Genomic DNA, 72,089 nt, shown 5'->3' on the forward strand with positions numbered 1-72,089 from the left:
TACTAAATGTGCTTGCAATGTATTGATAGTCTCTTCAATTGACTGGATGATAAATTGTTATTATATCGAGTCAGTGAATTTGAAGTAGTGTGTGGCCTGATGTATAAAAATGTATGTTTCAAAGGAGGTAAGTTAGAGTGATTTGATCAATGTTTTTCATGTTTTGAAGGTGTCAGAGGCCCGAGCGCTGGCCAGAGAGGTGGAGAACAAAAAGAAGATGCCCCCTTTCAGCCCGGAGCAGTACTACTTAAGGTAAGTGTAAGGGGTAGTCCAAGTAGGGATGCAACTAACAACTATTTTAATAGTCAACTGGTCACCACCTATTGAAATGATTTGGATGAATATTATTTGTTTCTTAAATGTAGCGCCAAGTTTAATGATGTGGCAAATGATAATAAAAAAGAAAAAAAGGTACAATGATCATACAACAAAATTAATTAAAAAACAATTAGGCACAGTGCTCAGTCAACAAAGACATAAATATATAAATAAACCTGTCCATTTTTAGTGGCAGGCAAATAAATCACAAATCAAATTAAAGTTAACATTTCTTTATCCCTGTAAACCATAAACAGACACATTAGCAGCAGTAGAACAGGAAATAAAAGAATTATGATGTCCATTTTATGAAATTCATTCAGTGGTCAACAACAAAGTCTGGAACATAAGTCCTAAATAATTCCAAATGGTTTGAAATCAAATTGTTTTAACAACTGCCGTTTGCCGTTTGGACTGCATGCATATAATCATAAATACTTTTGTCGGCACAGTCTGAAATAATGCTTTCTTATATTGCGAAATGTATGCATATAAAATGTACAATGCATGTCTTCAAAACCGTATTGGCCTCAACATCAGACTCTGTTTCGTTCAGCTGTCTAATTGTTCTCTTTGAATGTTTCTGCGTCACCTGTCTACCGCCATGATACGCAAGGTTAATCCTCAAAAAGTTGCAAGTATTCAAGCCAAGTCACATTTATTTTAAAACCCCTAGTCACAAGATATCTCAAAGGACTGCACAGGTTACAAATACACCGTGCCCTAATCTTAGACCAACATGCGGGCGAGAAAAAACTTTAAACCTCAGGAGGAAGAGAGTAAGAAACCTTTAAAATAGTCGAAAAAGTCCATAACAGCAAGGACGTAGCTTCCCATCTCTGCCGACTAGTCGATGCAGGCATTAAAATGCTTCAGGTTTAAACGCTGGTCCGCTCACTCATCTCAAATCGTCCTTCTCCCTTGTATCACCACCAGCCAGGCAGTCGGAAAAAAGACCGGAAAAGAAAAGTATGAGGTGGGCATCAATAATAAGCTATCGAATAGAAGTGGTTCTTAAGTCTAGATTTAAAGACTTCCACTAAGGTTGCAGATCTAGTCCCCAGAGGCAGAGCATTCCACAGCCCCACGGCTTGGATGGAGGACGCTCTCGAGACTGCAGACTTCTTCTTGGCTCTTGGAGTCACAAGTAGATAGCCATTTTCCGAGCGGAGGCTCTGTGCAGGAACATAGGGGGAAATCAAATTGGAGTGCAGGAACATATGGGGGAATCAATTCGGAGAGAAAAGAGGGCGCGAGTCCATGCAAACATTTGTATGTTAGCAAGACAACCTTTAAGTCACATGCCAGCCAGTGCAAGTTAGCTAACATAGGAGTGATATGCTCAAACCTTTTTGTCTTTGTCAAATGTCTCGCTGCTGCATTTTGAACCAGCTGCAAACTTTTGATGCTAGACAGTTGTCTTTTGTATTGGCCGTATCCAGGCAAAAATTTCCCAAGTTTTGGTACCCGTGTTGAGGTCACCGCTCAAGAGCGCATGACAGACTCTCAGCAGAGATAATATTCATGTCGAGATGCCTCTCTGTTGCAGAAAACGTGTCTAGCGACAATACTCTCCAATGAAATTCAAAGGGGTAGACTTTTAATACGCTATAACATCACAATTTAATGGGCAAAGAATTCATTTGTGTGCTCCAGAATAAAATGTTATAACATTAATGTACATTTTTAAATGCAACATAGTTCATGCCACACCTTCCATGAGGCTAAAATGTTTCACCGCAATCTTTCTGTAATGAATCCCCAAAGGATAACAACTTTGTGCATGTAATTAGAGCCTCTGGTGATGGTTTCTCACGTTGATTCAGGCCCAACCTGCTTGTCTTTATCTAGTTTACTCTTGCTAGCTTTTGTAGCTTCTTGAGTCAGACCCTTTTTTTTTTTTTTATCCAGCCAGTTTTCAGGTACAGCTACCTACTCTTTCACACCACTCCCTCTTGCTCCTGCTTGCCAACTTACTGGTTTATTTGCCCACTCCAAATATTAAAACAGATGCTCCCCTACTTACAACCATTCCACTTACGTAAAACGGTAGATACGAACATTTTTTGGGGATGTCGAAAAATATGCGGACATTGCTGTAAGTTGGGTTTTATATTGTGTGCACCTTTTTCTGAGTACAAGACATTACTTTAGTGCTTCTTTCCGCCGCCACGGGTGTGTGACGCTGTGAAAGTTCACCCAGCATCCACCCCGAAGAAGAAATCCGCTTCCTCCTCCTAGTTCGTGTGTAAACATACTATAATGTATCTCCAGCGCGCTAAGAACTTTGCCATCTTTATTGTTTAACATCTCGTGAATCCATTCAATACGGTTGGTGTAAAGTGTAAAGAAGAGGCAAGCCGTTTCTTTTGAAATGAAAGTGGAATAAGAAAGCTTGATGCGGTTGAGAAAATGGTCGGAACACTTTATTTCAGCCACTTTTTACCACAGAGGAGGACCTTTTGAAGCCCATTTTCTGAAAGTAAGTTAGACTCAACTTTATCTTTATAGAGCATATATTCTATGAAATGTTTATTTTTTTAGTACAAAACAATACAGGCTACTTTTATAAGTTAAACATACTTATATGAACCTTAAAGATAAAAAATATAGCTCTGAAACACTTTACAAATTCAATTTGCAAACGATCGTTCGTAAGTAGGGCAGCGTCTGTATACATCAATTTGGGGTTATTGCACGAAAGTGGGATAAAGAAATCCAGGCTAACTGAATAAGTGCAGCTCTATCTAGTTTGGCCAGCACATTTGGCTTCATCGGTTGCACGTTTGCTGAGCCAGGATGAAGAGGCTTGGCTATGTCTAGCCAGCTGCCCCTGCATTAATCAAAATGCGACTTCAGGTGTGACTTATATGCACGAGTCCATTTTTATGGCTGTTTAAAGTACTGTGCAGCTTGACAAAATTGAGTTTCATTCCTAAATGTCAGTATGCAGCTTTTGATCGGAGTGCGCTCTGCAATTTGGAATTCACGGTTCTCTAATGCATACATGTATTTTGGATTTTCACAATATTCATTTTCCGTGCGGCTAACACTAATTTATTTTTCGTTTTGAATTGGTAACGTATCATTCTTCATAAAAAATAGCCATGACATAATTTAATAAAAATCCTCCAAACAAATGAATCCAAAACGTGACAAGGCATCACTCCTACAGGTTCCAACAGTTTCTGTCCCTCCCGCTCGCCGATAAGAAGTTCTGTCACGATTGCCAGCTCCTCCTCCTTACCGACGAGACGAATGCGCACTCTGCCCACGTTTGCGTTCCTGTGAGAGATGCTCAGTTGAAGCTGCCTAGCAAGCTTCTGCGTCCCCTAGACAACAAGAAGAGCAATGCGCAGTATCTGTTCACTGAACGCACAACACGCTTTCTGCTAGGCAGCCTTGTTACGCTGGGCTTCAACAAGGTGCTGTGCGTCGGCACGCCCAGGTAAGCAACTTATTTGTCGTTAGTGATTCCTAAACAGTATGGAAGAAACTTTATGATTAATTTATTCAGTGCAACTGACGTAGAAAAACGTTTGCATGTTATCTGTCCTTGATGCCATGGATGTGAAAAATGTAGAAAAAAATTAGAAATCCCACTGCCTCTGGGTGGACATACTACAGCCTGCAGGTCACATCTAGCCCAGCAGGGTTTTTAATCCGGTCCGCTAAACAAAAAATGGTCAAAGTATCTCACCATTATATATATTGTTACGTCCGATCCATAAACCGCAACGTTTTTCCCAAGCTTTCAATCCTGGGGCTTATGCAATGATGCGTCTAATTTATGCATTTTTTCCAAGGGCCACCAGGGGCGCCGAGCAGTAAAGGTAAGAAGCAACATCCAACGAAGCAGAAACGTTTAAGGCGGATTCCTATTCATCTTTCGGAATTATTGTATGCTTTGGAGTAAATATTTTACACAGTTAGATTATTTAGATTGTCCTTGATGTAACAATAACAAGTGGCATGACGTATTTCAGTGACTGGTGATATCGTACTGACCAATTAAGTGTGACGATTTATTGTTGCATTTCACCATTTTTGTTCGGCAGGCCGGATTTAAAAGGCTTTTTGAGTGTCCGATGAAGCGCTATGTAAATCAAATGCATTTATCAAGAAGCAGGTCTTCTCGACATTTTTTTTTTCTTTCCCAGACTCCACGAGCTGATTAAGTCGGAAAACCCGGGTGGAAAGCCAATGAAAAGCCTTCTGCTGGATATCGACTTTAGGTCAGCTTGTGCTGCTGTCTACTTGAAATCTTGTTCTTTTTAAAACAGATGTTCTTAGCTTTGATAAAATAATGCGGCAAAGTCTGACCATTGACCAAATGTCCCATGTATTTTGTCCCAGATACGCTCAGTTTTACAGCAAGGATGAGTTCTGCCACTATAACATGTTCAATCATCACTTCTTTGACAATGAGGTAATTGATGATTCCCAACCCATTATCACAAGTTTTGTTATGTTATTTCTATGTAAACATGATCGTATAAGTCATTCACTAATTTCCACTACAAACCGTGATCATGCTGTATCAGAATTGCCTTTTTTGATATTTCTAATTATATTCCACTCAATGTCGTATCAATACCAGTGTTGGGCGCGTTCCCGTAAGAGAACAAACATGGCTGAAACATTTTTGATGTTTTCCAGTGTAGGTTAAACGTTAAAATATTGACTTTTTTTGCATGAATTCTCTTCTTTTATGTAAAAATATGCTTACATAGGGTTTTAATTTTTTTACAGCTCCAGATATTCGTGATTTTCAACATGTTGGCTTGCCTGACGCTTGGTTTTAAAAACCATAACATCTAAGCTATGTACACAGTCTTAAATGTTGCTAGGTTGGCCAGATTAATAGAATAGAATGGAATAGAATAGAATATACCTTTATTGTCATTGTTACAACATGGGATATATTGTGACAACGAAATTGGACGACTCCAGTTCTACATTTTACAGTGAGGATAAGGAAAACAAAGAGATAAAGGAACAAAGAACTAACTGACTTTGTTGTAAGTAGGCTTTGTTTCCTCCGAATGTCGATTGGTCAATTAATTTGAGGTTCTCCTTTTTATTTGTTTTTATATTTTGGAGTGTCCGTGTTATTTTTCTTTTCAATTATGTTTCAACAAACAAACATCTCATCACAAAATGAACAAAGCACCCGAAAAGGGATGACGGGTTGAAGACGTATATCTTATATCATGAGTGAAGAAAAGACAAATCTGGAACAAGTATGATAAGCGTCCATTCTCGTGAGACTCCGGAAGAAGACTTTACGTTTGCGGAGAATGTGCATACCTTTGACACTTTTGCATTGGTTTAATACATCACTCTTCTATTTCTGGAAGTTACAATCATACATGAACCCTCTGAGTACCAGCTGCTTTCTGAAGAGTATTTACCAGTGTCGGCTGATTTCCTTTTATTTTGACTGAACTTTCAACGCAGACAGAAAATGGTGTGATGGATTTTTGCCATGGGAAATGGTTTGGTTTTGGCAAAATCACGTTAGGGATCACATTTCTGACAAAAACAAGATTTTTGTGCAACAATGTATTTCTTTTACCTTCATAATTTTTAGGGAGTCTGTTTTGTTTTGGGGAGGGGGATTTAGCTTAGCTTGACCAGGAGATGACCAAAGTCTCACATTTATTATATCGCATTCTGTGCCTGAATCCTCACTAACATTGATCATTGTATTTAGCACTGAACAATTTTTTTTCCATTCTAGGCTTCAAGTGCAGTTTTCCGGAATTTTCTCAGAGAACTGAATGGGGAAAAGGTGGTGATGGTGGCCGACCCTCCGTTCGGGGGTCTGGTGAAACCCCTGGCCAACAGCTTCTCTTGTATGTCGAAGGCTTGGCGTAATCAGCAAAGTTCAGGTTGGTGCTTTTTTATTGAGCATTTTCAGCGTTCGAATGCGGAAAAGTGTTGGATTGTTTTTCATTTATGACCTTGCAGGCAGCATTGGTGTCGACATGCCCATGTTATGGATCTTCCCGTATTTCTTTGAACATCGCATCATTGAATGCTTCCCTTCTTTTACTATGCTAGACTACCAGGTAAGGGTAATGTGCTTTACTGCCGTCTTGATGGCATTGAATTTAAAAATGTATCCCCATTTCAAGAGAAGTGTGGTCATTTACCCATTTTTTCCACTGGCCCATCATTGTTTGAACCTAGCTATCATTTTCATCTTTTAATCTTTTAAGTCAAGTCATATTTATTTGAATAACCCCTAATCACAAAAAGTATCAAAAGGCAGCACTGACCACCATTACAACATTCCCTGAACTAGAACCTACATGAGGGCTAGGAAAAACTTGAAAACGAATGTTAAAAAGCCTCATGGCACTGTAAATACGCGTCCAGTTTCAACAAGGTTTTACAAAGACCCATCAAGTCAAGATCGTGATCACGAATAAAAATATCACAGGCAAAGCTTTGTAAGCAAGTGTAATAATATTCAAAAGACCAAGTTGCTGCTGTGCTGAGCCTTTACACTTATCTGCACTCTTTGTAGCCGCCACAAGATGTCGCTTCTTACGCAAATAGATATCTTAAGGTGAGGCAAGACCTGCTTTATTAGTCTGCAAGATGTCATACCAGGTCTGACGGAAAACCTCTATCTTTAGTTGCGTGCTTAGTGTGTTCATATGCCCTGCAGCATCGTTAAAGTCATCCCAGTAAACCTAGGCGTGTGTCTTTGTTTGCCGAAATGAATGCGATTGGGTCACCACAGAATACAGGACACAACAGTCTCAAAGTCATCCAAAAGTGAGTCAATGGAACCGTTATACCAAGTAAACGATGTAGTTGCCTCTGGCAAAAGATTTAGGGCAACGTAGCAGGCCAGATATTGCAGAAGCGAAAACCCCGGCTTTCCTGAACACAACATTTATGTAGCACCATCCGGCCGTTTTCTTGTGCTTATCCGGGATCGAGTTGCGGGGCAGTAACTTCAGCAGGGAAGCCCAGAACTCCCTAACCCAAGCCATTTAATCCAGCTCATCTGACAGAATCCCGAGGCGTTCCCAGGCCAGCCTAGAGACATGGTCTCCCCAGCCTATCCTGGGTTGTCCCCGGGGCCTCCTGCTAGTGTGACATGTCCGGAACATCTCCAGTGGGAGGCGTTCAGGAGGCAGCCTTATCAGATGCCCGAGCCACCTTAACTGGCTCCTCTCAATGTGGAGGAGCAGCGGCTCTACACTTAATCCCTCCCAGATGACCGAGCTTCTCACCTTTTCTCTAAGGGAGAGCCCAGCCACCAGCCGAAGGAAACTAATTTCAGCCGCTTGTATCAGGGATCTTGTTCTTTCGGTCATGACCCACAGTTCATGACCATATGTGAGGGTAGGAAGGTAGATCGACCAATAAATCTTCTTCACCATGACGGACGGGTACAGGGTCGGCATGACTGCAGACCCTTCACCGATCCGTCTGTCAATCCCCCATTCACCCCCAAATCACTGAATCCAATCAAATCTTTATCCTCTGTGTCACTACCGGTAAACAACTCAGGGTAGGTCCCGCAGGTAGATGATGAGCTTCCTCCTTCCGCTTTTACGCCTGTGGTCGGGGGTTGAGCTTATCAACACAGCTCTAGAGCGCCCTCTTGCCGTTTACTGTGAAAATAACATGTGAGTTTACTTACATTACCAGTAATACAAATTTAAAACTCAGTTTTATAATCTGCTAATAATTTTAAATATAAGTTGTTCTCCCAGCCAAACTATGAAAAGAACTGTGACTTATAGTCCAAGAAATACTTTACTTGATTTAAACCAAATGTATTAATTTACGATTGGAACGCAACAGTAAGAGATCTTTATGGGGATTTCATGTGGACGTCAAAGTCCTCCATAATTATCATTTTGTCTTGCATAAATTACTAGGTCAGTGAACAGTTAAGAGAAATCATTTAGAAATATGGAGAATGGACTTCATTGACTTTACATATTCGCCACGGTACCCATCATCAAAAGTACTTTCATCATGGCTTGCATTCAGTTGGATTACTAGCCCGAGGCAAAGACTCGATTATTACAGTAATGGACATCCGCCTTCTTAATCCCAGCTCGTTGTCTTTGGTTTGCAAAACGCAAAGAACGGCAGTTCATCTGCTTACTTCCCAGGTGGCCTACGACAACCATTCCTTGTACAAGCACGGCAAGACCGGAAGGAAGCAGTCACCGGTCCGGATATTTACAAATATCACTCCAAGTGAAATTGTTCTCCCTCAGGACGAAGGTTACAGGTAGCCATGTATTCCAAGTGTCATTTTTTTAACTTAAAATCACAGATTTACTGGTTTGTTATAACAAAAAAAAAATTATATATATATATATATATATATATATATATATATATATATATATATATGTCGTGAAAAGATTTGTTCCTTTAAGGAAAAATGTTGTTTCTTTAAAAGACAGTGTTACTTTTACACCAAATAAACCTCAGAGTAGCTGGAAAAAAAATCAAACTTTCTCAAAGAATTCTGACCTAACACTTTTTCCTCTTTATTTGTCTAGATTTTGTCCAGTTTGCAAGCGATATGTGTGGTCCCTCAACAAACACTGTACCATATGCAACATCTGCCCATCCAAGGTAATGCATATTTATATGTAGATAGAGGGCAGAAAAATGAAAATTGCATAAGCTCGTTTCTTATTGAATTTATGCGAAAGGTCTTTAAGAATCCTAGTGATATGTGTCGAAACAGGTGTAGGCAAACTACAGCCCACACAAACAAAATGCTAATAAAAATATTATTATAAAAAAACTACAACTGATAAAAAATATTATGTTTGGTGCCAGCTTTGTTACCTTTGTGTGTCTTCTACCAATAAACTACTACAGAAATACTGATTTATGTATATGTATATATATGTATATGTATACTGTATTACAAAATTGCTACAAAGGTTTGTATCAAATGAAGTAGTTAAAACCTGGGCATATTACTTTGCTTTAATTCAAAATAGAGAAAAATACTACAAAGATACTGGTTCAGAAATACTACGACAGTAATACCACTGCAGTAAGGCTATAGAAATACTACCACAATCACACTACAAAACACCACTAAAATGATACAAAACTAAATATCAAATCAAGTATAGTTTCCTTATGAGCCTTTTAAAACCAATTAGTTTAAAAGCTGGGATGTTTAGACTCGTTCTAAGGGATGGGCAGGGCACCCTTATGATGCGGCAGGGGTAAACCAGTGAAAGCTGTCGAGCCCTGCTGTTTAACAGAAGAGTGTTTTGTGTCACCCTGACCCGAGTGGCATGGCCGCTTTCTCGTGTCCCGTTTCATCCAGAGGGACGAAAGCATGACCAACTTGGGTGCCAAGGTGCTTAACTTGTTTGGGTGTTTGGGTTGGCCGTGGCCAAATTATTTTGGTGTGTTTTTTGCTCCTTTTCCCCTTTTTATTTTCTTTGTTTTTGTACGTGTTTGTCTTACTGTCAGTCACCCCTCTCGAGGGATATGACCAAGGTAGATAGATGGATCGGAGTTATCACAGTTGGTAAAATGTATTCCCATTTCTTTTCTTTTCAATTTCTAGGATGGCCGCCTGTGGAAACACTGCTCTGTTTGTGAGAAATGTGTGAAATCATGTAAGAGTGTATTTTGCATCATGCTTCCAAAGTTTAAAACTGAATACAATTTTCACAGTATTTCCTTTTTTTGTTCTCAAAGCATGGCAACACTGTCAATCATGCGGCCGCTGTGCCCTCCCGGACCACAAGTGTGACCAAATCCGGGGCAAGGAGGGTTGCTACAACTGTAAAAGCCTCGGACACAAACACAAAGCGTGTCCTTTGAAAGCATCAGCAGGCAAGTCGGAAAACAAAATACGGAATATCAAAGCAGCATCAACCTTGTTTTTATTTACGGGATGTTAAAATTGTCATGTGCCTTTCAATTGCGTATACACTTAAGTTTCTTCATTATTAAAGAGGGGCTTTTAATTTTGGGACTTTTTCTTCTTTATTTTTTACTTTTGACAGCCAGTCGTGGGTCCACAATGAAGAAAGGACGCATGATCAAGACCAAGCGGAGAAAAAGAGAAAACAAATCAAAGACTGTGCATGCTCAAAGAAATAAAAAGATATGAAAAACAAGGGTGTATACATCTATACATCGTCTGTATGACCAAGACTCACGAGATGAGTGTACAGTATGTTGTCATGATGGTGATATAACAGAGCTCATCGGCATCTCAAAACATACTGTGTGGGAATGGCCATTACCCTTAATGTTCTGTAGTCTGACCAAGATAATTCTCCAGAGCACAGTCTAAGGGGGCAGGAGGAGAGGAAGACCAAAAAAAGAACTAGGCCAAAACCAACAGTGATACTGGTATACAAAAATACTACTACAGACATATTTCAGCGGAAATACTACAAAAATACTGTACATATGCAGTGATATTACAATAACATTAAAAGAATACTCCAAAAAATATACCGAAATACTACAAAAATCCCACGACAGTTATACAGCAATAAAAAATACTAGGATAGAGAGATTACCAAAGAAATACAAAAAATATTATTGCAGGAATATTAAGACATAATATTAGAAGACTACAAACAGTAACACTACAAAAATATGAAAGATACACCACAAAAAAAACACTATGGAAATATTACAAAATACCACTGAAATACTGAAAACATACTCCTGCAGAAATGCAACAAAAATAAAATTAAAGTAAGACAAACAAAACACTACAGAAGTACTACAAAAATCTGACTGCCGAAATAATACAAAAATACTAAAAACAGGGATCAGAATTTTCCGCGGATCCGCGGATTTCCGCTGTTTTTGAACCCCAAAGGCATTCCGACTTTTTCACTTTTTCTCTTGCGTAGCAAACAAATTCAAAATCCGACTGTCTCACTCTTTCCTTTATTGCTCTGGCGCACCCTGGCGGCCGTTAGAAAAATTGGCCGCATTGTCGCACAAGCTGCAGGGACTGAACTGCATTTGAACTTATCTTGCAGTATTTACAAAAAAATCAGTTATGTGGGCAAATTATTTTAATCTTCTAAAAATGTTACTTAAATGATAAATATAAGCATGGTTTTGGACAAGTAAATTGCCTAAAACCCAGGGTTTTTTCTGGGGGGGGGGGTGTAGGGGGTTTATTCCTGGACGCTGGCTATTTCAGCTGAAAATGAAAATCTCCATTCTGATCCCTGTAAAAACAAATAAAACTACAGAAATGATACAAAACTAAATATCAATATAATTGCTTGAAACATGGAACTAATACATTATTTTGCATCAATTGTTAGTTTTTTTTAAGACCAATTTGATGAAACTATTATAAAACAAATACTGTGTAAAAAGTACAACATATTTTTTTATTCACAAATTGGCCAAATAGCCCAAATCTTTAATCCAATGCGAGCCAAAATAGTTGCCCACCCCTGCTTCTGTTGTGTAATGCGTCCAAAAACGAGCGCAAAAAAGCACAGGCAAGAATACCAACCACGGGGACTTAAAGTGACCAAACTGCACCATTTTCTCTTCATTTTTTTGGACCAGAAGTTTTTGGGGGGCGGGTACCCATAGCAACAAGTTGGCTTACAATTATGTCGGCTCCCTTTGAAGGAGCCTCATGTTATGTAAAAAAGTTTTTAAAAAGTCCCGACCTAAAAGTATTTAAAGGGACATTGCATTTTTTTAAAATACTCATAGAATTCAGCATTTATTTTATATATTGACCACCATCTTGCTACTAAGGGTCCCCATAAAACATTATGATAGGCTGGGCAAAAACAACAAAAGAAAATGGTCGTGTTTTGGTCACTTCGAGTGTACGTAGTTTGGATTCTTCTTTGTGGATTGTAGAACCCGTTTTCGATTGCACTACAGAATACAGTGACATCTAGTGGTCATATAATTATGCACTGTTCCTTTAAAAATGCAAATTTATATGATAGTTCATTTGTAGTACGCTTATTATTAAAATCTGTATATTTCTTTTACCACTAGGAGGCGCTAAAAACAAATAATGTCCCTTTAGCTTCGATTAACCAACAATACATTGAAATTCCTCATTTTGCCAGGATGAAAAACAGGTATTTCTTACAATAGATAACAAAAAAGCCATTCTTCAAGCATATGATAAAATACTTAATTTTGCTATGTATGATGGATCCAAATATCGACATTATCGATATAAGCAAGTACTTGGATTCGATCGATACTATTGGCCTGTGATCAATACTTCACTCCTCCACCAATTTCCTCAAAGCACCGTTTCTCTATGCAGCTAGCACAGTCCTTCTCTCTCACCCAGCACCCTAGTCCACTCTCTAAGTTAACGCCTTTTTGTGTGACTGACAGGTTGACTTTTAGCACCTCTCCCTACTGTTTTACTGCTGCATCTGGTCTGCCAGGTAGAAAAGAGGGCATAATCTATGCGTATGCCCCTACTGGAAGTTAAAAATGACAAAGGCAAACATGAAGTGAAGTACAGTGGGGGGTATTTTTTCCAACTACATCAAAAGACAATTCTGAGTGTAATGTGTGTGGTAAAGTGGTTTGCTACTGTGGCAACACCGCAAATTTACATAAGACTTGGAAAAAAGACTCACCCTTCAAACAACAATTAGCTGTGTATTCCTATTGTACATGAAGTATATCAGCTTTTAATATAAATTGATATTTTCAATGCAAACTACAGGGACTTTAAGCAAAAGAACTATGTTCAGTCTGATGTCAAGGAACCACGAGACCAAGTGGTTGGGGCTGTTAAAAACAGGATAAGGTGCAAACAGCAACTTTGAGAATTGGCTGATAACACGAAAATGTGCAAAGGGTGGCAAGCAGAAAACTGAAGTAGCAGTTTCCTGTTGACCAATACAACGCCTCATAAAAGGTATAAAAATATTGCTTCAAAATGTAATCGGGAGACTATCGCGAAGATTGTCCAATTGAAGACTTTGATTGCTGTGGTCTCTTGAATATATTCTGCAAATAAAAACTTCTTGAGAAGCAGTACATCTCCATCCTTTTAATTTACCAACATTCTCCTCACCCGAAATTCAACGAACACACAAAGGAATCCACGATCCTTCTTCAGCTGCAACCGAAAATGTAAACATTTTCCTGTTCCTGAACAAAATAAAAACTGTAATTCTGTTGTCACCGCGGCAACAGAGCCAAAAAGAAACAATTGTTGTATTATAATTATTTATATTTGTTTTTTTATACTGTCAATTTTTGCAAGACTGCTGTCACTGTCTTGTACCACGGACAGACTGAAGAGATCTTTTCTTCCTCATGCCATGAGGCTCTTTAACTCCACCCGGCGGAGTAAAGGCCCACATTAAACCACCCCCCCTACATTGCATATTACCGTATTTTTATTGCAGTGTGTATTTTATGCACTATTTAAATACTCTATACAACACGCTACAGTGGGTATTAGCTTGTCACATTGGGTATTTGTATATTGTATTCCTTTTGCTTTATTATTGTATTGTTCTCAGCGAAGGGATGCTGCTGGAAATGTGAATTTCCCTGCGGGGATGAATAAAGTATCTATCTATCTATCATGAAGTTATGTAATAAAATGAAAACTTTTAGTTCTCAAAACCTTTGTGCTGTGTCTATCGTCATTAAGAACTGACTTAAGGGGGGAGGGTTCAATTACTTAATGATCATTTCCAAGCAAAAAATGATCAGTATTTAATCAGTACTGAGCGATACGAACATTTATTTACTCAATGCTAAAATTCCCAGTAATGCCCACCCCTACTGTCTATGTTCTGCTGTCGGCACAAGTAATCAAGATCAATGAAAATATTTTCGAAACCAGCCCAAAATAGTGGTTTTGTTATGTAAATTGACCTCGCATTCCATACGTAGTTAATGTATGGTATTCGTATAGATTGTTTGGAAAACACCTAATCCGTAGGATTGTGAGTGAACCGGTGAAACTTGCGATAAACAAAATATAGTACGTCAGAATAGAAGCGCAGGGCTCGAGATGTATAATGTCCTTTTAAGTCAACTTCAAAAGTCAACTTTAAGACTAAATTTTTTTCCCTGTAGGAATAACACTTTTAAAAATAATTACTTTTTTGGCGTTTTTACTGTTTTTCTAACAATCCTCTCACTTCACTTGCAAGATTCTACTTTGTCTCCCTATAAATTAGAGATTAATTCCAAAATCTGCCTTTGTGAAAGGTACAGTGTGTGATATTTGATGACTAGATATCGCTGTATTGTGTTGTGCAACCGAAAACCAGTGCTACAAAGTACAAGGAAGAATACAAACTACGGAGACTCAAAGTGACCCAACTGAAACATTTGTCCTCTCATTTATAGTTCAAATCTTCAAGGTTTTTTGGTTTTGGCCATGATAACAACATGGCAGACTATCATGCCCAAAAAGTATATATTGTATAATATACCAGCTCAGTGGCCTTGCGGGTAGGGAAACTGCCCCGAGACTGGGAGGTTGCTGGTTCGAGCTTCAGCCGGCGTGATACCTAAAACTTATAACATTGGTACCTATTGCCTCCCTGCTCGGCGCTCAGGGTTGGAATTGGGGGGTTGGAAATAGGGTGTTTGGTCTCCTAATGACTCCCAGTTGAGTTCAAATGAGAATCTCTTTGTAAGAATGTGGATACCATTGAACTGAAACTGAAACATGTCAGCTCCCTCTCAAAGAGCCTCATGTTATGTTAACTGAATACAAATTTATCGACCGATGAGAATTGTTCATGTATTTTGATTATTATTCAAATCAATAGTTTAAGTTTTATATAGCACCAAGAGGTCCTTCATAATAGACAATCTCTTTTAAGCAAAAGTATCCGTGTTGGGATTTTGGAGGATGATGATGGAGCCATGTGGGGTAGGCAGAAACTGGAGGCTGCTCAAAAACTAGGATGGTCATTATTAACATAATCAGGACCAAAGTACCAAACAAACAAGTGGGAACAAAGCAACTAAAACGTCCGAACAAGATATCAGAAACAAAAATCAAACCTGACAAAGTCCTAACTAGAAACACAGAAACTGGAAATAGAATGACGAAGGGAACAATGAAACAAACAAACTAACCTGACATGAAAGTGCATATAAAAATGGCAATAAAAAAACAGGATGACAATGGCAGGCAAAATAAAAATGTACAATAACACCAGACCCATGTGGATATCAAAATGTCCTTTTTGAAAAGTGCGGAATAATTGGGCACAGGTGTGTGTGCCCAGTTCAAACCTTGGTTGGGGCCCTCTGGTCATAGGAGGTATGTTGGACCCTAACAATTAGCTTTTTTTTGTTGCCTCATACTTTAATTCTCATAGAATTGAAACCTAGATCTTCTTACTGCCATAATATAGTGTTTCATTATATAATGTGTATATATATAGAATACTAATGACCCTGACAAAATGAGTCAATATGGTAACAATTATCGTTAATTCTTGACTACCGAGCGCACCTGATCTACAGCCGCATATTCACATTTAAGGAACAAACTCAACTTTGTTTTTATACAAGCCAAACCGGATTTAAGCCGCAGGCTTAATCAGCCATAAAAATGTAATCCTTTCACGCTCATTTTACATTTTGAAAAGTGGGGAAATGTCTAGTAAAGAAAAGTAACACATTGTGCAACGATTAAGACACTTGTTTACGGACTGTGTCCACAGCTGTCAATCTTTATCAACTAGCGCAGCATCCATCCATCCATTTTCTGTGCCACTTATCCTCACTAGGGTTGCGGGGTTGCTGGAGCCCATCCCAGGTGTCCTCAGGCAGTGGGCAGCGGCAACCTAAACTGGTTGCCAGCAGGGCACACGGAGACATATAACCATTCACATGCTCATTCACACCTGGGGACAATTTGGATTGGCCAATTAACCTGACATACATGTTTCTTGGAGGAAACCGGAGTGTCCGGAGGAAACCCACGCAAGCACAGAGAGAACATGCAAACTCCAAATGCGGAGGCTGAGGAAACTGGAATGGAACACTAGCGCAGCAGACAATATTATGTAAATTGGCATTCACTCATATAAATAAAACAAAACTCAATGTACTGGACTGACTAAAATTCACAAGTCCGTACAATCATAGACAACCTATACACATGCTGAACCCTGAGACTGGTCTTAAGCTCTCCCATCCCTTGCACGGATGACATAGTGATAGAGAGCAGACCAAGTATTGCTACTACTACATAAAATAATCTTTATACATAAATTGTTGGAATTTCTCTAACAAGAAGTGTCGACTGATTGAATATGTTAGTGTGGCGGCAGCTGACTAATAATAGGGTATATTTCTTCAAAATGCCCCAAAACTGGGACGTCATATTCGGCTGTTATCAGTCCAATAACTGTAAGCCCGATAATTATCATGTACATATCCTTAGTTAGGAACCAGTGTCTGTATTTTTAATGATTTTTTTCATGTAGTAGTAGCAATACTTGGTCTCCTATCACTTTGTCATGCGTGTGAGGAATGGGAACGCTTAAGATGGCTCAGCATGAGTACAGGCTGTTGTGATTGTATGGATTCCCGAGTTTCACTCAATACAGTACACTGAGCTTTGTTTTAAGAATGTATTTTTTGCATAGTTTGTTGTGTATAAGTTAGTGCCCATTTAGTTGATATTGACTGCTGAGAACACAGTCCGCAAATGAGTGTCATACAGTGCCTAGTGAAAGTGTTGGCCCTCCAAAAACGTTTTGTCATTTTGCCCCAATTCAAGCTTCAAATCTAAAACTGAAAAGATTTACCTAGAATCAACAATAACTGAGACACAATCGTAAAGTGGAACCAAATGATTTCAACATTCTATATTATATCTAAAATTTAAAAACTGAAAAGTATGTCTTGCAAAAATATAGGTTCCCTGTTCTCTCAGCTCAGCCAACTTACGCCATAAGTTTACTGATGACTTCTGCATGGTCAAATGTCAACCTAAATGACCAACAATGACAAACACAGTGCATTAAATCTCAGTTTAAATGCATCTGCTCTGTGATGGGCTCGGAGGTCTGTGAAAGTAGACACTGGAGAACACAATATAAGCACACGAAAAAACACATCAGGCAGGTCCAGGATAAAGTTAGTTACAGCTTGCGAAACTATTTAGTTAGTGACAAGAAAAAGCCATTTCTAAGATATCCATAAAAATTGTTGTTTAAAAATCAAACTTTTTGGCAACAATGCAAGGGGGTATGTTTGGCGTAAAGGCAGCACAGCTCATCACCCACAACACACCATCCCCACAGTCAAACATGGTGGTGGCAGCATCATGGTTTAGGTCTGGTTTTCTTCAGCAGGGACAGGGAAGATGGTTAAGATTGATGGGAAGATGGATGGAGCCCAATACAGGACCATTCTGGAAGAAAACCTGATGGAGTCCGCAAAAGACCTGAGACTGGGACGGAGATTTGTCGTTTAAAGTTTACCACAAGCCACCTGGGAGACACACCAAACATGTGGAAGAAGGTGCTTTGGTCCGATGAGACCAAAATCTAACTTTCTGGCAACAATGCAAGACGTCATGTTTGGCGTAAAAGCAGCACAGCTCATCACCCTTAACACTCCATCCCCACAGTCAAACATGGTAGTGGCAGCATCATAGTTTGGGCCTGCTTTTCTTCAGCAGGGACTGGGAAGATGGTTAAAATTGATGGGAAGATGGATGGAGCCCAATACAGGACCATTCTGGAAGAAAACCTGATGGAGTCCGCAAAAGACCTGAGACTGGGACGGAGATTTGTCGTTTAAAGTTTACCACAAGCCACCTGGGAGACACACCAAACATGTGGAAGAAGGTGCTTTGGTCCGATGAGACCAAAATCTAACTTTCTGGCAACAATGCAAGACGTCATGTTTGGCGTAAAAGCAGCACAGCTCATCACCCTTAACACTCCATCCCCACAGTCAAACATGGTAGTGGCAGCATCATAGTTTGGGCCTGCTTTTCTTCAGCAGGGACTGGGAAGATGGTTAAAATTGATGGGAAGATGAATGGAGCCAAATACAGGACCATTCTGGAAGAAAACCTGATGGAGTCCGCAAAAGACCTGAGACTGGGATGGAGATTTGTCTTTCAACAAGACAATGATCCAAAACATAAAGCAAAAGCTATAACGGAATTGTTCACCAAAAACATAACAAGGTGTTAGAATGGCCAAGTCAAAGTCCAGACCTCAATCCAATTGAGAATCTGTGGAAAGAACTGAAAACTGCTGTTCACAAACGCTTTCCAACCAACCTCACTGAGCTCAAGGTGTTTTGCAAGGAGGAATGGGCAAAAATATCAGTTTCCCGATGTGCAAAACTGATAGAAACATACCCCGAGCGACTTCCAGAAAAAGGTGGGGCTACAAAGTATCAACTCAATGGGGCTGAATAATTTTGCACACCCACTTTTTTGTTTTTTATTTGTTAAAAAAGTTTAAAATATCCAATAAAGTGTGTTCCACTTCATGATTGTATCCCACTTATTGTTGATGCTTCACAAGAAATTACAGTTTTATATCTGTCACGAAACGGACCGGGAAGCAGGAAGTTGGAACTCAATTGTTTAGACGATCCGTCACATTAATTGAGAAAGAAAAGTTGTCCAACACACTAACGGACCAAAAACAAAACAAAGCACGTTCAAAGGCAGGCAAAATTACAATCTAGGCATTACTCAGGTCAAACAGGCATGAACAGGTTTTCAACAAGGTTAAGCAATGATCTGGCTACGGGCAATCCCAAAAGGAGCGTTTAAGTACTCCAAGAGCAATCAGTCCAATGCCTCTCAGCCGGTGTCAAGGGGCGGGGCCAGCTGGGCGCCATGACAACCGTGCAGGACATGACAATATCTTTATGTTTAAAGTCTGAAATGTGGCAAAAGGTCACAAAGTTCAAGGGGGCCAAATAGTTTCGCAAGCCGCTGTAAAGTTATGGAAAAGTTCAAAGCAACAATGGGATACAAGAACACTATGTAACATTTGCATATCTCCCAGTGCACTGTACGAGCAAAACTATCAAAACGGAGGAAACATAAAACCAGTGCAAACCTACCAAGACTTGTCCGTCCCTTTGAACTTTTGGCCCAAACGATGAGAAAACTAATCAGAGACGCAACCAAGTGGGCCATTATCCTACTGGCTGATCTACAGACATACACACAGCTGAGGTGGGATAAAATATGCATCAGACAAAATTAGTCATACAGTGCAAGAAACCAAATGGAAGACGCAAATACGTGGAACATATAACGCGGGACCCAGACATGAACTGCAGCAAGGATGAGCCCGGGGCACGTCCGAAGTCGCCGCTGACACCCTCGCGACCATCTGCCTCACGAGAAGATTATATAATTATTATATAAATTATAATGCATTGTATTTATTACGGTATATTGTTCTCTAGTTCTGCCATATTTAACATATTGTGCAGAAGTCTGGGGCAATAATTATAAAAGTTCACTACAACGTGCAATAAGAACCATACACAGGGTAGGATATCGGGATTATACCAATATTTTATTCACACAGTCCAAATTATTAAAATTGGATGATTTAATACAATTTTACACTTCACAACTGTTATTTAAGGTCAACAAAAACATAGTGCCAGAAAACATACAAAAATTAGAAAAAGGGAAATTATAACTTGAGGGGCTGTAGTGAATTCAAAATCCAAAAGGTGAGAACAACCAGGAAAAGTATGTGTGTGTCTGTGTGTGGAGTCAAACTTTGGAATAATTTACAAGATGAGATCAAACAATGTCCAACTATCCACGTGTTCAAATTTAAATACAAAAAAGAATTACTGACGAAATACAGGGATGAAGAAAATGGGATATGAGGGAGATTGGAAATACTGCGTTTAAAACTATGGTTAACTTATTGTTGCTATTATTATATCAGAACTGTTATTATAAATATTATGTTTATCTTTATTGTTGTTATTATCATTGGTGCCGCACATTTGGTAACTAGGCGCATTATGCCGTTGGGATGGGTATTGCGAAGATTAGTTTATAAAATATGTGATTATTGTAATTATTATAATTATTTTTTTCTGACCTATGTAATAAGTATACCCACGAGATTTTGTTATATTAGACATAAGAGGAAAGGAGAATTTGTAAAATGTATTTAATAGGGAAGATAAAGGAGTAGGAAAAATAAGCATCTGCTTCTGACAATTTTGTTGTTGACTCATTGTTTTTGTCCTGTTTTTATTTTAATGTTCGAAATAAAAGTTTTCATTCATTCACTCATTCAAGATAAAACGGAAATCGTATTGTAAGCCGCAGTGTTTAAAATGTAGAAAAAAAAAGTAGCGGCTTGTAGTCCGGAATTTTCCGTATTTGGAATCATTCCGACGTAATTTTCCGCTGATGCCCCAAATTCTGAATTCGAAAGCTAAATTTAGCTGTTGTCTGTTCATGAAGCGATATTTTTATTCCTTCACCGTCATGTGTCACGGTCATAACGTCGGTAAATGGCCTCAAAATCAACGTGACATTTTGATTGACAGGCAATTCTGAAGTTGTTTTAAATGTTATTGTCGAACAAAAGACAGGGAGGAGACGGCACAGCAGCGAGCCAAGATGCTGTCATATCGAGGAACGCTCATTGTTGGCAGATTAACGCCGACATTTTTCAAAGATGTCTCACGGCCACCAGATAACTTCATAAAATCGAAGGACAGACGGACAAGGGGTTTGTGCTTTCCTCATCTTGGAAAAGACTCATTAGACTTTCTTCCAGTTGAGGTAAGCTGAGCTTTTCATGATGCAGCGTTTAAGGAAACTCTTTCAAAGATTTTGAATCTTGAATTTTGGGGTGCAATAATGACAATTCCAGGCTTTTCATATGGATTATGAAATTTATATAGCGCTTTTCAAGTCAAGACTTATACAAGGCTTTACAGTGTGCTTCAATTTCCCAATAGCGGCCGTGCAGTCATTTTACAGTCTACTTAGTATATCATCAAACAACTAACTTTGGTCTATCTTAGCAAATTCTTGCTAACCTGCTTATTGGGGGTATTAGGGGTTCAGTGTCTTACCCAAGGACACTTCGACATGTAACACGGAGGAGCCGGGATTCGAACTGCAATCTCTTGATCCCAAAACGAGCCACTGCGGCCCAGAATACTGTAAAAGATTCTAGGAACTGAATTTAAATATTACAGTTTCTGTTTTTCTCAGACATTTTTTTGTAGATGATTGATATTCTTCAACACCAATTTTACCAGGTCCTTACAACTACAAGAACTTAATTCTTAGGTAACATGTTTTCCGGACTTGGCGTTCGTACACCTTCATGGACAAATTCAAGCACTTTTTAAGGACTATCAAAGGCAATCTTCCAATTTCTCCAGTACCATTAAAAGAAAAATTCAGTGAGAATCATGTTTTTTGAAGAGCCAGAAATATATTTGTGATTTATATATGCGATTTTCATCTTGCGTGTGTGTTTATCAAGACATACGATTTTAAGATTTTGAGTTGATTGTGAATATTTTTTTTTTTTTAGACAAAGCTCTCCCCGTATAGGTGTTAGGTAAAATTACGTTTTTAAGTCTCTTAGACTTTCAGTTGCAGGAAGTTCTTGTCATGCCAATTTACCACTGGGAAACTGTACCTTAATTTTCTGTTTGGCCGATAATAAATGTCCATAATTAATACGTAATCCTTGTACTAATTCTTGTTTCAAAATGCCGTTTGGGTGCAGCATGCACCTGTCCTCTTGGGCACCAAGGACAACACCATACAAATGAATGCTAGCTACAGTAAATCAACAAGGGAAGAAGAAATGTAAAGGCAAAGAGAAGCCACCAGAGAGCAGTGCTGGCGGCATTGTTGAACAGAGTTTTCGAGAATTATGGCGACAGTTTCAGGCCTTTACAAGCACTTCGCAGAAAAATCAAGCCCTATTCAATTTCCATACCTGTCAACCTGTACGTTTTTGTCGTACAAAGTACGTTTATTATGCATTTTAAGACATGTACGACGTACAAGAATATCTGTACGGAAAAACGCAATTTTGTCGATTATGGGTACCATCCGGTATACATCGACTGTCACGAAACGGCAAATCAATCAAGTCAAACCAGTTTGTGGCGGTAGCCTCTATCTTGGTATCGTTTTTTTTCATTGCAAACGAAGCGAGCGGTTTGATGCTACTGTGCGCATGTATCTGCTGCCTCGGATTTAATGTGGCAGTTATGTAGTGAAAGGAAGTCCGTCTCTTTTTAGAGAACCGGCTTTTTCGGCTCAACTCATTAAAGACAGCCGGCAATCGGCTTACTTGCTTTGATGCATTATATTACCATTATCATTATTGTTGTACAAAGAAGTTAAGAAAAAAGGAAGTATAAAAGGAGAAAATGAAAAAAGGCAGGTTTGTGGTTATCCCTTTAATCAGTATATTACCAACAATAATTTAATGCAGAAAATAAATTCATAATTTGAATAAGAAAATGTATTATTCTACTTAATTATATTTGCATGTATTTTTTCTTCTACAGTGAACGTCCAAACCACTTAATTTTTGAACCTTTTTCATAATAAAACTCTTTCATATCGAGCAACTCAGTATCTCACAACAAAATGTTAATTACGAAAATTTATGATATAACGAAACACATGTACAATATAACATGTTAAACTACATAAATAAACACGTTTGAAGGAAAAATATGGTGTAAGATTATTTTGTATTTTGTAAGGGAAAATACAACATTTTGTAATGGCATGGAGCCATGGAGGTTGACAGGTATGAATTTCCAAAAACACAATATTAAAATTCAAGCATTTTCAAGGACCATAAGCACCTGTACGAACCCTGTTGAAATATTTTACTGCTTTTTTTTAATCTATTTTTTTTAACAAGACTTTTTGCAGATCTTTTTTTGGAAGGAACCATTTCATTTTACCTCCATCTATTTATTTATTCATTCAAATAGATACAAAGTTTAAATAAAGATATAAAAATATAAGAAACGCAAAGTCTTTTACCAGAGCCTTAGAGGTCCGGTTCATATCAAAAAAAGCAGGATGACATTTTACATCTAAGAACAACGGCAACCAGATTGCGAAGGTACTGTATCTGAGTCAGTTTAGGAAGCTTCTCCTGCTTCTAGTAATCATGGAAACCAATATCTATCTATTTCATGTGGGGGAGCAAACCCCTACCTATAAAAAAAAAAGGCCTGCAGAGGGATGGGCCCTGTCAGGCTGTACTTGCCCAAGACACACCTTAGAAAGTAGTGTCCCGACGACCCTAGCAGTTAAAGGATCCGTGAAAGTTTATGTTGTTTCAATACATTTTGTAGGTGTTGGACATTGTTCAAGACCACATTTTCTAGGTTTGGACATCTATGATTACTTAATAGTGATCACCAATACCAAATAATAATACCACAGTTTTTGATACATAAAACTTTCCTACTAAAAAAACGACAACAATGTTTTACACATAAGAAACTACATCTGCAACTTGTCTTATTTTTGTTTCTATCAATTTATCTCTCTCTCTGTCCCTTCGTCAGTCTCCTTCTTTCTTCCTCCTTTTCTCTATCTTTGTTTGTATTGCCCTTTCTCTTTATCTCTTTCTCTTATTTTTCTCACTCTTTCTGTCTCTCTCTATCTCTCTCTCTTTTATCCCTTGTTCTGTCACTCTCCTTCTTTCTTCCTCCTTTTCTCTTTCTCTTATTTTTCTCACTCTTTTTGTCTCTCTCTATCTCTCTCTCTTTTATCCCTTGTTCTGACACTCTCCTTCTTTCTTCCTCCTTTTCTCTTTCTCTGTTTGTATCTCACTTTCTCTTTATCTGTTTCCCTTTTTTTCTTTCTATCTCTCTCTCTCCATCTTTCTTCCTCCCTTTCTCTGTTTCTCTATCTCTCTATCTCCCTTTCTATTTATCTGTTTCTCATATTTTTCTTTCTCTCTTTATCTTTCTCTCTCTTGTCTTTTGCTCTATCACTCATTCTTTCATCCGCCTTTTCTTCTTCCTTTGTCTCTCCCTTTGTCTCTTTCTTTTCCTATCTCTCTCTCTCTCTCTCTTTCTCCCTCTCTCTCTTACTTTGTCAGTCTCCTTTCATCCTCCTTTTCTCTATCTTTGTTTGTATCACCCTTTCTCTTTCTCTCTTTCTCTTATTTTTCTCACTCTTTTTGTCTCTATCTCTTTCTCTTTTCTCTCTTGCTCTATCACTCTCCTTCTTTCTTCCTCCCTTTCTCTGTTTCTCTATCTCTGTTTGTATCTCCCTTTCTATTTATCTGTTTCTCTTATTTTTCTTTCTCTCTTTCTCTCTCTCTTCACTTCTGCTCTATCACTCTCATTCTTTCTTCCTCCTTTTCCGCTCTTCGTCTCTCCCTTTGTCTCTTTCTTTCTCGACTTTCGAGTATTTAAAAATTCCACATTTATGTAATCGTGAGTATTTCGGGTGTTTGGCATTTTATTTTTAAAAAGGCATTTTTATGACAGGCCGTTTTTGAAGTAAATTGTACTTGCTCTCACATTTAACATCAAGCTCTCTCACATGCCCATGCACAGACTCGACTATACTTTCTCATACACACTACTATATTTTCCTAAAACACACCACTATACTCTCTTACACAAACTACAATAAAATCTCCCACGTAATAGTATACTCTCATACAAACACTACTATAGACTCGAACTATTAGACTCTCCCACTCACACTATGGAGTCTCAAACACACTGTTAAACTCTCTCACACTCACTACTATTCTTTCTCACGCAGCATTAAAATCGCTATTACCATACCGTATTTTCACACCTAGTGTAACAATCACCTCCCCTCTCAGTGTTATTTTACTCTTTTTACTTTTGGTAACCATGGTGATGCACACGGATCTGTGTATATACAGTTCATTGTGCAGTTAGTTTGACGTCAAACTGGAGTTGGTGTCAATATCTGTGTGAGAGCATAGTAGTGTGTATAATATGTGTATGAGAGTATAGTAATATGTGTAAGAGAGGGTATATTAACTTGTGCTTATAAAATTATAGTAATATGTGTGTAATAGTGTCACGAGGCGTGGCGGGGATGAAGGGGTGATCGGACCAGAACGGAGGCAGGAGGCATGAAGGGAGAACTCAAATGCGTTGACGATCCATAAGTTTTATTTAATAAAATAAAAGTCGCCCAATACTCCGGGGCAAAACAGAACAATACAGAGTTCCTCTGGCACGAACTCAACAGGACAAGGCATAACAGACTAAAACAGAACAAGGCATAACAGACCGGGATTGTGTATAAGAGTAATGAACCAGCAACCGCAGAGCCCACAATGCAGCCTTAAATAGCAGACCCACAATTAGTGGAACTGCTTCAGCTGTTGCCCAGAGGGCGGCGCAGACTGGTCACCAAGGCGACCGTGACAAATAGTTTGCGTATGAGAGTAGAGTGATATGTGTGGGGGAGTATAGTGTAGTGTGTATGATAGTAGTATGTGTCAAAGAGTATATTAGTGCACGTATGAGAGTAATGAAATGTGTGTGGCAGAGTATAGTATTGTGAATGAGGTGATAGTAGTATGTATGAGAGGGTAGGACATTTTGGCAGCACATCTCTAAAGAGCAGAATGACACTGTACACCTAAAAACAGTGGCTACCAGATGATGAAGGTGCTGTATCTGAGTCCTGCTCCTCTTAACCATGGAAACCAGTACTATCTGTTCTATGTGGGGGAGCAAACCCCTACCCAAAAAAATACCACACTACCGGAAGTGGTGCCCTGGCAGTTAAGGGAACCATAAGCCGTGATGTAATAATTGATGTATTTTGGCTGATTACCAATGTTCCCTCTAGTTTTCCACGGGTCTGAGCGTTCACACAAAGTCGGTGAGCAACGCTTGAAACAACAGTGAGCAACCATAATCCCAAGTGTGGCAAGATAATTCATTATCAAACATGTCCAAAACATTTTGCTGAATTTCCGGCAATGCAAAATTATTTTTCTCTTTTGAATGAATCGACTCATGTACTATTGCAAAGGTTGTACAGCCTGCAAATGTTGTTTCACAAGATACCTATTTATTTATTTTTTTCCTGAAATTATTTGTCACATAATACTAACGTTTTTGGGGCTTATTTAGTCGGTTGCAAGATACAGAACTGTACTTAATCACATTTTTTAGTGGAAGTACAATGTTGGCCACAAGATTCACTTGATATGATTGGAAATTATTTGAATGCAACACAAACAGTTTCTTCTTTTTCCCTTTTTTCCACTTTTTTTAATTCCTCTAAACAAAATCTCATTGTGTTTATTTTTTCCGAGCTGTTACTTTTTTCCTTTTTGTTCTATATTTTTCCTTTCTTTCTTTTCATTTTTCTGGCTTTTTTCTAAATGTTTCCTTCTTTTTTTCTCCTCCTTTTGTTTCCTTATTCTCAGCTTTTCACTACTTTTTCATTTTGGTATTTTCCTTTTTTGTTCTATTCCCCTCTTCCTTCAAGTCACTTTGTCCATAATTTTACGTAATATTTGGTCATGATTGGGATTAAAGAAGCAAAAACAACCCGGAGAGCCGTTTAGGACCCGAAAGAGCCGGTTGCTTTTAGTGAGCCGAGCCGAAGAAGCCGGTTCTTGACAAACTCTACTAACTTTACTCAACTTTGTTCTACTTTGACTTCAAAATATCGCATTTAGGACACAATGTAAGGGGAACCTGTGTATTTTTACCTTCATGCACTGTAACTTTGACTGAATTCGCTTCATAATTAGCAATTTTGAGCCCTCATTTTTGTGCGCTGGCTAAATTTTCTTGTGCGCTGAGAATGTGCGAGAAGTGCGCGATTGCGCACGCGCGCAGCTTAGAGGGAACACTGCTGAAAACTTAAATAAATATTCTTTTTTTAATAGTTTGACACAAATATGTTGCAGGTGCACGAAAGGGCGGACACAGATGGGTGCAGGGACCGTTATAGTCCTTCTGGGTAAGTTTAAAAAAAAGGAACTTTTGAGCGAACCCTTGAATGATTTCAGTGTTAAAGATATACTTTCAAACACAAGGGACCATAACATTCTTCATGTCTGTCGGAGGCCAATTTGTGACTCAAAACGAAACCAACTTTGAGGTTCCTCTCGTGATGACTCTGGACGAGTCTTTTGTGGAGGAGTTAAACAATCACAGCAGTGAACAATACAAATTCCTTGAAGAGCAAGTGGTGTGCTTGGTGAGTAGAAGACACAGTTTGCATAGTTTGTAATCTTTCTCTGTTTAGCGCCTCTCTCTTTATTTCTCTTTCTCTCGCTCTCTTTTCTCTTTCTCTTGTTCTCCATCTCATTTTGTATCTTCCTTTCTCTATCTGTTTGTCTTATTTTTCTTTTCTTCGTCTATCTTTTTCTCTCTCTCTCTCCCTTTGTCAGTCTCCTTCTTTCTTCCTCTTTTTCTCTTTGTTTGAATCACCCTTTCTCTTTATCTGTTTCTCTTGTTTTTCTTTCTCTCTTTTTGTCTCTCTCTCTCTCTCTCTCTTCTCCCTTGTTCTATCACCCTTCTTCTTTCTTCCTCCTTTTCTCTATTTCTGTTTGTATCTCACTTTCTCTTTATCTGTTTCCCTTTTTTCTTTCTATCTCCCTCTCTCCTTTCTCTCTTGCTCCATCACTCTCCTTCTTTCTTCCTCCTTTTCTCTGTTTCTCTATCTCTGTTTGTATCTCTCTTTCTATTTATCTGTTTCTCTTATTTTCCCTCTCTCTCTCTTTCTCTCTCTCTCTCTTTCTCTCTCTCTCTCTCTTTTGCTCTATCACTTCCATTCTTTTCTTCCTCCTTTTCTTCTCTCTTTGTCTCTCCCTTTGTCTATTTCTTCCTATCTCTCTCTCTCTCTCTCTCTCTCCATCTCCCCCTCTCTTCTTATTTCTTTCTCTTTAGTTTTACTAGTCGAGTTTTTCTACCATCTTAAAATGAGTTTGACACTCCCAGTCTAACTTTAGGTTATCGTAATGTTGATTCCTTTTTACAGTGTGACTTCATTTACACACAAACTTTCCAGACTACTTTCATTAACACCATCTTCATTGGATTCAGGTAATACTTAATTCATCCCAAAATTGAAAACATTTCGAATGATTTATATTTTTTTTTGACTTTGAAGTCCACAAATGGGAAACACACAGGTGGAAGTAGCACTCAAGTTGAGCAATGCATCACTTGTTGAAAATCCAGAAGACGAAGTTCTTAACGCAATGGTAGATGCTGTGAACCGTACCTGCAACCCATTTAAATTAACAATTCTTCCTGAATCAATAGCAGTCATTTGTAAGCAAACCCGTCGGAAAAGTAAGTTATGTACAAAAACAGTATGACAACGAATAGCTGTTTTTTTTTTAGCAACTGAACCATTGACAACTCATGGACCATTTACGATGACAGCTACCATCTCAATTCTACAACCAGCTGTGACTCTTTCAGCCATCTTCTTGGTCCCTTTTGTGGAAGAATTGAACAATATTAGCAGCCAAGAATACAAAGGACTTGAGGCAGAAGTAGTATCAATGGTGCATATCAGCAAAATATTAATTATCTGGATAAAATTCATCTGTACTGTAATGTGTATGATCATGAGTTTCATTCTTTTGATAGTGTGACTTCATCTTCTTCCAAGAGTTTGGCAGTATTTTCTTGGCAACTGTTTTCATTGGATTTAGGTAAGATTTGAAACCCACGGTACTCCTGCCACAGAATGAATGACGCATTTTCCAAAATAATACTCAAACCTTTTAACTCAAGGCCACAAATGGGAAATACGCAAGTTGAAGTGGAACTCCAGTTCAACAACTCGGTTCCAGCTGAAGCCATTCCACAAGCCGATGAAGTCGTAGAAGCCCTGGTCGAAGCTGTGAATAGTCCCAACAACACCTTCTTTCTTGAACTGGATCCAGAATCTATCACAGCTGTTTGTAAGTAATATGACATTTCCTAGGTATTAACTGCTTCCGACCAAATAGAACTGAACACAATTATATTTACTTCGACGAGCAGTAAAATTTCTTTGGGCTTAGTACCAGGATTTTGTCTGTTCATCATCTTCATTCTGCTTACATTTCGAGGGTTAACTATGTGATGATTTAACTGCAGTCATATTCGAGTTATTTTTCTGATGGTGGCAATAAAACACGATTTCCTTTGTCCTAACAAAAAATTGATCAAGAAATGACTTTCACCAAAACAGCAAACGTACCAACATCCACCCAAGGACCAGAGCCATCCTTTGGTTCAACAACACCTATCGGTGGCTCACTTTCAGCAACGACCCAAGAAGAAACAACTACCATGTCAATATATACCCAACGACCAACGCCATCCTTTGGATCCACAACACCCATCATTGGCTCCTCATTAGCAATGACCCAAGAAGAAACAACTGCCATCTCAGTTTCAGCAGCAACTGTAAATCTTACAGCTATATTGTTGGAACCTTTCGTGGAAGAGTTATACGATAGCAACAGCCAAGAATACAAAGAACTTGAAGCGCAAGTGGTATCAATGGTAAGTCTTAGAAAAACCTATATTGTCTAAATTAGGTTATTCTTTTAGTACAGTTATGCAAATGTTCTCATGTTCCATTCTTATTGCAGTGCGACTTCATCTTCTTTCAAGAGTTTGGCAGTATTTTCTTGGTCACTGTTGTCATTGGATTTAGGTAAGATTTAAAAACCGCGGTACTCCTGCCACAGAATGAATGACAAGTTATCAAAATTAATACTGCAACCCTTTCACTCAAGGCCACAAATGGGAAACACGCAAGTTGAAGTGGAACTCCAGTTCAACAACTCGGTTCCAGCTGAAGCCATTCCACAAGCCGATGAAGTCGTAGAAGCCTTAGTCGAAGCTGTGAATAGCCCCAACAACACCTTCTCTCTCGAACTGGATCCAGAATCTATCACAGCCGTTTGTAAGTAATATGACATTTCCTAGCTATTAACTGCTTCCGACCAAATAGAACTGAACACAATTATATTTACTTCTACGAGCAATAAAAATTTTTTGGGCTTAGTCCCAGGGTTTTATCCGTTCATCATCTTGATTCTGCTTACATTTCGAGAGTTAACTATGTGATCTTTTATCTGCAGTCATATTTGAGTTATTTTTCTTATGGTGGCAATAAAACACAATTTCCTTTGTCCTAACAAAAACTGATCAAGAAATGACTTTCACCTAAACAGCAAATGTACCAACATCCACCCAAGGACCAGTGCCATCCTTTGGTTCAACAACACCTATCGATGGCTCACTTTCAGCAACGACCCAAGAAGAAACAACTGCCATCTCAGTTTCAGCAGCAACTGTAAATCTTACAGCTATATTGTTGGAACCTTTCGTGGAAGAGTTATACGATAGTAACAGCCAAGAATACAGAGAACTGGAAGCGCAAGTGGTATCAATGGTAAGTCAGAGAAAAACCTAAATTGTCTAAATTAGGTTATTCTTTTAGTACAGTTATGAAAATGTTCTCAAGGACCATTCTTATTGCAGTGTGACTTCATCTTCTTTCAAGAGTTTGGCAGTATTTTCTTGGTCACTGTTGTCATTGGATTTAGGTAAGATTTAAAAATCGCGGTACTCCTGCCACAGAATGAATGACAAGTTATCAAAATTAATACTGCAACCCTTTCACTCAAGGCCACAAATGGGAAACACGCAAGTTGAAGTGGAACTCCAGTTCAACAACTCGGTTCCAGCTGAAGCCATTCCACAAGCCGATGAAGTCGTAGAAGCCTTAGTCGAAGCTGTGAATAGCCCCAACAACACCTTCTCTCTCGAACTGGATCCAGAATCTATCACAGCCGTTTGTAAGTAATATGACATTTCCTAGCTATTAACTGCTTCCGACCAAATAGAACTGAACACAAGTATATTTACTTCGACGAGCAGTATAATTTCTTTGGGCTTAGTACCAGGATTTTGTCTGTTAATCATCTTGATTCTGCTTACATTTCGAGGGTTAAATATGTGATGATTTACCTGCAGTCATATTTGAGTTATTTTTCTGATGGTGGCAATAAAACACGATTTCCTTTGTCCTAACAAAAAATTGATCAAGAAATGACTTTCACCAAAACAGCAAACGTACCAACATCCACCCAAGGACCAGAGCCATCCTTTGGTTCAACAACACCTATCGGTGGCTCACTTTCAGCAACGACCCAAGAAGAAATAACTACCATGTCAATATATACCCAACGACCAACGCCATCCTTTGGATCCACAACACCCATCATTGGCTCCTCATTAGCAATGACCCAAGAAGAAACAACTGCCATCTCAGTTTCAGCAGCAACTGTAAATCTTACAGCTATATTGTTGGAACCTTTCGTGGAAGAGTTATACGATAGTAACAGCCAAGAATACAGAGAACTTGAAGCGCAAGTGGTATCAATGGTGAGTATGAGCAAAACCTATATTGTCTAAAGTAGGTTATTCTTTTAGTACAGTTATGCAAATGTTCTCATGTTCCATTCTTATTGCAGTGCGACTTAATCTTCTTTCAAGAGTTTGGCAGTATTTTCTTGGTCACTGTTGTCATTGGATTTAGGTAAGATTTAAAAACCGCGGTACTCCTGCCACAGAATGAATGACAAGTTATCAAAATTAATACTGCAACCCTTTCACTCAAGGCCACAAATGGGAAACACGCAAGTTGAAGTAGAACTCCAGTTCAACAATTCAGTACCGGCTGAAGCCATTCCACAAGCCGATGAAGTCGTAGAAGCCTTAGTCGAAGCTGTGAATAGCCCCAACAACACCTTCTCTCTCGAACTGGATCCAGAATCTATCACAGCCGTTTGTAAGTAATATGACATTTCCTAGCTATTAACTGCTTCCGACCAAATAGAACTGAACACAAGTATATTTACTTCGACGAGCAGTATAATTTCTTTGGGCTTAGTACCAGGATTTTGTCTGTTAATCATCTTGATTCTGCTTACATTTCGAGGGTTAAATATGTGATGATTTACCTGCAGTCATATTTGAGTTATTTTTCTGATGGTGGCAATAAAACACGATTTCCTTTGTCCTAACAAAAAATTGATCAAGAAATGACTTTCACCAAAACAGCAAACGTACCAACATCCACCCAAGGACCAGAGCCATCCTTTGGTTCAACAACACCTATCGGTGGCTCACTTTCAGCAACGACCCAAGAAGAAATAACTACCATGTCAATATATACCCAACGACCAACGCCATCCTTTGGATCCACAACACCCATCATTGGCTCCTCATCAGCAATGACCCAAGAAGAAACAACTGCCATCTCAGTTTCAGCAGCAACTGTAAATCTTACAGCTATATTGTTGGAACCTTTCGTGGAAGAGTTATACGATAGTAACAGCCAAGAATACAGAGAACTTGAAGCGCAAGTGGTATCAATGGTGAGTATGAGCAAAACCTATATTGTCTAAAGTAGGTTATTCTTTTAGTACAGTTATGCAAATGTTCTCATGTTCCATTCTTATTGCAGTGCGACTTAATCTTCTTTCAAGAGTTTGGCAGTATTTTCTTGGTCACTGTTGTCATTGGATTTAGGTAAGATTTAAAAACCGCGGTACTCCTGCCACAGAATGAATGACAAGTTATCAAAATTAATACTGCAACCCTTTCACTCAAGGCCACAAATGGGAAACACGCAAGTTGAAGTAGAACTCCAGTTCAACAATTCAGTACCGGCTGAAGCCATTCCACAAGCCGATGAAGTCGTAGAAGCCTTAGTCGAAGCTGTGAATAGCCCCAACAACACCTTCTCTCTCGAACTGGATCCAGAATCTATCACAGCCGTTTGTAAGTAATATGACATTTCCTAGCTATTAACTGCTTCCGACCAAATAGAACTGAACACAAGTATATTTACTTCGACGAGCAGTATAATTTCTTTGGGCTTAGTACCAGGATTTTGTCTGTTAATCATCTTGATTCTGCTTACATTTCGAGGGTTAAATATGTGATGATTTACCTGCAGTCATATTTGAGTTATTTTTCTGATGGTGGCAATAAAACACGATTTCCTTTGTCCTAACAAAAAATTGATCAAGAAATGACTTTCACCAAAACAGCAAACGTACCAACATCCACCCAAGGACCAGAGCCATCCTTTGGTTCAACAACACCTATCGGTGGCTCACTTTCAGCAACGACCCAAGAAGAAATAACTACCATGTCAATATATACCCAACGACCAACGCCATCCTTTGGATCCACAACACCCATCATTGGCTCCTCATCAGCAATGACCCAAGAAGAAACAACTGCCATCTCAGTTTCAGCAGCAACTGTAAATCTTACAGCTATATTGTTGGAACCTTTCGTGGAAGAGTTATACGATAGTAACAGCCAAGAATACAGAGAACTTGAAGCGCAAGTGGTATCAATGGTGAGTATGAGCAAAACCTATATTGTCTAAAGTAGGTTATTCTTTTAGTACAGTTATGCAAATGTTCTCATGTTCCATTCTTATTGCAGTGCGACTTAATCTTCTTTCAAGAGTTTGGCAGTATTTTCTTGGTCACTGTTGTCATTGGATTTAGGTAAGATTTAAAAACCGCGGTACTCCTGCCACAGAATGAATGACAAGTTATCAAAATTAATACTGCAACCCTTTCACTCAAGGCCACAAATGGGAAACACGCAAGTTGAAGTAGAACTCCAGTTCAACAATTCAGTACCGGCTGAAGCCATTCCACAAGCCGATGAAGTCGTAGAAGCCTTAGTCGAAGCTGTGAATAGCCCCAACAACACCTTCTCTCTCGAACTGGATCCAGAATCTATCACAGCCGTTTGTAAGTAATATGACATTTCCTAGCTATTAACTGCTTCCGACCAAATAGAACTGAACACAAGTATATTTACTTCGACGAGCAGTAAAATTTATTTGGGCTTAGTACCAGGATTTTGTTTGTTCATCATCTTCATTCTGCTTACATTTCGAGGGTTAACTATGTGATGATTTAACTGCAGTCATATTCGAGTTATTTTTCTGATGGTGGCAATAAAACACGATTTCCTTTGTCCTAACAAAAAATTGATCAAGAAATGACTTTCACCAAAACAGCAAACGTACCAACATCCACCCAAGGATCAGAGCCATCCTTTGGTTCAACAACACCTATCGGTGGCTCACTTTCAGCAACGACCCAAGAAGAAACAACTGCCGTCTCAGTTTCAGCAGCAACTGTAAATCTTACAGCTATATTGTTGGAACCTTTCGTGGAAGAGTTATACGATAGTAACAGCCAAGAATACAAAGAACTTGAAGCGCAAGTGGTATCAATGGTGAGTATGAGCGAAACCTGTAATATCTAAACTAAGTGATTATTTCAGTAATGTTACAGTATGTGAATGTTATCAAATTCCCTTCTTATTGCAGTGTGACTTCATCTTCTTTCAAGAGTTTGGCAGTATTTTCTTGGTCACTCTTGTCATTGGATTTAGGTAAGATTTAGAAATCGCGGTACTCCTGCCACAGAATGAATGACAAGTTATCAAAATTAATACTGCAACCCTTTCACTCAAGGCCACAAATGGGAAACACGCAAGTTGAAGTGGAACTCCAGTTCAACAACTCGGTTCCAGCTGAAGCCATTCCACAAGCCGATGAAGTCGTAGAAGCCTTAGTCGAAGCTGTGAATAGCCCCAACAACACTTTCTCTCTCGAACTGGATCCAGAATCTATCACAGCCGTTTGTAAGTAACATGACATTTCCTAGCTATTAACTGCTTCCGACCAAATAGAACTGAACACAAGGATATTTACTTCGACGAGCAGTAAAATTTCTTTGGGCTTAGTACCAGGATTTTGTCTGTTCGTCATCTTCATTCTGCTTACATTTCGAGGGTTAACTATGTGATGATTTAACTGCAGTCATATTCGAGTTATTTTTCTTATGGTGGCAATAAAACACGATTTCCTTTGTCCTAACGAAAAATTGATCAAGAAATGACTTTCACCAAAACAGCAAACGTACCAACATCCACCCAAGGACCAGAGCCATCCTTTGGTTCAACAACACCTATCGGTGGCTCACTTTCAGCAACGACCCAAGAAGAAACAACTGCCGTCTCAGTTTCAGCAGCAACTGTAAATCTTACAGCTATATTGTTGGAACCTTTCGTGGAAGAGTTATACGATAGTAACAGCCAAGAATACAGAGAACTGGAAGCGCAAGTGGTATCAATGGTAAGTCTGAGAAAAAAACTAAATTGTCTAAATTAGGTTATTCTTTTAGTACAGTTATGAAAATGTTCTCAAGTTCCATTCTTATTGCAGTGCGACTTCATCTTCTTTCAAGAGTTTGGCAGTATTTTCTTGGTCACTGTTGTCATTGGATTTAGGTAAGATTTAAAAACCGCGGTACTCCTGCCACAGAATGAATGACAAATTTTCAAAAATAATACTGCAACCTTTTCACTCAAGGCCACAAATGGGAAATACGCAAGTTGAAGTAGAACTCCAGTTCAACAATTCAGTACCGGCTGAAGCTATTCCACAAGCCGATGAAGTCGTAGAAGCCTTAGTCGAAGCTGTGAATAGCCCCAACAACACCTTCTCTCTCGAACTGGATCCAGAATCTATCACAGCCGTTTGTAAGTAATATGACATTTCCTAGCTATTAATTGCTTCCGACCAAATAGAACTGAACACAAGTATATTTACTTCGACGAGCAGTAAAATTTCTTTGGGCTTAGTACCAGGATTTTGTCTGTTAATCATCTTCATTCTGCTTACATTTCGAGGGTTAACTATGTGATGATTTAACTGCAGTCATATTCGAGTTATTTTTCTGATGGTGGCAATAAAACACGATTTCCTTTGTCCTAACAAAAAATTGATCAAGAAATGACTTTCACCAAAACAGCAAACGTACCAACATCCACCCAAGGACCAGAGCCATCCTTTGGTTCAACAACACCTATCGGTGGCTCACTTTCAGCAACGACCCAAGAAGAAATAACTGCCGTCTCAGTTTCAGCAGCAACTGTAAATCTTACAGCTATATTGTTGGAACCTTTCGTGGAAGAGTTATACGATAGTAACAGCCAAGAATACAGAGAACTGGAAGCGCAAGTGGTATCAATGGTAAGTCTGAGAAAAACCTAAATTGTCTAAATTAGGTTATTCCTTCAGTACAGTTATGAAAATGTTCTCAAGTTCCATTCTTATTGCAGTGTGACTTCATCTTCTTTCAAGAGTTTGGGAGTATTTTCTTGGTCACTGTTGTCATTGGATTTAGGTAAGATTTTAAACCCCCAGTACTCATACCACAGAATGAATGACAAATTTTCAAAAATAATACTGCAACCTTTTCACTCAAGGCCACAAATGGGAAATACGCAAGTTGAAGTGGAACTCCAGTTCAACAACTCGGTTCCAGCTGAAGCCATTCCACAAGCCGATGAAGTCGTAGAAGCCTTGGTCGAAGCTGTGAATAGCCCCAACAACACCTTCTCTCTCGAACTGGATCCAGAATCTATCACAGCCGTTTGTAAGTAATATGACATTTCCTAGCTATTAATTGCTTCCGACCAAATAGAACTGAACACAAGTATATTTACTTCGACGAGCAGTATAATATCTTTGGGCTTAGTACCAGGATTTTGTCTGTTAATCATCTTGATTCTGCTTACATTTCGAGGGTTAACTATGTGATGATTTACCTGCAGTCATATTTGAGTTATTTTTCTGATGGTGGCAATAAAACACGATTTCCTTTGTCCTAACAAAAAATTGATCAAGAAATGACTTTCACCAAAACAGCAAACGTACCAACATCCACCCAAGGACCAGAGCCATCCTTTGGTTCAACAACACCTATCGGTGGCTCACTTTCAGCAACGACCCAAGAAGAAACAACTGCCGTCTCAGTTTCAGCAGCAACTGTAAATCTTACAGCTATATTATTGGAACCTTTCGTGGAAGAGTTATACGATAGTAACAGCCAAGAATACAGAGAACTGGAAGCGCAAGTGGTATCAATGGTAAGTCTGAGAAAAACCTAAATTGTCTAAATTAGGTTATTCCTTCAGTACAGTTATGAAAATGTTCTCAAGTTCCATTCTTATTGCAGTGTGACTTCATCTTCTTTCAAGAGTTTGGGAGTATTTTCTTGGTCACTGTTGTCATTGGATTTAGGTAAGATTTTAAACCCCCAGTACTCATACCACAGAATGAATGACAAATTTTCAAAAATAATACTGCAACCTTTTCACTCAAGGCCACAAATGGGAAATACGCAAGTTGAAGTGGAACTCCAGTTCAACAACTCGGTTCCAGCTGAAGCCATTCCACAAGCCGATGAAGTCGTAGAAGCCTTGGTCGAAGCTGTGAATAGCCCCAACAACACCTTCTCTCTCGAACTGGATCCAGAATCTATCACAGCCGTTTGTAAGTAATATGACATTTCCGAACTATTAACTGCTTCCGACCAAATAGAACAGAACACAAGTATATTTACTTCGATGAGCAGTACTATTTCTTTGGGATTAGTACCAGGATTTTGTCTGTTCATCATCTTCATTCTGCTTACATTGCGAGGGTTAACTATGTGATGATTTAACTGCAGTCATATTCGAGTTATTTTTCTGATGGTGGCAATAAAACACGATTTCCTTTGTCCTAACAAAAAATTGATCAAGAAATGACTTTCACCAAAACAGCAAACGTACCAACATCCACCCAAGGATCAGAGCCATCCTTTGGTTCAACAACACCTATCGGTGGCTCACTTTCAGCAACGACCCAAGAAGAAACAACTGCCGTCTCAGTTTCAGCAGCAACTGTAAATCTTACAGCTATATTGTTGGAACCTTTCGTGGAAGAGTTATACGATAGTAACAGCCAAGAATACAAAGAACTTGAAGCGCAAGTGGTATCAATGGTGAGTATGAGCGAAACCTGTAATATCTAAACTAAGTGATTATTTCAGTAATGTTACAGTATGTGAATGTTATCAAATTCCCTTCTTATTGCAGTGTGACTTCATCTTCTTTCAAGAGTTTGGCAGTATTTTCTTGGTCACTCTTGTCATTGGATTTAGGTAAGATTTAGAAATCGCGGTACTCCTGCCACAGAATGAATGACAAGTTATCAAAATTAATACTGCAACCCTTTCACTCAAGGCCACAAATGGGAAACACGCAAGTTGAAGTGGAACTCCAGTTCAACAACTCGGTTCCAGCTGAAGCCATTCCACAAGCCGATGAAGTCGTAGAAGCCTTAGTCGAAGCTGTGAATAGCCCCAACAACACTTTCTCTCTCGAACTGGATCCAGAATCTATCACAGCCGTTTGTAAGTAACATGACATTTCCTAGCTATTAACTGCTTCCGACCAAATAGAACTGAACACAAGGATATTTACTTCGACGAGCAGTAAAATTTCTTTGGGCTTAGTACCAGGATTTTGTCTGTTCGTCATCTTCATTCTGCTTACATTTCGAGGGTTAACTATGTGATGATTTAACTGCAGTCATATTCGAGTTATTTTTCTTATGGTGGCAATAAAACACGATTTCCTTTGTCCTAACGAAAAATTGATCAAGAAATGACTTTCACCAAAACAGCAAACGTACCAACATCCACCCAAGGACCAGAGCCATCCTTTGGTTCAACAACACCTATCGGTGGCTCACTTTCAGCAACGACCCAAGAAGAAACAACTGCCGTCTCAGTTTCAGCAGCAACTGTAAATCTTACAGCTATATTGTTGGAACCTTTCGTGGAAGAGTTATACGATAGTAACAGCCAAGAATACAGAGAACTGGAAGCGCAAGTGGTATCAATGGTAAGTTTGAGAAAAACCTAAATTGTCTAAATTAGGTTATTCCTTCAGTACAGTTATGAAAATGTTCTCAAGTTCCATTCTTATTGCAGTGTGACTTCATCTTCTTTCAAGAGTTTGGGAGTATTTTCTTGGTCACTGTTGTCATTGGATTTAGGTAAGATTTTAAACCCCCAGTACTCATACCACAGAATGAATGACAAATTTTCAAAAATAATACTGCAACCTTTTCACTCAAGGCCACAAATGGGAAATACGCAAGTTGAAGTAGAACTCCAGTTCAACAATTCAGTACCGGCTGAAGCTATTCCACAAGCCGATGAAGTCGTAGAAGCCTTAGTCGAAGCTGTGAATAGCCCCAACAACACCTTCTCTCTCGAACTGGATCCAGAATCTATCACAGCCGTTTGTAAGTAATATGACATTTCCTAGCTATTAACTGCTTCCGACCAAATAGAACTGAACACAAGTATATTTACTTCGACGAGCAGTAAAATTTATTTGGGCTTAGTACCAGGATTTTATCTGTTCATCATCTTCATTCTGCTTACATTTCGAGGGTTAACTATGTGATGATTTAACTGCAGTCATATTCGAGTTATTTTTCTGATGGTGGCAATAAAACACGATTTCCTTTGTCCTAACAAAAAATTGATCAAGAAATGACTTTCACCAAAACAGCAAACGTACCAACATCCACCCAAGGACCAGAGCCATCCTTTGGTTCAACAACACCTATCGGTGGCTCACTCTCAGCAACGACCCAAGAAGAAATAACTACCATGTCAATATATACCCAACGACCAACGCCATCCTTTGGTTCAACAACACCCATCATTGGCTTCTCATCAGCAATGACCCAAGAAAAAACAACTGCCATCTCAGTTTCAGCAGCAACTGTAAATCTTACAGCTATATTGTTGGAACCTTTCGTGGAAGAGTTATACGATAGTAACAGCCAAGAATACAAAGAACTTGAAGCGCAAGTGGTATCAATGGTCAGTATGAGCGAAACCTGTAATATCTAAACTAAGTGATTATTTCAGTAATGTTACAGTATGTGAATGTTATCAAATTCCCTTCTTATTGCAGTGTGACTTCATCTTCTTTCAAGAGTTTGGCAGTATTTTCTTGGTCACTGTTGTCATTGGATTTAGGTAAGATTTAAAAATCGCGGTACTCCTGCCACAGAATGAATGACAAGTTATCAAAATTAATACTGCCACCCTTTCACTCAAGGCCACAAATGGGAAACACGCAAGTTGAAGTGGAACTCCAGTTCAACAACTCGGTTCCAGCTGAAGCCATTCCACAAGCCGATGAAGTCGTAGAAGCCTTAGTCGAAGCTGTGAATAGCCCCAACAACACCTTCTCTCTTGAACTGGATCCAGAATCTATCACAGCCGTTTGTAAGTAATATGACATTTCCTAGCTATTAATTGCTTCCGACCAAATAGAACTGAACACAAGTATATTTACTTCGACGATCAGTATAATATCTTTGGGCTTAGTACCAGGATTTTGTCTGTTAATCATCTTGATTCTGCTTACATTTCGAGGGTTAACTATGTGATGATTTAACTGCAGTCATATTCGAGTTATTTTTCTTATGGTGGCAATAAAACACGATTTCCTTTGTCCTAACGAAAAATTGATCAAGAAATGACTTTCACCAAAACAGCAAACGTACCAACATCCACCCAAGGACCAGAGCCATCCTTTGGTTCAACAACACCTATCGGTGGCTCACTTTCAGCAACGACCCAAGAAGAAACAACTGCCGTCTCAGTTTCAGCAGCAACTGTAAATCTTACAGCTATATTGTTGGAACCTTTCGTGGAAGAGTTATACGATAGTAACAGCCAAGAATACAGACAACTGGAAGCGCAAGTGGTATCAATGGTAAGTCTGAGAAAAAAACTAAATTGTCTAAATTAGGTTATTCTTTTAGTACAGTTATGCAAATGTTCTCATGTTCCATTCTTATTGCAGTGCGACTTCATCTTCTTTCAAGAGTTTGGCAGTATTTTCTTGGTCACTGTTGTCATTGGATTTAGGTAAGATTTAAAAACCGCGGTACTCCTGCCACAGAATGAATGACAAGTTATCAAAATTAATACTGCAACCCTTTCACTCAAGGCCACAAATGGGAAACACGCAAGTTGAAGTAGAACTCCAGTTCAACAACTCGGTTCCAGCTGAAGCCATTCCACAAGCCGATGAAGTCGTAGAAGCCTTAGTCGAAGCTGTGAATAGCCCCAACAACACCTTCTCTCTCGAACTGGATCCAGAATCTATCACAGCCGTTTGTAAGTAATATGACATTTCCTAGCTATTAACTGCTTCCGACCAAATAGAACTGAACACAAGTATATTTACTTCGACGAGCAGTAAAATTTATTTGGGCTTAGTACCAGGATTTTATCTGTTCATCATCTTCATTCTGCTTACATTTCGAGGGTTAACTATGTGATGATTTAACTGCAGTCATATTCGAGTTATTTTTCTGATGGTGGCAATAAAACACGATTTTCTTTGTCCTAACAAAAAATTGATCAAGAAATGACTTTCACCAAAACAGCAAACGTACCAACATCCACCCAAGGACCAGAGCCATCCTTTGGTTCAACAACACCTATCGGTGGCTCACTCTCAGCAACGACCCAAGAAGAAATAACTACCATGTCAATATATACCCAACGACCAACGCCATCCTTTGGTTCAACAACACCCATCATTGGCTTCTCATCAGCAATGACCCAAGAAAAAACAACTGCCATCTCAGTTTCAGCAGCAACTGTAAATCTTACAGCTATATTGTTGGAACCTTTCGTGGAAGAGTTATACGATAGTAACAGCCAAGAATACAAAGAACTTGAAGCGCAAGTGGTATCAATGGTGAGTATGAGCGAAACCTGTAATATCTAAACTAAGTGATTATTTCAGTAATGTTACAGTATGTGAATGTTATCAAATTCCCTTCTTATTGCAGTGTGACTTCATCTTCTTTCAAGAGTTTGGCAGTATTTTCTTGGTCACTGTTGTCATTGGATTTAGGTAAGATTTAGAAATCGCGGTACTCCTGCCACAGAATGAATGACAAGTTATCAAAATTAAAACTGCAACCCTTTCACTCAAGGCCACAAATGGGAAACACGCAAGTTGAAGTGGAACTCCAGTTCAACAACTCGGTTCCAGCTGAAGCCATTCCACAAGCCGATGAAGTCGTAGAAGCCTTGGTCGAAGCTGTGAATAGCCCCAACAACACCTTCTCTCTCGGACTGGATCCAGAATCTATCACAGCCGTTTGTAAGTAATATGACATTTCCTAGCTATTAACTGCTTCCGACCAAATAGAACTGAACACAAGTATATTTACTTCGATGAGCAGTAAAATTTCTTTGGGCTTAGTACCAGGATTTTATCTGTTCATCATCTTCATTCTGCTTACATTTCGAGGGTTAACTATGTGATGATTTAACTGCAGTCATATTCGAGTTATTTTTCTTATGGTGGCAATAAAACACGATTTCCTTTGTCCTAACAAAAAATTGATCAAGAAATGACTTTCACCAAAACAGCAAACGTACCAACATCCACCCAAGGACCAGAGCCATCCTTTGGTTCAACAACACCTATCGGTGGCTCACTTTCAGCAACGACCCAAGAAGAAACAACTGCTGTCTCAGTTTCAGCAGCAACTGTAAATCTTACAGCTATATTGTTGGAACCTTTCGTGGAAGAGTTATACGATAGTAACAGCCAAGAATACAGAGAACTGGAATCGCAAGTGGTATCAATGGTAAGTCTGAGAAAAACCTAAATTGTCTAAATTAGGTTATTCCTTCAGTACAGTTATGAAAATGTTCTCAAGTTCCATTCTTATTGCAGTGTGACTTCATCTTCTTTCAAGAGTTTGGGAGTATTTTCTTGGTCACTGTTGTCATTGGATTTAGGTAAGATTTTAAACCCCCAGTACTCATACCACAGAATGAATGACAAATTTTAAAAAATAATACTGCAACCTTTTCACTCAAGGCCACAAATGGGAAATACGCAAGTTGAAGTGGAACTCCAGTTCAACAACTCGGTTCCAGCTGAAGCCATTCCACAAGCCGATGAAGTCGTAGAAGCCTTAGTCGAAGCTGTGAATAGCCCCAACAACACCTTCTCTCTTGAACTGGATCCAGAATCTATCACAGCCGTTTGTAAGTAATATGACATTTCCTAGCTATTAACTGCTTCCGACCAAATACAACTGAACACAAGTATATTTACTTCGACGACCAGTAAAATTTCTTTGGGCTTAGTACCAGGATTTTGTTTGTTCATCATCTTGATTCTGCTTACATTTCAAGGGTTAACTATGTGATGATTTAACTGCAGTCATATTCAAGTTATTTTTCTTATGGTGGCAATAAAACACGATTTCCTTTGTTCTAACAATAAAATTGATCAAGAAATGACTTTCACCAAAACAGCAAACGTACCTACATCCACCTTTGGTTCAACAACACCTATCAGTGGCTCACTTTCAGCAACGACCCAAGAAGAAATAACTACCATGTCAACATATACCCAAGGACCAGCACCATCCTTTGGTTCCACTACACCCATCATTGGATCCTCATCAGCAATGACCCAAGAAGAAACAACTGCCATCTCAGTTTCAGCAGCAACTGTAAATCTTACAGCTATATTGTTGGAACCTTTCGTGGAAGAGTTATACGATAGTAACAGCCAAGAATACAGAGAACTTGAAGCGCAAGTGGTATCAATGGTGAGTATGAGCAAAACCTATATTGTCTAAAGTAGGTTATTCTTTTAGTAGAGTTATGAAAATGTTATCAAATTCCCTTCTTATTGCAGTGTGACTTCATCTTCTTTCAAGAGTTTGGCAGTATTTTCTTGGTCACTGTTGTCATTGGATTTAGGTAAGATTTAAAAACCGCGGTATTCATGCCACAGAATGAATGACAAGTTATCAAAATTAATACTGCAACCTTTTCACTCAAGGCCACAAATGGGAAATACGCAAGTTGAAGTGGAACTCCAGTTCAACAACTCGGTTCCAGCTGAAGCCATTCCACAAGCCGATGAAGTCGTAGAAGCCCTGGTCGAAGCTGTGAATAGTCCCAACAACTCCTTTCCTCTCGAACTGGATCCAGAATCTATCATAGCCGTGTGTAAGTCATATAACATTTCTTAGCTATAAACGGATTCCAGCCAAATAGAATTGAACACATTTATATTTACTTCTACGAGCAATAAATTTTTTTCGGGCTTCGTCCCAGGATTTTATCTGTTCATCAACTTGATTCTGCCGACAGTTAGAGGGTTACCTAAATGACGATTTATCAGCAGTCATGTTTGAGTTGTTTTTCTGATGGTGGCGTTAATAGATGATTTTATTTGCCCAGATAAAAATGTATCAAGTATTTAAATTGACTTTCACCAAAACAGCAAACGTACCAACATCCACCCAAGGACCAGCGCCATCCTTTGGTTCAACAACACCTATCGGTGGCTCACTTTCAGCAATGACCCAAGAAGAAACAACTGCCGTCTCAGTTTCAGCAGCTACTATAAATCTGACAGCTATATTGTTGGAACCTTTCGTTGAAGAGTTATACGATAGTAACAGCCAAGAATACAGAGAACTTGAAGCGCAAGTGGTATCAATGGTGAGTATGAGAAAAACCTGTAATATCTAAGTGATTTTTTTTTAGTAATGTTTTGTGAATGTTATCAAATTTCATTCTTATTTCAGTGCGACTTTATCTTTTTCCAAGAGTTTGGCAACATTTTCTTGGTTACCGTTGTCATTGGATTTAGGTAAGATCTGAAACCCACCGTATTCTAGCCACAGATTGAATGACACTCTATTAAAATAGTACTGCATGTTTTTCACTCAAGGCCACTAATGGGAAACACGCAAGTTGAAGTGGAACTCCAGTTCAACAATTCAGTACCGGCTGAATCCATTCCACAAGCCAATGAAGTCGTAGAAACATTGGTTGAAGCTGTGAATAGTCCCAACAACTTCTCTCTTACTCTGGATCCAGACTCTATCACAGCCGTTTGTAAGTAATAATGGATTTTCCTTAATCTTAACTGATTCAACCCAATCATATTGAACATATTTATACATATTCCACATGCAAGAATGTCCCCCAGGGCTCAGTCCTACAGTTTTATTTGTTGATTATCATTGCTCTCCTTACCTTGGGGGAATTACTGGTTTGATTATTTATCAGCGGCTCTGTCTAAATTGTTTTTCTTCTGCTGACATTTGAGGACATTTGTTTGAACAAAAAATGATCCAATTTCTGAAATTATTCTAACCAAAACAGCAAACATACCATCATCCCCCCAAGGAACAACATCATCCTTTGGTTCAACAGCACCCATTACAAGCTCATCATCAGCAACGACCCAAGATAAAACACCTACTTCCATCTCAGTTTCACCATCAGTCGTGACACTTACAGCCACTTTGTTGGAGCCGTTTGTGGAGGAATTGAACAATCGCAGTAGTGAACAATACGAAGAACTTGAAACACAAGTGATATCTACGGTGGGTATACATTCATATTATTCTATTATTCCAGATTACCTGCTTATGTATCCATCCATTTAATTTTTTTTTCCAAACTATTTGAATTTGATGCAAGGGACTAGCTGAATAATTTGTCAGACCTGGATTTTCCTGTTTCCAGTCCAGATATTGTTATAGGTACGCTAAGGTGCTAAAAGCCAGCTGTATACCGCTAAAGAATCCTTTATATGTAAGCTCACTAAGTACTGCATGTTCACTGTTATGACACTTTATGATAAAAACCCACATCACAAACTGTAATTACCCACAAACGCTAGCCAAGCACACCGAAATATTTGATTGGGTAAGCGGTAGGGATGGGCGTAAATATTGCAACACAAAACGTTCCCCTCTCTCTTTCGTTTGCTGTTTTTTGTGACATTTATAAAATAACTCTGCATGCACCTGGTTTTGAAACCATTATTTACGAAACAAATGAAGGTCAAAACGAGCCTTAATGATCTTAAGTAACTTTGGTAGGGTGATAAGATTAAAGTGGAATATCTGTTAATATGGGACAAGGGCTTTGGCATTATTGTCATTTCCTAAATTTTATCAAATCATCTAACGTCACACAGAGAAATTGCGGGTTTGTTGGTTTTGCTAAATTTTGTCTAAAAATATATGGTATGGCTCTCATTTAAATAAAATCAAAAATATTTGCTATTATGGCTTTTTGGGTCAAAAAGGTTCCAGACTCCTGAGCTAGAGACTTCCTTTTATCTATTTTATACATACTCAGAGATTCACAGCGGACCGTATGTTTGACATAGTTGGTGTTAAAGGAGTTCTGCCCTGTTCAGAACTACTGAGGCATCAGTTCACCAGGTGGAGTTTGGCTTACTCGCTTGAGTCACGTAATTTACCCGAAGTTACCGAGTAAATTATTGTTGTCATAGAGTGAACTAAAGTAAGGACGCTTGAAGTGGTCTTCTGGTTAACTAGAACATTTGTCTTCTCATCTCATCTCATCAGCTGCACCGCTTATCCTCAGTAGGGTCGCGGGGATGCCGGAGCCCATCCCAGCAATCATCGAGCAGTGGGCAGGGGACACCCTCAACTGGTTGCTAGCCAATCACAGGGCACACTGGGACAGACAACTCGCTCGCTCATTCACACCTAGGGACAATTTGGACCAGCCAATTCACCTGAAATGCATGTCTTTGGAATGTGGGAGGAAACCGGAGTGCCCGGAGGAAACCCACGCAAGCACGGGGAGAACATACAAACTCCGCACAGTAAGGCCGGGAGCTGGATTTGAACCCACTCAGGACGTTCCCACGACCTCAGAACTATGCCGCACACGCGCTAACCACTGCGCCGCCGTGCTGCCACATTTGTCTTTATTCTTCTAAATTTCCTAAAAACACAGAATACAACAGAAATACAAGTCCGAGAAATAATTAACAAACCATCTTGGTGTAGCATCCTAGCTTAACGGGGTAGTATAGCGTAAGGTAGTGGTCAAAACCGTTCGCCCTTCCAGGGTCAGATACATGACCAATAACAGAAATGTTCCTACTTTTATACCCATAACAACTAATGTGCGCCACCCCATTGACAAAATAAAATAAACATGGCTGACGCGAATGCATACATTTTGGCTCCGATACCTGGTATACGGAGATGTTTGTTTGTGATTAATCAAGTGAGCAATTCATTCAAATTGCTCAGGCGACTGTGACCAAGTAGAAATGTTCTTAGGCAAGTGGCACTTGATGCTGCAGTATCAGTCGGTAAAGAGTAGTTGAATTTGAGTGCTTTATAAACGAAGTGCCATTTATGACAAAGTTACCAAAAAATCTTGAGAAAATAAGGACATGTTTTGCATTTTTGTGTTGGGTAGATGACTTTGACCATGTCATTTTATAAGTAACTCGCATGCTAAAAAAGTGGGAACATTTCAGATCGGGAGGATATTAATTTGTGGTAAGATTGCAGCCCGTTATTGTAGATCCTGCAGACAACGACAAATATTGTAGAATGATTTATCTTAAATGTTGGTAAATGAGAGATGCTAACTGTGGTCTTTGAAGAATCTGTCCAGGAAAGGAGCCACATTTAGTGGTGGGAGGCCAATAAAACAGTTTCATACAGAGGAAATACCAATCTCAGCACATCACCAGATTAGGACGATCAAGGCACCTTGACCTTCATTGGTTACACAATCATTTAAGGGCCAGTTGCATAACGTGCAGTAGTTCTCCTCAGAAGTTTTTACAGAGTTGACTGTTTTTCTCTATTATATTGTCACCCACCATCGGATATACGTTTGAAGATATATGGATGGATGAATAAACATCACATAAGCAAACACACCATTTTTATTTTTCCACATGTATTTAACAAAACTTTTATTGTTCTTACAGTGTGACTCAATCCTGTTGCAAGAATTTGGAACCATTTTCATTGGCACCATTGTTAATGAATTTAGGTAATAAACACAGAGGCACCAGGCAATGTTAAATCTCTCTCAAACTAACGCATCGTCTCCTATTTTATTTTTAGTCCAGAAGAGGAAAACACAAAAGTGGAAATGGACATGGTATTCAACAATTCAGTACCAAATGGTCAAATCCCAGAAGCTGATGTGGTCGTTGAAACTTTGGTACAAGCTCTGAATAGTACCCCTAGCAATTTTCCGATTACTTTCATTCCAGACTCAATTGCGGTCATCTGTAAGTTAAGACTTCTGTAGTCACCATACAATAATCATCTTAGTATAAATGATGAATTCTTTGATGATTAATCATTTTCATGTAAACAGCTGAAACGTTTGAAACAACGAATCAACCCTCACCTACTCAACTGCCTTTTGCTACCGCCACTCATGGTCCGACCCCCACTGATAGGCCAAGTACCACTCAGGCCCCAGCAACTCAAGGGTCAACTGCTACTGAAGGGCAGACCACCACTCTTGTAAAGACAACTCATGAGCCTTTCACCACCCATGCCCCTGCATCTCAAGGCGCAACCACCACCCATGCCCCTGAAACTGAAGAGCCAACTGCGACTGAAGAGCCAGCCACCACTCTTGCTCAAACAACTCATGGGCCTTTCACTACCCATGCCCCTGCATCTCAAGGCGCAACCACCACCCATGCCCCTGCAACTGAAGAGCCAACTGCAACTGAAGGGCCAGCCACCACTCTTGTACAGACAACTCATGGGCCTTTCACAACCCAGGCCCCTGCATCTCAAGGCGCAACCACCACCCATGCCCCTGAAACTGAAGGGTCAACTGCAACTGAAGGGTCAGCCACCACTCTTGTACAGACAACGCAAGGGCCTTTCACAACCCATGCCCCTGCATCTCAAGGCGCAACCACCACCCATGCCCCTGAAACTGAAGAGCCAACTGCGACTGAAGAGCCAGCCACCACTCTTGCTCAAACAACTCATGGGCCTTTCACTACCCATGCCCCTGCATCTCAAGGCGCAACCACCACCCATGCCCCTGCAACTGAAGAGCCAACTGCAACTGAAGGGCCAGCCACCACTCTTGTACAGACAACTCATGGGCCTTTCACAACCCAGGCCCCTGCATCTCAAGGCGCAACCACCACCCATGCCCCTGAAACTGAAGGGTCAACTGCAACTGAAGGGTCAGCCACCACTCTTGTACAGACAACGCAAGGGCCTTTCACAACCCATGCCCCTGCATCTCAAGGCGCAACCACCACCCATGCCCCTGCAACTGAAGAGCCAACTGCAACTGAAGGGCCAGCCACCACTCTTGTACAGACAACTCATGGGCCTTTCACAACCCGGGCCCCTGCATCTCAAGGCGCAACCACCACCCATGCCCCTGAAACTGAAGGGTCAACTGCAACTGAAGGGTCAGCCACCACTCTTGTACAGACAACTCATGGGCCTTTCACAACCCAGTCCCCTGCATCTCAAGGCGCAACCACCACCCATGCCCCTGAAACTGAAGGGCCAACTGCGACTGAAGGCCCAGCCACCACTCTAGTACAAACAACTCATGGGGCTTTCACAACCCAGTCCCCTGCATCTCAAGGCGCAACCGCGACCCAGGCCCCTGCAACTGAAGAGCCAACTGCAACTGAAGGTCCAGCCACCACACTTGTTCAGACACCACATGGGTCGACCCCCACTGATAGACCAAGTACCACAAATGTCCCCAATACTCAAGGGCCAACCACAAGACATGCTCCTGCAACGGAAGGGCCAACTACTCCTCATGGCGCTGTAAGTCATCGGGCAAGTTCTCCAAATCCAACGACCACAGCTGTTTCCACAACTGCGCCACCAATTTTTGTCCTGTCGGCAACTTTGGTGGAACCATTTTTGGAAGAATACAATGATGTGAACAGCGCACCGTACAAAGCTCTAGAAAACAGAGTTGTCACAACGGTAAGTGTCATTTTTAGGCTTTATTGGGTATATTTTTCTGGATTCTTATTTGTTGGCCCCCCACTCCAATTTACAGTGTGACACCATCTACAGGCTGAGATTTGGTATCATCTTCATCCGCACCTTTGTTATCAGGATTTTGTAAGTTGTTTGAATTGTTTTGAGATGCTAAAAGGGGGTGTACGAATTCAAATGAAGTGTTGGTTTTGTTGTTGTTTTTTCTATACAGCCGCGCCGTTGTGTTGACGCGAATGGATAACACGCGGGTGAACGTGGGATTAGAGTTCAGTAACACATCTGCAACTCCTGTAGACAGTGTTGTAGTTGCCACCCTAGAGGAAACGCTTGGTCAGCCCAACAACACGTTCAACATTAGCATTGTCACTGAAACTCTGGAAGTGATTCGTGAGTTTCCCGCCGTGAAATTGTTGACAGCTGACGTGATGTTACCACCTTTTCGTTGCAATTTTGCTGTTGGTACAAATCTTAACCGATTGTCTTTTGATTGAATTCTCAGAATCGCCGCACAAAACAAATTCAACAGCAAAACCCAATGCCACTGAATCCCCTGCTCCGACTGCCACCAAGAATCCCATGACTAGCGCCACCTCACTCACCACACGCACTTTGAGGTTTACGTCTGTTGGCGAGACGTTCATAAGTGACTTGCTTAATCAGTCTTCTGCCGCATTTGCTAACCGAGCAGCAATTATCAGGATGACGGTGAGACACTTCAAGTTGACTCTCAACTACCGTGAAACCCAAAACTTAAGGCGGTCTTTTTTGCTTCATTTTAAACACTGCAGCTTTAACTACGGTGCAGCGTATTCTTTTTTCTTTTTTATGGCGGGAAAAACATTTTGCCCAGCAACCGTAAACCAATAGAATAAATAAGCAGTTCGCAGTGGTCCAATTAAATTGTGTGATTACTGTAAATTCTGGGCAATGAGCCGCTACATTTTTGTTGTAATATCTTTTTGTGTAAACACTTAAAGAAGCACTTCTGTGAAAATAATTAGTCCATGTTTTTGTCAATATTATTTATGTAATATATAACACTACTGTCTGCGTTTGGCTTTAAAAATCGCCATGTTGAATGGTTACATCATTTTGAATGATAATGAATTTACAGTTGTTTAAAGAGAATAAAGCAACAAAACATGACAACCATGAATGATTGATTGTCAGTACTTAAATAAAGAAGCAGGAAAATCTGTTTTCCAATTCATAATTGAAGTATTAGTAAGAGTTGATTTTGCCTTCAGAGATACAGTATTGAGTAGGTTTTTTTTAATACTAACATTGATTCAAGAGTTTTTAGTTGATTCGAAGACATTTGAACGGTTTAAGAAATCTTTCTTTTCTGAATTCTGGATCTAACCAAAAATGTTTTTTTTCTGCAGCTTGAACCTCTCTACAAAGTCACATTTTCATCATTTAAGGACCTTACAGTCACGTCATTCAGGTATAGTTTATAAATAACTATGGATGCAGATATGGTGATACCTCTGAATACAAATAAATTATTTCCTGTATCGTACTCGTATCTAGAGATGCTCGTACATTGACCTAATTTTCCCAAAATTAAAGGTGGGGTATGTTGTTTGACTTCTCCTTTAAAAGTTGAAAGTTAAATATTTTCTCTATTTTGTCTGGAATTACAACCACTTTATACACTTTCAGTACATGCCATAAATGTCTGTCAAATAGTGTTGGATAAACTCCAATTTTGTGTAATGACAATAAAGGCCATTAATTCCTTAAAAAATGTGTTATTGGTAGCACTTGTTTGTTGATATGCAGTAATATATATATATATATATATATATATATATATATATATATATATATATATATATATATATATATATATATATTGCCCTGCGATTGGCTGGCAACCAGTTCAGGGTGTCCCCTGCCCACTGCCCGATGATTGCTGGGATGGGCTCCAGCACCCCCGCGACCCTACTGAGGATAAGCGGTGTAGCTGATGATATATATATATATATATATATATATATATATATATATATATATATATATATATATATATATATATATATATATATTAGTGCTCCTCTATGATCTGCTACCTTATTGGGGTGACCCATGGGTCACCCATGGCAAACAGGTCCTAGGTGAGGGGCCAGACAAAGCGCAGATCAGAAGACCCCCTATGAAGAGAAAAAACATTGGTCCACAGTTTCCCTCCCTGAAATTTTCAGTGTATGTGCATGTCTACTGTGAGGGAGATAAACTAAAAATGAATAATCCAGAAATAACAATTTATGATTTTTTAACAATTAATTCGTGTGATAAATCTGCAAATAGGTATTTTAAAACCTGTGTATCATCTAGAATTCTGACCCTGAAAGACCTGTTACTCTGCCCATTAGAAATCCACCTGCTCACCATGTATCATCTTGAATCAAATGCACCTTTTTGAGGTTGTTAGCTGTATAAAGACACCTGTCCACCCCATACAATCAGTAAAACGTTAACTGTAACATGGCGAAAAACAAAGAGCTGTCCAAAAACACCAGAGACAAAATTGTACACCTCCACAAGGCTGGAAAGGGCTACAGAGCAGTTGCCATGCAGCTTGGTGAAAAAAGGTCCACTGTTGGAGCAATCATTAAAACATGGAAGAAGCTAAACATGAATGTCAATCTCAATCTGAGTGGAGCCCCATGCACAATATCAACTCGTGGGGACTCATTGATTTTATGAAAGGTGAGGAATCAGCCCAGAACTACATGACAGGAGTTGGTCAATGACCTGCAAAGAGCTTGGACCAAGGTTACTGTAGGTAATACAATAAGACGTCATGATTTGAAATCATGCATGGCATGAAAGGTTCCCCTGCTTAAACCAGCACATGTCAAGGCCCGTCTTAAGTTTGCATATTACCATCTGGATGATACAGAGAAAGTTTTTAGTCCTAATTCCACTAAGCGTGTTTGGAGGAAGAAGAATGTAGAGTACAATCCGAAGAACACCATCCCTACTCTGAAGCATGGGGGTGGTAGCATCATGCTTTGGAGGTGTTTTTCTGTACATGGGACAGGACGAGTGCATTGCATTAAAGAGCGGGTGACCGGGGCCGTGTATTGTGAGAATGTGGCGAACGACCTCCTTCCCTCAGTCAGAGCATTGAAGATCGTGGCTGGGTCTTCCAACATGACAACGACCCGAAGCACACAGCCAAGAAAACCAAGGAGTGGCTCCATAAGAAGCATATCAAGGTTCTATCATGGCCCAGCCAGTGTCCAGACCTGAACCCAATCAAAAAATCTTTTGAGGGAGCTCAAACTCAGTGTTTTCAGTGACAGCCCAGAAACCTGACTGATCTAGAAAAGATCTGTGCGGAGGCGATGGCCAATATCCCTCCTGCAGTCTGTGCAAACCTGGTGAAAAACTGCGGGAAACGTTTGACTTCTGTAACAGCAGACAAAGGCGACTGTACCAAATATTAACATCAAGGAGTCATTTTCTCAGGTGTTCAAATACTTATTTGCAGTTATATCACACTAGTCAGTCGTTAAAAATATCATGCATTGTGATTTCTGGATTTTTTTATCTTTGATTTATCACTCTCACAGTGGACATGCAACTACGATGAAAATTTCAGACCCCTCCATGATTTCTAAGTGGAAGAAATATCAAAATAGCAGGGTGATTAAATACTTATTTTCTTCACTCATGTATATATATATATATATATATATATATATATATATATATAACCCATGTCATGCTCATGTGCAACCTCTCCAATGACATGTGCAAATTACAGTATATATCTATTTGTGGTACTTTAGCTAGTCAAAATACAGTACTGTGTATCTGTGTATTATTTGCCCTCATGTAGGTTTTAGATCAGGTGATGGGTTCATGATAGTCTGTGGTTTGCAATAATTTGTGGTTTGTGCAGCCATTTGAGACTCTATACAAATAAACATGACTTGACTACTTGAAATCTTCCTAGTAGTGTCAGTTGATTGATTTGTTTTTATTTATTTTTTGGCAGTAATGGCTCAATTATCAACAACATGGACTTGAGATTCGCATCTGACTTAGTGCCCAGCAATAACGCCATTGCTCAGGTTTTGATCAACGCGGCACCCAACATTACGGCCTTCAATGTGGACACCTCATCCATTTTTGTGGATGGCATATGTAAGCTATTTCAAGGTTATACATTTTACAATATAAATCTTACGAGTTTATTTACTTTTTACAGTGGTTTCAAGTGGAGTGACCCAGACAACGAGCCTCACCAGCATGTGTTGTTTGATGTTCTTATCATGGTTACTGGCGAGCCAGTAGCCAGTTTCACCAAATTAGGGCAAAGAGACCCAAATCCTGTGTCTGGGGATCATCCTTTGCTGTATTATTATGTTATGTGTACATGGTAAAAATAATATAAGTATTTTTTGGAGTTTATGACTTAATACCTGCTGTAATCTAAATAAAGGCTTTGTACAATTCACAATGATCAAAGGCTGTAGACCAGGGGTGTCGAACTCATTTTAGCTCAGGGGCTACATAGTAGAAAAAACACTCACAGGAGATGAAAAGGTAAATTAATGGCAGAAAAACGTTTTGTGGGGGTTGACCCAAGTGAAGGGAAGCAGGAACAGAGGCATGGGTGCTCAAATTAAGGATGATATTTGATAACAAAACCAGATAACAAACAAACAAGTGATCACAAAACAATTAATACGTCCAAACAAAACTAAACCTGCCAGTATCCAAACCAGAAACAAAGACCAAACCGAAAACAGAAAATACAAGGACCAAATAAACCACGAAACAAGAGGATCACAAAACAAATAACATACCCAAACAAAATCAAACCAAAAACCGACCAAACCGTAAGTGGAAATGCAAACAAACAAGGCGCCACAAAACAGAAATGTCCAAAACAAAAAACACAAAAAAACAGTCATTATGAAGGGTCCAGATAATGAGGGACAGTTGTGTGGAGATTGGGTTTAGGTGTGTCTCGCTCCACAACCAGTTGGCGCCCTCTGGGGGAAGATGGCCTGCCAGATCCATAACCTGAGGCTTTATTTATTTTCACAATTAAATTAAGAATCAGGGTTTTAAGATTGGATCGAAAAATGTATATAGTTTTATTCTTTCCTTAATATTTTTTCCTTAACCAAGATTTATTCTCTTGTTGTGTTTATCAACTGTGCTTTTGAAAAAGAAAAAGAAAAAGAAAAAGCAAACAATAGAATTCTGCAGTCCACTGCAGTTTATTTAACTCGGGAAATTGAAAGTGGAAAGAAATAGCACACAAACACAAATTTAGATGTTAGCTTTAATTAATTTAAAGTCTTTCTACATTTTATATTTAATGAAAATGATCACCCAAATACGGGAACTTGCCTGTTAGATTTCAATTCTTTAGCTAAAGCTTTTTAAACTTCTGCAAAGACACCCATGTGCTATTTCTTTAATTTTGTATTTTTCGGATTGCCTTAAACAGCATGCATGGGACTTTACCAGTAAAATAACATCAGGATGTTTTTTTTTGTCAATTTTCTCTGGTTGATGAATGGTTATCAGCAAATCCAGCTAAAGTGGGCTAAGGTGGGTACTTTGCGAGTGGTGCCTGGCTTTAGCAACATCCTGTGGACATATTTGAAACTGCAAGTCATTATTCTCTGGTGCCTCGCTTAACATTGTCTCGCAGGCCGGATTCAATCCATTGGTGGGATTGATCAGGCCCACGGGCTGTATGTTTGACACCCCTGCTGTGGACACTATTATTAGCTTTGTTTATACTGAATAACAATGAAACCATTTACAGTATTTGTACGCTGTAAACTGCATACTAATCAAAGCTTTTGCAATAAGAATTGAAGCAGACTTTTAAAATGAATTCCGGAAAAACTGAAGCTCTGTGCACTGCATTAAAATTGTCTCTATGCATTAGACCTCACACTGTAGCAAAACTGTTCATTCAATCCAAACAATGAGCTTTAGTCTACATGCAATGTTTCCAAAACCAGCCCAAATTTTCAGTGACAAACGTAAGCGCTTTGGCTTTATAAACCCTCTTGGAAAGCAACAAGTAGATGGTGCTTTCTTGATGCCTTGTTTTACATCCACTGATATGAAAGAAAGTTCCTCCTTGTGTGCAGCACAGCTTGTTTATGGGTTGGGAAAAACGTGGAGAACTGATTTCACCTCACTTCGGTGTGTGTCAATATTGAAAAGAAATGTTGTCTATATATATGTACAACACGCTATTAAAAAACTCCTGTGTAGCAATAGAATGTGTCTTTTTGCTTGAACGAGCATGCTCAGTTATGTAAGGAAAAGACTGTAAAGACTTCTCACAACATTGTCTAACACAGGGGTCGCCAACGACCATATTGCCTGCCAGAGGGCCCTTTCTAAGAATAGACCTAATCACAACTGTCAATGTCTAAAATGTTATTAAACTGTGCTGCGATTTCTTTTAAATTTTACTGTGACGTAAATTAAAAATAAAGAGTATAAAAATGATGAAAACCTTAAAAAAATGTGATGTAGCAGAGTTCGATAATCTGAAAACTCGTACCACAGGGGCAGCCTCGCTCCTGAGCAATGTTCCCTCTAAGCTGCAGGTGTGCGCAATTGCGCACTACTCAGAACTTTTCCGCGCACAAAAAAATCTAGTTGGCTCACAAAAATGAGGCCTCGAAATTGCTAATTAAAAAGCGAATTAAGTCAAAGTTACAGTGCATGAAGGTATAAATACACGGGTTCCCCTGACACTGTGTTCTAAATGCGGTATTCTGAAGTCAAGGTCGAAGTAGAACGAAGTTGAGTAAAGTCAGTAGAGTTTTTCGAGAACTGGCTTCTTCGGCTCGGCTCACTAAAAGGAACCGGCTCTTTCGGGTCCTAAACGGCTCTTCGGGTTGTTTTTGCTTCTTTTATCCCTTTATGACCAAATATTATGTAAAATGATGCACAAAATGACTTAAACGAAGGGGGAATAGAACAAAAAAGAAAAAATACCAAAATGAAAAAGTAGTGAAAAGCTGAGAAAAAAATAAACAAAAGGAAGAGAAAAAAGAAGGAAAATTTCAGAAAAAGACGGAAAAAAAGTAAAGGTAGAAACAAAGGAAAAAAAAGTGAATAGAGAACAAAAAGAAAAAAGTAACAGCTACGAAAAAATAAACACAATGAGATTTTTTTAAAGGAATTTTAAAAAAGATGGAAAAAAACAGGGAAAAAGAAGAAAAAGTTTGTGTTGCATTCAAAACATTTCTAATTATACCAAGTCAATCTTGTTGCTAACATTGTACTTCCACTAAAAAATGTGATTAAATACAGTTGTGTATTGTGCAACTGACTAAATAAGCCCCCAAAAATGTGAGTATTATGCGACAAAAGATACCAGGAAAAAAAAAATGGAAATCTTGTGAAAGAATTGTTGTAAAAACAAATGACGTTTGCAGGCCGTACAACCTTTGCAATAATACATTAGTCAATTCATTCAAAAGTGAAAATATTTTTTTACATTGCCGGAAAGTTAGCAAAATATAACGTGATGTCAAGTTTTGGACATGTTTGATAATGACTTAGTTGTCACACTTGGGATTGCTGTTGCTCACTGTTGTTTCAAGCGTTGCTCACCAGCTTTGTGTGAACGCTCAGACCCGAGGAAAATTAGAGGGAACATTACCGGACAGGACGGGATAGACAGGATTAATATCAGGCACTGGAGACCCGAGTCCGTTAACAAGCAGGACGAGATAGACGGAAACTATACCAGACACTGGATATCGATATTAAACAGGACAAAATAGACGGGAATGCTACCAGACACTGGAGATGGATAACAAACAGAAAAAAAAAACACGTCTTGCGGGTGCAGAGGTTCGTTGACGGACTGACGAAGGGTGAGTGAGAGCACTGAGCTGAAATAGGAGGGAAGCCAATCAGTCAACGAGCCGCAGCTGGTGCCAAACGGGCGGGGCCAATTTTGTCCCATGGGCAACCGTGACAGGAGTGGACTGGTGCCAACTGTCCCACGACCTAAAAACACACCAGGGACCGTCAACAGTGGAGAAGGCTGTCCAGATTTGCGTCCTCATTGATGCCCTGATGACCCATGCACTTACGAGATCCGAACAATAAAACACAGGGAATTTGCACCTTGCATACCTATTAAAAATCACTTTTGAGCAAGTTGAAAATATTGACACCTTAGCCTATCTTCTGTTTGTTCATCTCCTGTGTTATCCGTTGAGAGTTTGACGGTTCATTTCACAGTAATAAGCTTTATGGTAAAGCACATAACAGTATATATTACATGTGACATTCGGAAGATTACTGTTTTGAATCGCTTGTTAATCGCAATAAAAGCAGCTTGTTTACGTGTCTATCAATCAGTATGAAAAGGCAGAGTCATTTTAGTGACGTTTGGGTCGAAGGGGTTTGGGCGGCGGGACATTTCATGCAGGACGATTTTTTCAACCTGCTCAAAAGTGATTTCTACAGGGTATATAAGGTACAAATGTCCCGAGCTTTACGGTTTCATTTCCCCAAAAATGAGATACAAAGATAATTTTTGTAACATTAAGGGGGAAATGTCATGCCAGGGGAAAAATCTTTGACACAAGAACCAGGGGCAAACAAGACAACACAAAAGGCCCGCGAGTTAAAGTCAAACAGCAGTCTTTTTTTTTTTTTACAAGACCGGTGAGAGAATCTCTCAAAAAGCAACCAAAGCCTCTTTTTAGAATACACATTTTTGATGAAGAAGGCATTTGGACCTTGCGTTTTGAACTGACATCACTGAGAAACAGAACCTTTTGAGTTGTCACCTGCACGGCGAAGGTAAAACTGTGGCTGACATACGTTCCGCCAATGCATTTATAACTAAGATGAACAATTTTTTCCATGAATTTACAGAAAATAAAGTGTTGCAATTTTCCTTCTGTGCAGTTAGCACTGAAAGGGAATTCTTCAGCATCTGAGACTCTTGACAAAGCTGCAGAAAAGTACTATTAAGTCATGAATTGACTTTGGCAAGAGTTTAAGCAGTGTCTGGAAGTCATGACAAAAAGTTACCGGACAGAAGGGCAGACAACTCTGAAAAGTTGCCTGCCCAGCCATAAAGTTGCCTGCCCCATTTTTTCAGAGCTTGAAACACAATATTAGATGACTAATCGCAAAAAAAAAACATTGTTGCAAAGTATTAAGGATTGATCATCAGAATATACAGTGCATCCGGAAAGTATTCACAGCGCTTCACTTTTTCCACATTTTGTTATGTTACAGCCTCATTCAGAATTGTATGAATTCAATCTCTTATCTCAAAACTCTACACAAAATACTCCATTATGACAATGTGAAAAAGTTTTTTTTTACTTTTTTTTGAATTTATTAAAAATAGAAAACTAAGAAATCACATTTACATAAGTATTCACAGCCTTTGCCATGAAGCTCAAAATTGAGCTCAGGTGCATCTTTTTTCCACTGATCATCCTTGAGATCTTTCTACAGCCTAATTGGAGTCCATCTGCAGTAAATTCAGTTGATTTGACATGATTTGGAAAGGCACACACCTGTCTAGATAAGGTCCCACAGTTGAGTGTGCATGTCAGAGCATTACCAAGCATGAAGTCAAAAGAACTGTTTGTAGACCTGCGAGACAGGATTGTCTTGAGGCACAAATCTGGGGAAGGATACAGAAAAAATTCTGTTGCTTTGAAGGTCCCAATGAGTACAGTAGCCTCCATTATTCGTAAATGGAAGACATTTGGAACCACCAGGACTCTTCCTAGAGCTGGCCGGCCTTCTAAACTGAGCGATCGGGGAAGAAGGGCCTTAGTCAGGGAGGTGACCAAGAACCCGATGGTCACTCTGTCAGAGCTCCAGCGTTCCTCTGTGGAAAGAGGAGAGCCTTCCAGAAGGACAACCATCTCTACAGCAATCCACCAATCAGGCCTGTAGGGTAGAGTGGCCAGACGAAAGCCACTCCTTAGTAAAAGGACCATGGAAGCCCGTCTGGAATTTGCCAAAAAGCACCTGAATGACTCTCAGACCATGAGAAACAAAATTCTCTGGTCTGATGAGACAAAGATTGAACTCTTTGGTGAGAATGCCAGGCGCCATGTTTGGAGGAAACCAGGCACCGCTCATCACCAGGCCAATACCATCCCTACAGTGAAGCATGGTGGTGGCAGCATCATGCTGTGGGGATGTTTTTCAGCAGCAGGAACTGGCAGACTAGTCAGGATAGAAGAAAAAAATGAATGCAGCAATATATAGAGATATCCTGGATGAAAACCTGCTCCAGAGCGCTCTTGACCTCAGGCTGGGGCGAAGGTTCATTTTTCAGCGGGACAACGACCCAAAGCACACAGCCAAGATCTCAAAAGATTGGCTTCAGAACCACTCCGTGAATGTCCTGGAGTGGCCCAGCCAGAGTCCAGATTGAATCTGATCGAACATCTCTGGAGAGATCTGGAAATGTCTGTGCACAAACGTCTCCCATCCAACCTGATTGAGCTTGAGACTTATTCCAAAGAAGAATGGGCAAAACTGCCTAAAGATAGGTGCGCTAAACTTGTAGGATCATATTCAAAAAGACTTGAGGCTGTATTTGCTGCCAAATGTGGATCAACACAGTATTAAGCAAAGGCTGTGAATACTTATGGAAATGTGATTTCTTAGTTTTCTATTTTTCAAAAAAAGTAAAAAAAAAAAACTTTTTCACGTTGTCATAATGGAGTATTGTTAGGTTCATGTTTCCAACATTTATAATAAAACGCTCTGCAATATAGGACAAAGAGAATCGGTTCTTTATAATTAGTTACTTTATTAATCATCATATTGAGAGCCGCCGAGATTCTGCTGTTAGACATCTTTTCGCTCGCTCTGCCCTGCTTGCTGCGCTCTGGCTCGGCTCGGCTCTGGCTCTGAGGATCTCCTCGAAAAACCTCCCTTCTAATATTCAGTTTTTGCCTTTGCTACGTAGAGTTGATTAGTCTTCTTTCGAAGGTCTGCTTTCCATCCAATGGTGACAGGTGACCTTGGTCCTGGGAAACTCCTTTTTCCCAGGCTCTTTGGTGAAGAACAATCTTGAGTTATGGGATGCCAGGTCAGGATGTATTTCGTTGGTATGTGAGAACAAAAACACAGTCTGTACATAAAAAAACAACTCATGGCCCTGGAGTTTAGTTTACGGGCTGAGAACTCTTCAAAATGGCTGAGAACACATATAACATATTAAATGTCAACTGTAGGATAAATACAACTCCATCATTCCCTCCTCTTTATCCTATTGGTGATATAATACTTCATTCAACTGTCATTTCGCAATACGATTTTCAACAGAGAAATCATGAATACAACACAGTTGTTACACTTAGAGGTTGTCGTCATAATGACCAGGATCTGAGTAAATATAAGGAAAATGCAGAGACAGGCAATCATCATCAACATTTGTGTCATTACAATTTTCACCATCGTCATTTTTATGGTAATTGCCAGAGTCATCGTCAGCATTGGTGTCCGAGGGCAACAGAGCATACAAAGGTACCATCTTTGCCTGCATTGGGGCAAGAGCTGTTGTAATTAGTCTCGTTAGCAATGTTCTTATGCACGGAATACAACAACATCCACACAATGTGAGAATTGCCGCAAAAACGGCTATCGCCATCATAGCTGATATATTATTTTTTATATTTTCCAAACGTATCTCCAAAACCATCCCACATTGATGTGTCAACTCCTGAGTGGTCTTTCATCTTGTTGTTAAGTGACCTGAGGCCTTCCAGGGCCTTTGTCAGACTTCCGTCTGCTGCCGTGTTGTTCGGTATGAACGTGCAACATTGGTCACCAAAGATAGAACAGACCCCTCCCTTTTCAGCCAGTAGCGTATCAACAGCAATCCGGTTCTGGAAAGCCATGAGGGAGGTAGCAGAGAGTTGCTCGTGTATGGCGGAGAAACCTTGTTCTGTTTTGTTTCCTAACTTCTGCACATTGAAATGGATATAGTTTATTCTGTCAACATTTTTATTAATTGTACACCAATAACAAATCAAAGATTCAAAACCCGCTGCTACTTGATCTGCTAATTTGTATTCATCTGGTATGCCTCTTGGAACACCGATGCTGTCGATGTATGTAGGATCATTGTCACTCCAGGCATAGGTAGACCTTTACTTTTCCATGCATGTGGTAACAAGCTCTTCACAGATGTTAGCAATTCAGGGATTGTGGTGGCGGTTATAGACACAGGTAAAATAAGAGACACAGATGCACACAATCCCGTGGTATTGTACGGTAGTCTATCATACAACTTGTCTTCTCCACACCACCACCAGATGTCACTCCGGGAGAGTGGTTTAAATGTTATATTGACTGTCAACATTTGGTGACATTGTATACCCTTCAGAGTACACACAACACAATCAGTCATGACAGCATGTGCCGCCTGCTCAGCCATTAGCAACCAGTTGTTATCTATCCTTGAAATTCCTGTGGTAACTTTGAACCACCCATTAATGTCTTCGACTGACATGCTTACTGATGTGATATTTGTCGTTACAGAGTAGTTACTTAATTTTGGCTGATCAGTCGATTTCATACTGTCATTTACACACACTACGACCGGGAAAAAGGGGTCCATGCCCGAGGACCAGGCCCATAACGTGAAACCCCAGCACGTGCTGTTAAAAAAAATCTGATCCCGGAGGTCGAATTGTCTGGTTTGTAACGGTTATAGTCAGTTGTAAATTGCTTCCTTGATGCTGCAATTTAACCCGATTTTTTGAAATACTGGGCCTCAGAGCTGTCCCCTGGGGTCCAGTACTCCCCTGCTTCCGTTATAACCAAATACTCCCACCCTTGGAACGCTCCGTGTCCAAACACGTACCACCAGTACTCCTCCCACCCTTGCCCAGTAATATGTGTTGGCTGTCCCCCTAGACTGCCTCACTGGAACCCTTTTAAAGAGGTTGGTGGCATTTGGTGGCACAGTCACTGTCACAGAGTTGTTATAGGTCCACGATATTAACCATGAGTGCATGTTGTGGCGTGTTTACTGGGGAGTCGGCACATTCCACTAACACCCCTGCTTTTATTAAATTTTCAATCACTGGTTGTATCCCAGCCATAGCATCTGGCTTGAGTGGATATTGTTTTATTCTAGGGCGATGCTCTGTTTTTGGTCTGACTACTACAGGGGATGCCCCTTTTACAAGGCCCACGTCAGTAGGCCCCTGAGACCATAATTTCTCGGGAATCTGGTCAACAATTCCTCGTCCTCTCCGGTTAAAAAGATTTGTCATTCTTGTTCTTCTATTAAGTGTACTTCTGACTGCACTGTCACCGACCAGAAAAGAGCCTTTCTCCTTTGTACACTAATTTTTCCAAGTCTTGCCATTTGATGCTCTTCTTTTTGCACAACGAGATATGCGGTACGCATCTATCCATAAGCCAGTTATGCTGTTTAAACAGTGACTTGAGTGGGTCAGGTAAGAATACTGCTGCTATGGCATACATTATTTTGTACACACAGTTACCATAAACACAAATCATTATTCAAGTAAGCACAATCAGTTTCATACTTATGAACAATTATTTTCCAAAGCAAAAACGCAACAGGATTTGCAATGAGCGTTCAAAAATTGGCATCTGAGCGTCCATTGAAGTTCCATGATTTTCATCTGTTTCCAAGAGGGCACTCGAAAACCACTCTATATTTTGCTCGAAAAAAGAACTGCTACCATATGCAATAATATTTTGTTTGTTTGTTTGTACATGATTCAAATTGAATCGTTTCTTCCGGCGCCGTCACGAATGGCAGCCACTCCAGCAGCTCCCGTGTTATTTTCGATTGTTCTCGATTGTTTGTTCTCAGCTCAGGGATGCTGCTGGAAATGTGAATTTCCCTTCGGGGATGAACAAAGTATCTATCTATCTATCTATCTATCTATTTGACTTTATGTCTGAATACTATCTTGGCCTAGTCACGCTGTTTGGTGTTGCTCAGCAGAGCTTTCTTCTTCACATTCAAAGGACATGTGACCTTTTGACTCGCAGTGTGTTACCCCCACTCCCTTGAGCTCGTTGTTTATGAGCGTAGCTGGGATGTGCTCCATATCACTCCCTTGGCCTCGCTGTTGATAAGCGGCGCAGACAATGGATGACTGATGTCTTTGGCTCTTTCAGCAAATTAGTCCATGGCCTCTTTTTGACAGATTTATATGTCCTTTGGAGACTTAGAAAGAGTCTTTTTGCGGAATTCACTGGCACTTGAGAGTCTCGTTAATTCCACTGTGCTTACGTAGTGGGATTTTTTTTTTTTTAGTAAATTGGCCGGATTACTCTATGTTTTAAATTTTTCTCTAAATTTAAGTACTAGTAGACATTATCTTAGTTTAATCAATTTCTACCCATTTATTTCCCATGCAATTATTTTTAAATTAGCATGATATGTCTCCAAATCAATTAATCCGTTATTTTCATTTCTTATGAACCTCTTCAAGATTGTTCAATCTATTTCTCATTGTCTTCTAAAAATTCTCTTCCATAGAAACCGTTCCCTTTTTAACTTAACCAAACCATAAGTCAGTATTTGTTACACATTTGCTTATCACTTGTCAATCGTAACACTCATTCTAAAAAAATTCAGTGTGTAATCAATTGTCCTCCCAATTGTCCTTTGGGCTAAACTTGTCAAAATTCCAAACCCACACACTATCTAAACATCAAAAATCTCAAAAGATCTAAAAAATCTCTAAAAATGCCAAATCGAACTTAATGTCATAACTTTTCTAATTGTATTTTCTTCTCTCTGTAATCATAATCAATCTTTTGTTATTGATTCAATATAGAGCAATACATACCCGTCACTCATGAACCATCTTGTTGAGTGTATTTATTTTGTTTATTCATATCTTTTATTCTGCGCAACAATCTTTGCTTCTACGCATTAGTCTATGTTCTATGCAGCCCTTCGAGATCCCTTGTGATCAAGGCTATACAGATCAACATGATCTGGTCCGACTATTAATACGTTTCTTTTTTCCTTTGTTTAAAGGAAACATTTCATTCATTGACTGAAATAGCTTCAGCTACGTTATTAATGATTTCTAATCTCGAATTTTCTTTTCTGTAATACGAGAACAACTAAAGAAATAATCTTTTTACGTATTACGCCTCTTTTGAATTTGTCCATTTACGAACGAGAAGATTGACACTAAATTTATGGACGGTTTTTAGTCATCTTCATTGCTTTAATCGTCCTTGCTTTATTAGGAGCAAAACTACACGTCTTAAAGTTATTACCCTTTGCTATTCGCATTTTCAACGAAAAATGATTAGTTGTTTACTCAAATATCCTTTCTTTTAAACTATTCTGTATAATTATCTTGTATTATACACTCAGTGTTTTCATTTTCCCACTTACCTGTCCTAGACGCATCATCTATGCTGGGGACGCAACTTTTTTCCTTTAAATTGTCATTATCATTTAGTTTACTCTTTGACAAGGATTTAACGCATTACAAACCTTATCGTTATTTTGTATGAGTTTTTATTTTCCTGCACGCCGATCTTCGCTAATGAGATCTCGTCGCTTCGAGATTACGTCATTGTTGTTGGTAATTCTTGTCGAGCGAAGGTCAGTCTTTTTATTAGACAAACGGCTTTTTTCCTTGTTCAATTCATCAAAGAGAGCTTGCTTTCAAACGGCTCATTTGCTTTGATGATTGATATCACGAATTATGTTGTACTAAGATGTTAAAGAAAAGTACAGTAAGTAGAAAAATGGAAAAAGACAAGCCTGTTATTCGCAATTACCATCAACAAATGCAGAAAATAACTTAATAATTCGATGATCAAAACTGAATGAATACGCAGATATCTACTATATTTGTCACCGATTTATAAGTTCGATCTTTGTATCACTAAATTTCAGGGGTTCTGCCAAGATCTATAAATCTTTTAGCAAGCTAGTACACGGAATTCAAAATTCCTATCATATTATCATTATTGATAGTTCAGTTTAAAAAAAATCATATATACCAGGGTGTCCCCTGCCCACTGCCTGATGATTGCTGGGATGGGCTCCAGCACCCCCGCGACCCTACTGAGGATAAGCGGTGCAGCTGCTGAGATGAGATGAGATATATATTATATATGTGTGTGCAGCACGGTGGCGCAGTGGCCAGCACGTGTGCGGCATTACTAAGGACCTGGGAACAGGTGTGTGTGTTCCAAGCCAGCCTGCATGCTCTCATTGTTACGGTTTACTTACCTCTTTCAAAAAAAAAAAAATGCATTTCAAGTGGACTGACTGGTCCAAATTGTCCCTATGTGTGAATGAGCTAGTGAATTGTCTATCTTTGTGTGCCCTGCAATTGGCTTGCAACCAGTTCAGGGTGTCCTCCAATCGCTGCTCGATGATCGCTGTGATGGATTCCAACAAGATGAGATCTACTTATCATAGTTATGGTTCATACCGGCCGAATATGAACACAAAACTTTTCTGGTTCTCACCTGTAACGCCTTTATTGTTGACATATTCCTTTAATATCATAAAAATTGGTTTTTCACTTACCATCGTTCATCCCATTCAAATATCTTCATCATCGTTAGTAATGCTACTTTTTTTCCTCACCGTTCCTCCATTTTCTCCTCAGCGGATTGTTGAGTCCAAATGAGACAAGAACCAAAATTCTGAAACTCAAAAACATCGTTAGAGCAACACTTTTGCTGTAAAATCAAACGTTTCCTTCCTTTGCAGTGTTTTCACGATAGTTCACTAATATATATATATATATATATATATATATATATATATATATATATATATATATATATATATATATATATATATATATTATTTTTTTTAGTCTATAATATTTCTCATTATGGCAACAAAATAGTGTAGTTTTTGTATCACTACAGTATTTTTGTAGTCGAATTTATTATTGTAATACTTCGCAATTCTCTCATTTCTTGTTCTAAAGCAAAACAATATGTTATGTCTATGTTCATTTGCCTTCAAATAGATTTTCATCCTTTATATAATTTTCTTTTATTTTTATAGCTTATCTATAAAATTACTGTCACATGTTTTGACTATTTTTCACCAAATGCATATTACACAAATCTCAACTGTATGTAACATCTTACATGCAAATATTTCTGTGTAAATATTGTTTCACTATATGGCCCTGTATATTCGTTATCCTCCTTTTTAGGATACATTACGGTATTTCCACAAAGGTAATGCCATAAATCGCAAATGGTTTGCATCTAAACAACGCATTTCAAGTCAATGAAGATCTTCAAAAGCACTCTATAATGTGCTCCACTCTACCCATTTACTTACACTAGTTTTAAAACGGTTCAATGTTGAAAAAGTAAGGGTTTTTTTCCAATCTATTGTATTAAGGTTAGTCTCACTTAATTTTCACCAAATTATCTCTCTTAATATTTAATTAACTTTCCCCTTTATGTTTCTCTCTCTTTTTTTCTTTTTTTTTTCTTTAAACCAATTAAATCTACTATTTTAGCTTCACCTATTTAATGTGAAAATGGCATCTATTTATTTATGAGTTATCTTACTCATTTGAATTTCACTCAATCCATTTTTTCCATTTTAATTGAAAGAGAAAAAAAGTATTTATAAACAATTTTTCCAATATTTTTTGGTATAAAAATGCCCTTATCTCAAATTAGTGTATTTCAATTCACTCAATTAGATTTTTCCTATTCTTCCCAGTCCTTTTTTACCAATTTTTTGAACTGAAAACAGGAATATTTTATCTTTTTCGGTATTATTCTGGCATTATTTTGATTTAACGCATCTAAATAGCTCATTTATATTTTTCCCAAATTTCTCACTTTTATCCAGTAACACAGAGGCTCGATTGCGGTCGGGTCTTCCCTATAAATGACTCTTCACCTATGGGTTCATCGAGTATTTATTATTATTATTATTTTTTTTATTTTTTTTTTATAAAATACAATTGCCCAGGGGCAACTTTATATTTCATTCGCTCTTTCTCAATCACACAGACGTCTTGTTTTTTATCGTGATCATGCTCTTACATCGCTTGTTCTTATTTTTTTTTTTTTCTTTCCACTTATTTTCAGTTGACAGAGGACTCCGCACATCCTTGTGAAATTTAACTAACTTTAAAGCGCTGGGTTAGGGGAGTCCACGCCTCCCGCGGAATTTTAACTGTCTGAAAACTATTTACCTGATAGAGTCTAGAATTGTCAGGGTTTTTCTGTTAAGAATCTGCCCCCCGTAATTTCCTTTTCAACGGAGGATTCTTAAACTTTGTCTCTGTTAAGATTTTCCTTTTCTACAGAGAATTCTTAATCTTTTCGACGGAGGATCCTTAAACCTTAAGAATCTACCCCCCGCGCTCGCGAGTCAATTTACTTTTATCGGTTATCTACATGCACACAATGTTACGAATAAATTTTACTCACGATTCTCTAAGTCCTTGGCTTTCCGTCAACCGTCAGATCCCAGCCCGCGAGGGAAGGTCCAGTCCCGGAAAAAGGGTCTTTATGCTGTGGCCACAGTCTTTCCTGGATTTTCCTCTCGCGTCCTGGAATCGTCTGGTATCTTGGAATCCGGCTTCGAAGGACCAATTAAATGTTAGGTTCATGTTTCCAACATTTATAATAAAACGCTCTGCAATATAGGACAAAGAGAATCGGTTCTTTATAATTAGTTACTTTATTAATCATCATATTGAGAGCCGCCGAGATTCTGCTGTTAGACATCTTTTCGCTCGCTCTGCCCTGCTTGCTGCGCTCTGGCTCGGCTCGGCTCTGGCTCTGAGGATCTCCTCGAAAAACCTCCCTTCTAATATTCAGTTTTTGCCTTTGCTACGTAGAGTTGATTAGTCTTCTTTCGAAGGTCTGCTTTCCATCCAATGATGACAGGTGACCTTGGTCCTGGGAAACTCCTTTTTCCCAGGCTCTTTGGTGAAGAACAATCTTGAGTTATGGGATGCCAGGTCAGGATGTATTTCGTTGGTATGTGAGAACAAAAACACAGTCTGTACATAAAAAAACAACTCATGGCCCTGGAGTTTAGTTTACGGGCTGAGAACTCTTCAAAATGGCTGAGAACACATATAACATATTAAATGTCAACTGTAGGATAAATACAACTCCATCAAGTATTTTGTGTGAATTTTGTGATAAGACATTAAATTAATATAATTTGGAATGAGGCTGTAACATAACAAAATGTGGAAAAAGTGAAGCGCTGTGAATACTTTCCGGATGCACTGTATATTCTGATAAAACTAAAAATGATAGCGTCTGGAAAAATTGGACGTGATTTCCTGCAAAATGTTTTGAAAGTTGTCATTTGTAATTGAAACAATTGGAAAGGTCAAGAAGAAGTAAAATATTGCATGCTGACGTTTATCTGTTTCTTACCTTTTTGAATTATTCGGAATAACTATTTGTTATTGAAACTCAGTTGTAAAATGTAATGAACTAAATGAAATTAAAATTATTTTATAGAGGCCGATGGGCAGCACGGCGGCGCAGTGGTTAGCGCTTGTGCGGCACAGTTTATGTCATGGGAACCTGTTGTGGGTTCAAATCCAGCTCCAGACTTCCTGTGCGGAGTTTGTATGTTCTCCCCGTGCTTGCGTGGGTTTCCTCCGGGCACTCCGGTTTCCTCCCACGTTCCAAAAACATGCATTTCAGGTGAATTGGCCGGTCCAAATTGTCCCTAGGTGTGAATGAGCGAATGAGTTGTCTGTCCCTGTGTGCCCTGCGATTGGCTGGCAACCAGTTCAGGGTGTCCCCTGCCCACTGCCCGGAGATGGCTGGGATGGGCTCCAGCCCCCCCGCGACCCTGATGAGGATAAGCGGTACGGCTGATGAGATGAGATGAGATGACTTACATGACAAACATAAAGGTAAAGTCAGCATTGGGGCTATACTAGTGGTGGGCCGTATGGGCCTGCAAGGCCTTCTCTTCTGGCCTAAAACTGATCTGAATCATGTGATGTTAATCATATTTTGTTTATCATGTAGGGGCTTTTGATTAGCTTGAATTTATTTTGTGTCAGAGTGGAAATGTGGGCTGACAACCTCTGTTTTTGAAGTTCTCGTATTAAACAACAGAGGACGCCTGAGGTGCACCAGTATTTTAGAAGGGTATCATTCTCCTATGTATTTATGTCAAATCAGTCTCAAAATCAATGTCTTTCTGAAGAGCATCACCCAATACATTCATTTCTATTTCACTTTTAAGTTATCAGTTTTGCAGTTCATTCATTTTAAAAAGAACTCTTAATCAGATTTTTTTTTTAAACTAACCAACGCGCGCACGGCTTAGTCTAACATATTACAATTCATTTCTACAAGAAAATCAATCGGAAAAGAAAAAAGTTTCAGCAAGACAAACTCAGCACGGTAGAAATTAAGACACAACACAGCGTTTGATCAGAGATTTTCTATGGTGTGTTTGGATAAATATGACACCGCAAAACAGCACTTGTGTAATTATTGTCTTTATTACCTTCGAATGGCACTGTGGCTTCAGGCAAGTTTGGTCTCTTGCTCTGTGTGGATTCTGTTCGAGTGTGGGAGAGAGAAAGAGAGCGAGAGAACCGACAGGAAGGCAAGCCGGGTAACACGACTTGATGCTCCATGTGGAAGAAAATAGAGAGAGGTGGACTTTGTCGCCTGCTTTAAAATGCCCCATGATGTCAATGACCACCAGAAGCATCATTGGAGCTTACTATATGTGTTTCTCCTAAGGTACTGGGACTTCTCTAGATGTTCTCCAGACAGCAAATGGGACCAATTTCATCAAACACACCATAAAATACTCAAGCATGAATCACAGCACACAAAGACAAATCAATAACCTATTCAAGATAACACTTTGGTGATTTGAATCTTAGAGGCTGGTCGCCTCTTGGAGCCGGAAAATGTTGTTGTCTCTGAGCACACTAGTGGACGCTGGTGTGCACTTTTTCAAGCTGTCCATCAGACATGAGAGACCAGCATAGAGACGGCGTCAGCAGTTCAATTCATTGCAGTTGTGAGGAGAATGGTGTGGGGAAACCGGTGTGGAGACAGCGTTGGTAGGCGGGTGTGGTTCTGTTCATTACAGGCATAGTTCAGTTTATCAGGCGGTTAAGGTAATCCAATGATACAAGGAGAAACAAATGTAACAAAAAAGAAAAAGCAAAGGTCTAGTGGGCTGAATGGTTAGTCTTTCGAAGTTCCTTCTTTTTGACAGATTCTTTAGTAGATGGAAAAGTCTAGGGATTTGTAGCCAAGGCATTCACCCTACAAACAATCCTTCTTAAATAATTTCTAATTGTCTGTCAGCTTCCTTTCATTGCTCCTCCCTGGTTGCTCTGCTTTCAGATGTGTGCTTTCACATTCAAGCATTTAACCAAACACATTTCAGACATTAGTTGTTTCTCGGTTCGTAAATCTATTCCATGACTGTCTAGGAGAAACAGCTGTAAAACATGGAAATAATACTGTTGTGTTGATTTTATAGCTAAAGGTTAGACAAGTTGGAATTTTTTTGCGCCACTTCCAGCCTAGAACTTAGATATCAAACCCAGCCCCGAGCCTGATCCAGAAATCGGATCAGGTCAGGCGCGAATTGTGAATCATTGTGTTCGGTCGGGCCAAGCTCTCTCGTTGAGTTTTAAAAAAATTATAATATTGTCATTGTTCATTGTTGCTGTTCATTGTTTCTGTTTATACAGTCTTGTTTAACTTAGATTTTGTGACAAAAGTCAGGCTTTTTGCGTGGCGTGTCAGCAGGGTCTGTTGACCCTATAGTCTAAATTGTACACGTACATATAACACCTTGACAATGTTAAATTATGTACATGCAAATCTTTTTCAATTTAGGATTTCTCTAAAAGCCATCATGTCACTAAAACACTTTGGACCAACTAGAGCACCAGCCACCGCGGCCTAAAGGCCAAGAAAG

General features: G+C 39.3%; 2 protein-coding genes across 2 annotated transcripts in view; both read left to right on the plus strand.

Annotated features, from left to right (window-relative positions):
* Positions 1-10,460, plus strand: part of zcchc4 (zinc finger, CCHC domain containing 4) — a 13,961-nt gene extending 3,501 nt beyond the window's left edge. Inside the window, exons 3-13 of the mRNA XM_088347215.1 lie at positions 170-252; positions 3,494-3,766; positions 4,479-4,553; positions 4,675-4,747; positions 6,062-6,212; positions 6,292-6,392; positions 8,466-8,587; positions 8,865-8,940; positions 9,902-9,953; positions 10,036-10,177; positions 10,351-10,460. Of these exons, the coding sequence (XP_088203341.1) occupies positions 170-252; positions 3,494-3,766; positions 4,479-4,553; positions 4,675-4,747; positions 6,062-6,212; positions 6,292-6,392; positions 8,466-8,587; positions 8,865-8,940; positions 9,902-9,953; positions 10,036-10,177; positions 10,351-10,453 (1,251 nt within the window). The 3' untranslated portion in view covers positions 10,454-10,460. The remainder of the gene's footprint in view (positions 1-169; positions 253-3,493; positions 3,767-4,478; positions 4,554-4,674; positions 4,748-6,061; positions 6,213-6,291; positions 6,393-8,465; positions 8,588-8,864; positions 8,941-9,901; positions 9,954-10,035; positions 10,178-10,350) is intronic.
* Positions 10,461-27,266: 16,806 nt separating this feature from the next.
* LOC148356720 (uncharacterized) lies at positions 27,267-56,335 on the plus strand. Its single transcript, XM_088348002.1, is given in 70 exon segments — positions 27,267-27,304; positions 27,381-27,544; positions 28,328-28,392; positions 28,460-28,623; positions 28,681-28,862; positions 28,948-29,012; positions 29,095-29,264; positions 29,627-29,853; positions 29,943-30,007; positions 30,090-30,259; positions 30,531-30,751; positions 30,841-30,905; positions 30,988-31,157; positions 31,517-31,746; positions 31,836-31,900; positions 31,983-32,152; positions 32,512-32,741; positions 32,831-32,895; positions 32,978-33,147; positions 33,507-33,736; positions 33,826-33,890; positions 33,973-34,142; positions 34,415-34,635; positions 34,730-34,794; positions 34,877-35,046; positions 35,319-35,539; positions 35,630-35,694; positions 35,777-35,946; positions 36,219-36,439; positions 36,529-36,593; positions 36,676-36,845; positions 37,118-37,338; positions 37,428-37,492; positions 37,575-37,744; positions 38,017-38,237; positions 38,332-38,396; positions 38,479-38,648; positions 38,921-39,141; positions 39,231-39,295; positions 39,378-39,547; positions 39,820-39,888; positions 39,985-40,136; positions 40,231-40,295; positions 40,378-40,547; positions 40,820-41,040; positions 41,131-41,195; positions 41,278-41,447; positions 41,720-41,788; positions 41,885-42,036; positions 42,131-42,195; positions 42,278-42,447; positions 42,720-42,940; positions 43,030-43,094; positions 43,177-43,346; positions 43,620-43,918; positions 44,008-44,072; positions 44,155-44,324; positions 44,602-44,822; positions 44,909-44,973; positions 45,055-45,221; positions 45,492-45,715; positions 48,106-48,170; positions 48,245-48,414; positions 48,504-50,113; positions 50,190-50,254; positions 50,343-50,518; positions 50,631-50,836; positions 51,517-51,578; positions 54,144-54,292; positions 54,357-56,335. Coding segments are annotated over 70 exon segments (11,514 nt in total). The 5' UTR covers positions 27,267-27,273; the 3' UTR covers positions 54,443-56,335.
* Positions 56,336-72,089: the final 15,754 nt, after the last annotated feature.

The sequence above is a fragment of the Urocampus carinirostris genome, chromosome 11 (genome assembly GCF_059441175.1).
Source record: "Urocampus carinirostris isolate Australia breed hairy pipefish chromosome 11, RoL_Ucar_1.0, whole genome shotgun sequence".
NCBI lineage: Eukaryota > Metazoa > Chordata > Actinopteri > Syngnathiformes > Syngnathidae > Urocampus > Urocampus carinirostris.